The sequence below is a fragment of the Haematobia irritans genome, chromosome 3, assembly GCF_050003625.1.
Source record: "Haematobia irritans isolate KBUSLIRL chromosome 3, ASM5000362v1, whole genome shotgun sequence".
In the NCBI taxonomy this organism is placed as follows: Eukaryota; Metazoa; Arthropoda; class Insecta; order Diptera; family Muscidae; genus Haematobia; species Haematobia irritans.
In genome coordinates, this window is record NC_134399.1 from 78,034,433 (window position 1) to 78,106,521 (window position 72,089).

The window sequence follows — 72,089 nt, forward strand, 5'->3', positions numbered from 1 at the left end:
TATAAATTTTGGACACCATAAAATATATACCCATCGACTCAGAATCACATCCTAAGTCGATCTAGCGCTTGGTGTCCATCCGTATTTAACCCTCTAATGCCCAAGCCCGCCTTTAGGTAGGCTTCATTTAATAAGGAAGCGTTTAGTAAAACACACCTTAAGACAACAAAAATGGGCAAAATAAAAAGCAACAGTTGAAATCCAATCCCAAGTCATTTTATAAATTTATAAATTCTAAAAGGAGGACCAGTACACTACCAAATTCACTTAAAAACGATACCTCTCTTACTGAGAATAATGTAGATATTAGCAACATGTTTGCAGATTTTTTTGCATCAACTTATTCCGATGTGAAGTATGATTGCGAGTCTGAATATCCATTTAATATTATTGAATTTCCTACTGTAACTGTATCTAAATTTTCGATTGAGAGTGTCTATCAAAATTTGAGATCTATAAAAAATTCGTATATACCTGGCCCTGACGGGGTACTACCAAACATATTGACACACTGTGCTGATTCTCTTAAAGTACCTCTAACAAAAATTTTTAATATTTCAATATCATCGGGTTACGTCCCACAATGTTGGAAGGAATCATATGTTACTCCATTATTTAAGTCGGGAAATAGATTTAAAGTGTCTAACTACAGAGGTATTGCGAAGCTAAGTGCTATTCCTAAGTTGCTAGAAAAGATGGTAACTGAATTTATAACGCATCAGGTTTCCTCAGCATTAAATGAATGCCAACATGGATTCCGAAAGTCAAGGTCAACTATTACGAATATTTTAGAATTAACGACACTAGTCAATGATGGTTTTAGGATGGGTAAGGCGTTTGATAAAGTTAATCATATGCTTCTATTACGAAAACTACAACAACTTGGCTTCTCTTCTTCCTTGTTAAAGTGGATCAGTTCCTATTTAATAGGACGCATTCAGAGAGTGGGATTTAGGAATGTTTTTTCTAATCAATTTGATGTAATATCTGGAGTTCCTCAAGGTAGTCATCTTGGACCTGTCCTTTTTACAATCTTTATAAATGACTTACCCTTTGTGATTAAAAATGCACATGTATTAATGTATGCTGATGATGTCAAAATCTTCTATTAATTTAATGACCCTATTGACCAAACTCTATTACAGTCTGATCTTGACAATTTCTTAGTGTGGTGTGATATAAATTTGATGAAATTAAATATCTCAAAGTGTAAGTATATGTCATTTTATAGAGTTAAACGCATTAATACTAGTTACTTTCTTTACAGTCTTGATAGGGTTGAGACTTTTCTTGATCTTGGTATTCTTTTAGATAATAGATTAAATTTTAAACAACATTTAACTATGATGATTAATAAAGCATACAGCTCGCTTGGTTTCATGAAGAGATCGTGTAAAGAATTTGATGATCACTGTGTCACTAAAAGTCTGTACATTTCTCTTGTTCGTACTACCCTAGAATATGGCTCAGTTATATGGGACCCTGTTTATAAAATATATTCGGATAAAATTGAATCAGTTCAAAAACAATTCCTTATTTTTTGCCTGAGAAAACGAGGATGGACATATCTTACACTACCTTCATACAAATATAGACTTGAACAAATTAAACTTCCGTCATTAATTAGTCGAAGAAAAATGTTAAATATCACGTTTATTATGAATATTATACGTGGGAAAATTATTTCGAGTTTTATTTTGAGTCGTATTAGTCTAACAGTACCTCTTAGACCAACAAGGAACTTCCGTTTATTAAGTATAACTTACTTCCAAAGAGAGTTTGCAAATAATGATTCTCTTCGCCACCTATGTGATGATTTTAATAAGTAAAGGGTGATTCTTTTGAGGTTAGGATTTTCATGCATTAGTATTTGACAGATCACGTGGGATTTCAGACATGGTGTCAAAGAGAAAGATGCTCAGTATGCTTTGACATTTCATTATGAATAGACTTACTAACGAGCAACGCTTGCAAATCATTGAATTTTATTACCAAAATCAGTGGCAGAAAATCCGCTTTTTTATCGACAAATTTTGTTCAGCGATGAGGCTCATTTCTGGTTGAATGGCTACGTAAATAAGCAAAATTGCCGCATTTGGAGTGAAGAGCAACCAGAAGCCGTTCTAGAACTGCCCATGCATCCCGAAAAATGCACTGTTTGGTGTGGTTTGTACGCTGGTGGAATCATTGGACCGTATTTTTTCAAAGATGCTGTTGGACGCAACGTTACGGTGAATGGCGATCGCTATCGTTCGATGCTAACAAACTTTTTGTTGCCAAAAATGGAAGAACTGAACTTGGTTGACATGTGGTTTCAACAAGATGGCGCTACATGCCACACAGCTCGCGATTCTATGGCCATTTTGAGGGAAAACTTCGGAGAACAATTCATCTCAAGAAATGGACCGGTAAGTTGGCCACCAAGATCATGCGATTTGACGCCTTTAGACTATTTTTTGTGGGGCTACGTCAAGTCTAAAGTCTACAGAAATAAGCCAGCAACTATTCCAGCTTTGGAAGACAACATTTCCGAAGAAATTCGGGCTATTCCGGCCGAAATGCTCGAAAAAGTTGCCCAAAATTGGACTTTCCGAATGGACCACCTAAGACGCAGCCGCGGTCAACATTAAAATAAAGATAAAGATATCAACATAATTTTCTGTGTGTGAAAGCTGAGGTGTTTTCAAATTTGTGGGTCCCTAGGTTAGGTTAGGTAGGTTATGTGACAGCCCGATGTATCAGGCTCACTTATACTATTCAGTCCATTGTGATACCACAGTGGTGAACTTCTCTCTTATCACTGAGTGCTGCCCGATTCCATGTTAAGCTCAATGACAAGGGACCTCCTTTTTATAGCCGAGTCCGAACGGCGTTCCACATTCCAGTGAAACGACTTAGAGAAGCTTTGAAACCCTCAGAAATGTCACCAGCATTACTGAGGGACCATGAAATTTTGTTTTAGCTGTCAAATCCGCAAAAAACTTATAAAGCTCCGCCAAAAAAAATTCGCGCAAGTGTGCAATTATCTTTTACCGTTCGTAAGATATGGGTCCCACGATTTATTTTTTTGCAAAATTTTGACAAAGTGGGGTCAGTATTTTGAACCGAGAAGTTCCATTTTTTAGTAGATTTTTCTAATTTAAATTTAATTTTTCCTCTTAACTTAATTAAAAGTTGTAAAGTCCACAAATTAGAATTTCAAAAACATATCGAATTTTGACCATTTTTTTTTTGAAAAAGGCACGTACATTCTTTCTGCAACATTTTTTTATAGATTTTTTCCAATCTTTTTTTACTTGTTTCTTATAGAACACCAAATACACCATTTTGGTCAAGTAGTATAGGAGTTATTCTCCTCCCAAAATCGCCAATTTTTGAAAAATCAAAAACATTGTTTTCAAAAATTCTTATTTGGCAAAGCACCGATTGCTAAGCCGATCCGTTTTCAAAAAAAAAAAAAACACTATGTGTCGACTAACTAGGTTAGGTGGAAGCCCGATGTATCAGGCTCAGTCCATTGTGGTACCACATTGGTGAATTTCTCTCTTATCACTGAGTGCTGCCCGATTCCATGTTAAGCTCAATGACAAGGGACCTCCTTTTTATAGCCGAGCCCGAATGGCGTTTCACATTGCAGTTAAACCACTTAGAGAAGCTTTGAAACCATCAGAAATGTCACAAGCATTACTGAGGTGGGATAATCCACCGCTGAAAAAGTTTTTGGTGTTCGGTCGAAGCAGAAATAGTACCCACGACCTTGTGTATGCAAGGCGGGCATGCTAACCACTGTACCACGGTGGCTCCCGACTAACTAACTGTAAAAGGTTTCCCACTTTGGGAATTTTGGGGATTTTCGATACGAACTTTGGGAATGATATATTCAGCAATATTTCTTAAAACAATTTTCCCTGCAAATAACAATAAAAATCATAATGATATCATAATTAGTTTAAAAGTTATTAAGGTTTCAATTCATTTGTTCCGTGCCCCAAAAACTTCAAATTTTCATATTCTTTGCTCTTTTTAATTGCATAGAAATAAAGTTATCTCAAATACCTTTCCAACGATGTATTAAATTTAGCCCCTTTCTTAGTCAAATGCGCCAAAAACTTGCACTAAACGTCATTAGCTCGGGTAAAATAATGCTTTTCTGCAAATGAACATTTGTATGGGGGCTATACCTAAAATTGTAGTCTCGGAACGAAAATTTAGCACTCTTACCTGTACTACTAATTAGACTTCTCGTGCGAATGTTCAAGCAAATCTAAGCAAAACTCAGGCTTCTGGGACCATATAAAATACTGACAAAATCCGGTGTTGCTGCAGACAAAAATGTTCCATGTTCATTGTCCAAAAATAATATCTTACTCTTGAAACATGTTTGTGGTGATCATATTCCTTCTCTGCGTGCGATCTTACTCAAATTTAGCACAAGATAACCTTCTGTGATATCAACCAAACGTGTAAAATATCATGCAAATCGGTTCAGATTTAGATATAACTACCATGCCCCCCCGATTACCAAATTTCAACGCCAATACTTTCACGCTAAGAAAATATTATATTGATATCTCTATACGATCAAAAGTTGCAGAATTTTTTTTCAATTTTTTTTGTCTATAAAATTTAGTTCGGAAGGAAAGAATTATTTTTTGTGTGTACTTTCGTTTCATGTCCTGGTTAGTCCTTATGGTTATATACACATATTTTTATACATTTTATTTGCGGGAAAAAACGCTACACCAATGTAACACTTCACAATGGTTTTGCGGGGTGGGAGTAATCCGCCAGTCTCCAAAGTACAATAATTGCCTGCAAAAGCTTATTAGAGACCACATTTTCATTTGGTGAGCGGCCTAAGCAGATAAAATATTACACAAAAACCTACCCCGACCATGACTTATATTTCAAGTTCTTTTTTGCAGTTCTTTTTTTTTCTGTTAGATACATTAACATGTTGTTCATAAGCGTGCTTTAAGGCGCAAATAAACATCATAAAAAGTAGGTAATTTGTGCAATTAAAAAAAAAATATTACATTCAAATTCGCTTTGAGATAGAACAGCTTAAGGGAAGTAAATGATGTATTATATTGAATATTTCACTTGCACTATGCCCAAAAAATAAAAGAGAGTTAAGTTGGGATTGAGGTGAGTATAAGCAGCATAGCAAACCAAGTTTGGAGTGTTTTTTTTGTTACTTTAGAAAATGCAATAGATCCTTTACAAACAAGTAAGGAAAGTCTAAAGTCGGGCGGGGCCGACTATATTATACCTTGCACCACTTTGTAGATCTAAATTTTCGATACCGTATCACATCCGTCGAATGTGTTGGGTGCTATATAAAGGGTGATTCTTTTGAGGTTAGGATTTTCATGCATTAGTATTTGACAGATCACGTGGGATTTCAGACATGGTGTCAAAGAGAAAGATGCTCAGTATGCTTTGACATTTCATCATGAATAGACTTACGATCTGCCACAACGTCGAATTTTCAGTGAATGGGCCCTAGAAAAGTTGGCAGAAAATCCGCTTTTTTATCGACAAATTTTGTTCAGCGATGAGGCTCATTTCTGGTTGAATGGCTACGTAAATAAGCAAAATTGCCGCATTTGGAGTGAAGAGCAACCAGAAGCCGTTCATGAACTGCCCATGCATCCCGAAAAATGCACTGTTTGGTGTGGTTTGTACGCTGGTGGAATCATTGGACCGTATTTTTTCAAAGATGCTGTTGGACGCAACGTTACGGTGAATGGCGATCGCTATCGTTCGATGCTAACAAACTTTTTGTTGCCAAAAATGGAAGAACTGAACTTGGTTGACATGTGGTTTCAACAAGATGGCGCTACATGCCACACAGCTCGCGATTCTATGGCCATTTTGAGGGAAAACTTCGGAGAACAATTCATCTCAAGAAATGGACCGGTAAGTTGGCCACCAAGATCATGCGATTTGACGCCTTTAGACTATTTTTTATGGGGCTACGTCAAGTCTAAAGTCTACAGAAATAAGCCAGCAACTATTCCAGCTTTGGAAGACAACATTTCCGAAGAAATTCGGGCTATTCCGGCCGAAATGCTCGAAAAAGTTGCCCAAAATTGGACTTTCCGAATGGACCACCTAAGACGCAGCCGCGGTCAACATTTAAATGAAATTATCTTCAAAAAGTAAATGTCATGGACCAATCTAACGTTTCAAATAAAGAACCGATGAGATTTTGCAAATTTTATGCGTTTTTTTTAAAAAAAAAGTTATCAAGCTCTTAACAAATCACCCTTTATAAAGGTTTGTCCCAAAGACATACATTTAAATATCACTCGATTTGGACAGAATTTGATAGACTTCTACAAAATCTATAGACTCAAAATTTAAGTTGGCTAATGCACTAGGGTGGAACACAATTTTAGTAAAAAACAAGTAAGGAAAGTCTAAAGTCGGGCGGTGCCGACTATATTATACCCTGCACCACTTTGTAGATCTAAATTTTCGATACCATATCACATCCGTCAAATGTGTTGGGGGCTATATATAAAGGTTTGTCCCAAATACATACATTTAAATATCACTCGATCTGGAAGAATTTGATAGACTTCTACAAAATCTATAGACTCAAAATTTAAGTCGGCTAATGCACTAGGTGGAACACAATGTTAGTAAAAAAATATGGGAAACGTTTAAATCTGAAGCAATTTTAAGGAAACTTCGAAAAACTTTATTTATGATTTATCGCTCGATATATATGTATTAGAAGTTTAGGAAAATTAGAGCCATTTTTACAACTTTTCGACTAAGCAGTGGCGATTGTACAAGGAAAATGTTGGTATTTTGAGCATTTTTGTCGACATCAGAAAAACATATATATGGGAGCTATATCTAAATCTGAACCGATTTCAACCAAATTTGGCACGCATAGCAACAATGCTAATTCTACTCCCTGTGCAAAATTTCAACTAAATCGGAGTTAAAAATTGGCCTCTGTGGTCATATGAGTGTAAATCGGGCGAAAGCTATATATGGGAGATATATCTAAATCTGAACCGATTTCAACCAAATTTGGCACGCATAGCAACAATGCTAATTCTACTCCCTGTGCAAAATTTCAACTAAATCGGAGTTAAAAATTGGCCTCTGTGGTCATATGAGTGTAAATCGGGCGAAAGCTATATATGGGAGATATATCTAAATCTGAACCGATTTCAACCAAATTTGGCACGCATAGCTACAATTCTAATTCTACTCCCTGTGCAAAATTTCAACTAAATCGGACCACAAAATTGGCCTCTGTGGTCATATGAGTGTAAATCGGGCGAAATCTATATATGGGAGCTATATCTAAATCTGAACCGATTTCAACAAAATTTGGAACGCATAGGCACAATGCTAATTCTACTCCGTGTGCAAAATTTCAACCAAATTGGGGTAAAACTCTGGCTTCTGGGACCGTATTAGTCCATATCGGGCGAAAGATATATATGGGAGCTATATCTAAATCTGAACCGATTTCAATACAATTTGGCACACTTGACTATAGTACTAATTGTTCTTCTTGTGCAAAATTGTAAGTAAATTAGGTTAAAACTCTGGCTTCTGGGGTCATATAAGTCCATATCGGGCGAAATATATATATGGGAGCTATATCTAAATCTGAACCGATTTCTTCCAAAATCAATAGGGATCTATTCTGAGCCAAAACACATACTTGTGCCAAATTTGAAGTCGATTGGACTAAAACTGCGACCTAGACTTTGATTACAAAAATGTGTTCACGGACAGACGGACAGACGGACAGACGGACATCGCTATATCGACTCAAGAGCCCACCCTGAGCATTTTTGCCAAAGACACCATGTGTCTATCTCGTCTCCTTCTGGGTGTTGCAAACATATGCACTAACTTATAATACCCTGTTCCACAGTGTGGAGCAGGGTATAATAAAAAAATATGGGAAACATTTAAATCTGAAGCAATTTTAAGGAAATTTCGCAAAAGTTTATTTATGATTTATCGCTCGATATATATGTATTAGAAGTTTAGGAAAATTAGAGTAATTTTTACAACTTTTCGACTAAGCAGTGGCGATTTTACAAGGAAAATATTGGTAATTTGACCATTTTTGTCGAAATCGGAAATACATATATATGGGAGCTATATCTAAATCTGAACCGATTTCAACCAAATTAGGCACGCATAGCAACAATGCTAATTCTACTCCCTGTGCAAAATTTCAACTAAATCGGAGTTAAAAATTGACCTCTGTGGTCATATGAGTGTAAATCGGGCGAAAGCTATATATGGGAGCTATATCTAAATCTTAACCGATTTCAACCAAATTTGGCACGCATAGCTACAATGCTCATTATACTCCCTGTGCAAAATTTCAACTAAATCGGAGCAAAAAATTGGCCTCTGTGGGCAAATGAGTGTAAATCGGGCGAAAGCTATATATGGGAGCTATATCTAAATCAGAACCGATTTGGCTGATATTTTGCAAGTTTTTCGAGACTCATAAAATATTAGGATGTACGGAATTTGAGGAAGATCGGTTGTTATACAAGCCAATTATGACCAGATCAGTGAAAAATATATATGGCAGCTATATCTAAATCTGAACCGATTTTTTCCAAAATCATTAGGGATCGTCTTTGAGCCGAAACAGGACCCTATACCAAATTTTAGGACAATCGTACTAAAACTGCGAGATGTACTTTGCACACAAAAATACACCAACAGACAGACAGACGGACAGACAGACAGACGGACAGACAGACAGACAGACAGACGGACATCGCTAAATGGACTCAGAATTTAATTCTAAGACGATCGGTATACTAAACGATGGGTCTTAGACTTTTCCTACTTGGCGTTACATACAAATGCACAAACTTATTATACCCTGTACCACAGTAGTGGTGAAGGGTATAAAAATCGGAAAAATTTAAATCTGTAGCAATTTTAAGGAAACTTCGCAAAAGTTTATTTATGATTTATCGCTCGATATATATGCATTAGAAGTTTAGGAAAATTAGAGTCATTTTTACAACTTTTCGACTAAGCACTGGCGATTTAACAAGGAAAATGTTGGTATTTTGATCATTTTTGTCGAAATCAGAAAAACATATATATGGGAGCTATATCTAAATCTGAACCGATGTCAACCAAATTTGGCACGCATAGCTACAATGCTATTTCTACTCCCTGTGCAAAATTTCAACTAAATCGGAGCAAAAAATTGGCCTCTGTGGGCAAATGAGTGTAAATCGGGCGAAAGCTATATATGGGAGATATATCCAAATCTGAATCGTTTTCAACCAAATTTGGCACGCATAGTTACAATTCTAATTCTACTCCCTATGCAAAATTTCAACTAAATCGGAGCAAAAAATTGGCCTCTGTGGGCAAATGAGTGTAAATCGGGCGAAAGCTATATATGGGAGCTATATCTAAATCAGAACCGATTTGGCTGATATTTTGCAAGTTTTTCGAGACTCATAAAATATTAGGATGTACGGAATTTGAGGAAGATCGGTTGTTATACAAGCCAATTATGACCAGATCAGTGAAAAATATATATGGCAGCTATATCTAAATCTGAACCGATTTTTTCCAAAATCAATAGGGATCGTCTTTGAGCCGAAACAGGACCCTATACCAAATTTTAGGACAATCGTACTAAAACTGCGAGATGTACTTTGCACACAAAAATACACCAACAGACAGACAGACGGACATCGCTAAATCGACTCAGAATTTAATTCTAAGCCGATCCGTATACTAAAAGGTTGGTCTATGATTACTCCTTCTTGGCGTTGCATACAAATGCACAAACTTATTATACCCTGTACCACAGTAGTAGTGAAGGGTATAAATATTCTCCTGCTACAACCATCAAAAACGCAAGTAACATATACCGATGGCAAGGTATGTTAAACCACCTTAACATTGTCTTCTAAATTGTATGCTAGTCCATGTATGCTAGTCCATGGAGTATGCTAGTCCATGGAGTCTATGTTAAATAAAGGCAACCTTATGTACCAAATTTCAATCGGATCGGATCGGATCGAATTTAATGACAATATTTTGGAATAAAAGAATATGATTTTTCATTTAATTACAATTTCATTCATATAAAGAAATTTGTCTTAATATTGAGTAAATTTCGTTCCCTTAAATTTAGGTTGCATAAATTTCGGTCAATATTTTATTGTTATTGTTGTGAAACAAGTAAGGAAAGTATAAAGTTGGATGGGGGCGACTATGTTATACCCTGCACCACTTTGTGGATCCACATTTTCGGTACCATCCCAAATTCTTCCAATTTGTTAATTTCTAGAAAAAACCTCTCTTAAATCGGCTAATGCCCTGAAGAAGCAAAATGTTATTAAACAACATGGGAGCCACCGTGGTGCAATGGTTAGCATGTCCGCCTTGCATACACAAGGTCGTGGGTTCGATTCCTGCTTCGACAGAACACCAAAAAGTTTTCAGTGGTGGATTATCCCATCTCAGTAATGCTGGTAACATTTCTGAGGGTTTAAAGCTTCTCTAAGTGGTTTCACTGCAATGTTGAACGCCGTTCGGACTCGGCTATAAAAAGGAGGTCCCTTGTCATTGAGCTTAACCCTGTTCCACAGTGTGGCGCAGTATATAAAAAATACGGAATATTTTAAATCTACACTCAACAAAAAAAATAGTGAACTTTCTATTTCACAAAACCAATTTAACTTTATTTTAGTTCATCGCATTATTACATGTGGAGAACGTTTTCTTTACTCTAATAATTTTTGCGTACGTTAGTTAAATTAACTAAAACACGGGAAAAAATTATACACGAATTAAGTAAAAAGTTTTACTAAATTCGTACTTCTCACCAAATAGTTCATTATTCCTTTAAATTTGTAAATTTTATTACAAAAGTGCCCATCATGAACTTCGTATGTCACTAAAGACATTCTTGTAATTTTGAACTCCATGTTTTTCTTTCAAGCTACAAAATGTTCTTTAACAAATGAAAAAAATTAATTATGTCTAATATATTTTCTTGAATTTGTCGAAAAATATTTACTTATTTTTGTGATATCGGCGCGATGTCAGCGTTTGTAAATTAGCTAAATTTTTAGTTAACATTTTCTAAAAATATTAAAATATTTCTAAAAATAACTATATGTTTTCTTCCTCGTGGGTTCACTGTTTTTTCAGTGTAGTGCCATTTTTATGTAATTTTGCAAAAGTGAATTTATGACTTTTTTCGAAATTTTCCACATTCCATTGAAATTATGTATTAAATATTTTATGAACTAAACGTGGGAGTAAAGTTCAATGACCGTGCACATAAATTCAATATGAACTAAAGCAAAATACAAATTTCGCATAACTCCCAAAAATAATAAGAATGAACTACTGTATGGTTAAAATGGTCTTGGCTTGGCGCCAATGATTTTCATCTTTACTTTTAGTTAATTTCTTCTTGTATGAAAGGGTGTAATTTCATGAGTTGTAGTTAAAAAGTACACTGAAAAAAAAATATTGTCGTGAGGCCAAAGATTTCATGTCCTTAAAATGCGAATGCAAATTTTGCTTAGCATAAAAGACGCATTTCTCCCATATAAACTTTTTTTCTTTGTCCAAAAGTCGATAAACTTTTCAGTGAAGTCGTATTGTCCTTATAATTAAGTGATTTGACTTAAAAATGGGTTTCACAACATGAAAGAAAAAATGTTTGGACTAAGGTTCACTTGACTTTAATAATTCAGAAAATTTCTTTAAATGGAAATCTCAAAATGTGGAGTATAATTTATTAAAATTTTCGCACGACGTAGTTCATTCTTGCTATAAAAACATTTTACTTTTTATACCCTTCACCATAGGATGGGGCGTATATTAACTTTGTCATTCCGCTTGTAACACATCGAAATATTGCTCTAAGACCCCATAAAGTATATATATATATATATATATATATATATATATATATATATATATATATATATATATATATATATATATATATATATATATATATATATATATATATATATATATATATATATATATATATATATATATATATATATATATATATATATATATATATATATATATATATATATATATATATATATATATATATATATATATATATATATATATATATATATATATTCTGGGTCGTGGTGAAATTCTGAGTCGATCTATGCATGCCCGTCCGTCTGTTGAAATCACGCTAACTTCCGAACGAAACAGGCTATCGACTTGAAACTTGGCGCAAGTAGTTGTTATTGATGTAGGTCGGATAGTATTGCAAATGGGCCATATCGGACCACTTTTACGTATAGCCCCCATATAAACCGACGCTCAGATTTGGCTTGCGGAGCATCTTGGAGGAGCAAAATTCGTCCGATCCGGTTGAAATTTGGTATATGATGCTAGTATATGGTCTCTTACAACCATGCAAAAATTGGTCTAAATGGGTCCATAATTATATATAGCCCCCATATAAACCGATCCCCATATTTAGCTTGCAGAGCCTCTAAGAGAAGCAAATTTCACCCGATCCGGCTGAAATTTGGTACATGGTGTTAGTATATGGTCTTTAACAAACATGCAAAAATTGGTCCACATGGGTCCATAAAGGGTGATACGGTCAAAATTTGGTCAAGGGAAAACACGTGTAAATCGGTGAAATCGTTTATTTAAAAAATCAAATTAAATTTCTTTTTAAAATTCAATTAGTATAAAATTCAGGAAAAATATTCAGTTAAGCATTCGCTTTTCCAAATTCGAATTGCCGGGCCTCACGCTTGACACCTGCCATAAGATTTTGTACAGCCACCTTGTCCACCTTCTTCGCAGCAGAAAGCCAGTTTGCCTTGAACTGCTGCTCGTCCTTAGCAGTTTTTTTGGACTTCTTTAGGTTCCGCTTGACAATAGCCCAGTATTTCTCAATTGGGCGGAGCTCTGGCGTGTTGGGAGGGTTCTTGTCCTTGGGAACCACCTGCACGTTGTTGGCGGCGTACCACTCCATGGCCTTTTTACCGTAATGGCAAGATGCCAAATCCGGCCAAAACAGTACGGAACAACCGTGTTTCTTCAGGAAAGGCAGCAGACGTTTATTCAAACATTCTTTCACGTAAATTTCTTGGTTGACAGTCCCGGAAGCTATGAAAATGCTGCTTTTCAAGCCACAGGTACAGATGGCTTGCCAAACCAGATATTTCTTTGCGAACTTTGACAGTTTTATGTGCTTGAAAATATCTGCTACCTTTCCCCTTCCTTTTGCCGTATAAAACTCCTGTCCCGGAAGCTGCTTGTAGTCGGCTTTGACGTAGGTTTCGTCATCCATTACCACGCAGTCAAACTTCGTCAGCATCGTCGTGAACAGCCTCCGGGATCGCGCTCTGGCCGTCGTATTTTGTTTATCATCGCGATTTGCAGTCACTACCTTCTTGTAAGTCGATAGTCCGGCTCGTTTTTTGGCTCCATGCACGGTTGTAGACGATACACCCAGCTTATTTGCGGCATCTCGGAGAGAGAGGTTAGGGCTTCGCTTGAAACTACCGGCAACTCTCTTTGTCGTCTCAGCGGCTTCCGGTTTTCGATTTCCACCCGATCCAGACTTCCTGGCTGTCGACAAAAGTTCCCCAAACACTTTAATTACATTTGTAACGGTTGATTTGGCAACTTTTAGCGATTTTGCCAGCTTTGCGTGCGAGTAGCTCGGATTTTCGCGATGCGCGAGCAAAATTTTGATACGCTGCTCTTCTTGCTTGGACGGCATTTTGACAACTGAAGAGTGAATTGCAAAATCAAAATAGGAGCAACATTCTACACACACACACACCTTCAAAATGAGGGGTGTTCAGGTTTTTTAAATGCAAAATTGAAAGAAATACGTCAACTTTATATTGACCGTATCACCCTTTAGCCCCCATAAATTTGTCCATACCGGTCTTAATTATATGGCCCCCGGAACTATTGGAGGAGCAAAATTCATCCGACCCGGTTGAAATTTGGTACGTGGTGAAATTTGGTACATTGCGCTAGTATATGGCCGCTAACAACCATGCCAAAATTGGTCCATATCGGTCTATAGTTATATATAGCCGATCCCCAAAAATAATCTACCAAAATATTATTTCTATAGAAAAATTTTTCAAAATTTTATTACTATAAAAATTTTGTCAAAATTTTATTACTACTGAAAATATTGTCAAGATTTTACTTCTATAGAAAATTTTGTCAACATTTTATTTCTATAAAAAATTTTGTAAAAATTTTATTACTATACAAAAATTTGTCAAGATTTTTTTTTCTATATAAAATTTTGTCAAAATTTTATTTCTATAGAAAATGTTGTCAAATTTCATTGCTATAGAAAATTTTGTCAAAATTTTATTTCTATAGAAAGTTTTGTCAAACTGAATTATTTACGTATTTAATCGGCCTTTTTATACCCTCCACCATAGGATGGGGGGTATATTAACTTTGTCATTCCGTTTATAACACATCGAAATATTGCTCTAAGACCCCATAAAGTATATGTATTCTGGGTCGTGATGAAATTCTGAGTCGATCTGAGCATGTCCGTCCGTCCGTCTGTTGAAATTACGCTAACTTCCGAACGAAACAAGCTATCGACTTGAAACTTCGCACAAGTAGTTGTTATTGATGTAGGTCGGATGGTATTGCAAATGGGCCATATCGGTCCACTTTTACGTATATCCCCCATATAAACGGACCCCCAAATTTGGCTTGCAAGGCCTCTAAGAGAAGCAAATTTCATCCGATTTGGCTGAAATTTGGTACATGGTGTGAGTATATGGTCTCTAACAACCATTCAAAAATTGGTCCACATAGGTCCATAATTATATGTAGGCCCCATATAAACCGATCCCCCGATTTGACCTCCGGAGCCTCTTGGAAGACCAAAATTCATCTGATTCAGTTTAAATTTGGTACGTGGTGTTAATATATGGCCTCAAACTCCCATGCAAAAATTGGTCGAAATCGGTCCATAATTATATATAGCCCCATATAAACCGATCCCCAGATTTGACCTTCAGAGCCCCATGGAAGGGCATAATTCTTCCCATTCGGTTGAAATTTGGTACGTGATGTTAGTATATGGTATCCAACAACCATGCAGGAATTGGTTCCTATCAGCCCATAATTATATATAGCTCCCATATAAACCGATCCCCAGATTTGACCTCCGGTAACTTTTGGAGAAGCAAAATTCATTCGATCTGCTTGACATTTGGTATGTGGTGATCGTATATGATATTTAACAACCATACCAAAGGTGGTCCGTATCAGTCCATAATCATATATAGCCCCATATAAACCGATCCCGAGATTTGGTTTTGGTCTTGGAGGAGCAAATTTCATCCGAGTGAGTTGAAATTTGGTACATTGTGCTAGTATATGGTCGTTAACAACCATGCCTAAATAGGTCCATATCGGTCTATAGTTATATATCCCTCAGATAAATCGATTTCCAATCACACACAAATTGGTCCATATCAAGTTCATAATTGGGAGCCACCGTGGTGCAATGGTTAGCATGCCCGCCTTGCATACACAAGGTCGTGGGTTCGATTCCTGCTACGACCGAACACCAAAAAGTTTTTCGGCGGTGGATTATCCCACCTCAGTAATGCTGGTGACATTTCTGAGGGTTTCAAAGCTTCTCTAAGTGGTTTCACTGGAATGTGGAACGCCGTTCGGACTCGGCTATAAAAAGGAGGTCCCTTGTCATTGAGCTTAACATGGAATCGGGCAGCACTCAGTGATAAGAGAGAAGTTCACCACTGTGGTATCACAATGGACTGAATAGTCTAAGTGAGCCTGATACATCGGGCTGCCACATAACCTAACCTAACCTAAGTTCATAATTGTATATAGCCTCCATATAAGCGACCCCCATATTTCAATTCTGGCTCTCTACGTACCGTGCAAAAAGTCCATATCGATTCGTAATTATTTGTAGACTTAACTATACATAACTTTTTTGTCTAATATATACCACGTATGGACTAACTCACAATTTAGAAAACTTCTTAACATAAGTTTTAAGATACCACAACCCAAGTATTTCGATTGTGGATGACAGTCTTTCGTAGAAGTTTCTACGCAATCCATGGTGGAGGGTACATAAGATTCGGCCTGGCCGAACTTACGGCCCAGTATGGTCTAACTTAAGAAGTTTTAAGATACCTTGCCATCGGCAAGTGTTACCGCAACCCAAGTAATTCGATTGTGGATGACAGTCTTTAGTACAAGTTTCTATGCAATCCATGGTGGAGGGTGCATAAGATTCGATTACGGCCGTATATACTTTTTTCTGCGTATGCACTAACTTATAATACCCTGTTCCACAGTGTGGCGCCGGGTATAAAAATACAAAATCAAATTTACTTTCACGTTTTTGGTTACATTAAATGGATCCTTCGGCGCGGCATGCACTAACACGTTGATTGATGTGATGTTCTAGTTACTGGCCAATAATATTGCTCCATTTTCTCACTATGGCCCTTTTCACCGAAAAAAGATGTTTTTGAATTGCAGGCATTTGTAGAGAAACAAAAAACGTAATTTGCCAAAGTATTATTATGTTTGTATTTATTCGTAGGTTTAATGTAATAGCTCGAAACTCAAAATCCTTTGTACTCGAAGCTTTACTGTGTGTACTTTACGAGGTCAAAGGTATACGAGTAATAAATTAGATACCACCACCATCATTTTCATCAAAGAGCTCTAAGGATAGAGCCTTCAAGCACACAGGACTAATGGACAGACAGGCAACCAGGACGAATGGACGGACAGCTACCAAAGTAAGTTGATGTAGAAAGTATTCCATGAATGAAATGAAATGTAGAAAACAATCTCAACAGGTCATTAGTTTAATGGGATTTTATTTACTTGTTTGAAATTTTGCCGAAAATTAAAAATAATTTGCACGAGAAACAAACAGGAAGGTATGCCAGGCGGATGTACTCGAATAAACACGTTCCAATCGTTGACTCCCTTTCTTTATGTCCGTCTCTCTCTCTGTCTCTCCTGCCCGATATAGTAAATGGGCAAAATCTAGCCAAAGGAATTCTTTGGCCAAATAAAGTGAAAACGAGCTGCCGGTATATCCACAACTGCTTAAGTGTAGTGATAATGAGTTTAATAAATACCGGAAAGGGAATAATTTACCATGTTATTTATGGCAGTGTATCATCGTATAAAGGCTTGTTTATATATATATTGAGAGGAGTTCATTGTAGAATTAGGCTATGCCGGTATGAGGGTACTGCCACAAGAGTGGCTAATATCGAATCACTTCACTTTGTTGGCCTATTAAAATAACCCAATCAGTATAGTATTACGAGTATATACATAAATGTAGGGTCACATAGTTTTGTGCATATTTATTACTAAATAATAAAAACATTTTGAAATTTTGCTATTACATAATTGCTATGCCATTGTATTTGGTAATTGCATAACAATGCAATTGGAATTTAAACAATGCCACTTCTATAAACATTTCAATTAACTATGTGATTATAAAATGCAAATTCTAATATTTGTTTTCTATCACACAAAACAAATAATATGTAAAAAATAAAACAATAAAATTTAAAACAAGTACATACGGTCTTATGTACGCAGCACCATTAATCCCAAATAAAAACTCTTCGTCGTAGTGGATTATTTGAAAATGTGTAGAATTTCATGTGAATTTGATAACAGATACACGCAAAAAAATAATTCTTTCCTCCCAAACGAAATTTTAGACAAACAAAGTTCGTTTCTCATTTGCTTTTCGTTGAAAGGAAGTGCATTTGGAAGAAAAGTATATACTTTTTGTGATAAACGTTTATTCTTTTCCAGGATGTAAAAGCAATTTCATAAAGACTAACTCAAAAAAATTTTTTCTGGCTAATTGCATTTTCCCTCACATCTGTCTCACTTCCACGAAGTTTTTTAATTCTTAGCACCTTTTTCTGTAATACAAACAATGTAGAAGAAATTATACAATTTTATAAATTTTTTAAATTTTTTTTACCTTTCGCCTGGACTGAGAATCGAACCGCGGACCATGCAATTTATAAGACATCACACTATCCACTGAGCTACGTAGCTCTTATTGTCATCAATAGCTTATTATCCATATAAGTTATATTAATATAGCATAGCTTGCGGCGCCCACGAGCCGATTAAACAAAGTTTATTTAACAGAAAAATACATTTAGTTTGGCACCGTGGAGCAGTGGTTGCTACGTCGGACTTGCATGCCAAGGGTCGTGGGTTCAATCCCTGCTTCGACCAAAGTTTTTTTTTTTATATATATATTCCAGATATGGTCCGAAGATTCCGAAAAAATGTTCAACATTGCATTCTACTATATTAAATTTTTACTATGAACTGTAAAATGTGTCTTATTAAAGACCTAAAGTCAGAAAAGAACAGTGTTTGACATAAACTAAACGGACTGTGTTGTTGGTTCAAAAATAACTTTTTTTATTAAAAAAATAAAAATTTTGTAACAAACGAATTTTTTTGGTGATAAAAGTGTATACTTTTCGAAGCAATTCAAAAAACTCTAACAAAAGAAAAACGTTTTCGGTACACGTTTTCCAAACGTTTTTTTTCTTTGCGTGTACTCTGCCAAGCAGATCGTTTCAAAAGGTAGGTTTTCCGAAGTTAAATTAAAATGTCTGCATATACACCATATTCATTCATGTTTTGCTATAGCCCCCATATAGGCCCATATCCCGATTTAAATTCTTGGCTTCTATAATCGGCATTTTTTACCTAATTAGCTTGAAATTGAAAATCTAAAGGTAATTTAGTTTCCAAATAGACATAAAGTTGGAAATCAAATGTTTAGCACATTATTTTTAAATACAGACATATCCCAGCAAACAACCTGCTGAATTTTCAGCAACTTTGTAAGGGAAGTCAAAGTCAATCAGCGCTTACCTCCGCAAGGAATTCACTGATGAATTTATAAGGAAATGTTCCACTTAAATGCGCTTCTTCTTTGTATGAAATTCAGCGCTATCAGAAGCAGTACATTTGCATGAGGAAATCATTGCAATTTTAGTACGCTTAAGAAAGCACATAATAATTTCGAATATTGGAACCATTACAGCGCTAAAGTACCACCATATAGCGGTACTATACTGCCTTCAAAATTATGAAATGAACACACATTTGTAGCAGTCCTCCTTTTTATACCCTGCGCCACATTGTAGAACAGGGTATTATAACATAAGTTAGTGCATATGTTTGCAACACCCAGAAGGGGACGAGGTAGACACATGGTGTCTTTGGCAAATATGCTCAGGGTGGGCTCCTGAGTCGATATAGCCATGTCCGTCTGTCCGTGAACACATTTTTGTAATCAAAGTCTAGGACGCAGTTTTAGTCCAATCGACTTCAAATTTGGCACAAGTATGTGCTTTGGCTCAGAATAGAACCCTATTGAAATCGGTTCAGATTTAGATATAGCTCCCATATATATATTTCGCCCGATATGGACTTATATGGCCCCAGAAGCCAGAGTTTTACTCTAATTTGCTTAAAATGTAGCACAAGAAGAACAATTAGTACTATAGTCAAGTGTGCCAAATTTTATTGAAATCGGTTCAGATTTAGATATAGCTCCCATATATATATTTCGCCCGATATGGACTTATATGGCCCCAGAAGCCAGAGTTTTACTCTAATTTGCTTAAAATGTTGCACAAGAAGAACAATTAGTACTATAGTCAAGTGTGCCAAATTTTATTGAAATCGGTTCAGATTTAGATATAGCTCCCATATATATGTTTTTCTGATTTCGACAAAAATGGTCAAAATACCAATATTTTCCTTGTAAAATCGCCACTGCTTAGTCGAAAAGTTGTAAAAATGACTCTAATTTTCCTAAACTTCTAATACATATTTATCGAGCGATAAATCATAAATAAACTTTTGCGAAGTTTCCTTAAAATTGCTTCAATTTTAAATATTTCCCATATTTATACCCTGCGCCATTCTTATTTCAACCGTCGAACGGAACGGACGTGTTTTTTTAATAGCGGATAAAATCATCGTAATAAGTACCTACTACGAATTTCAAGTGTGGTGGGATATTAGGCCACCATGCAGAGAAATTCAAAGACATCCACTGGGTTGCTAACTTCAGGGCCCAGTGGACGAGTATCGACTGGAGTTATAGATTTGGGCAATGACCAAGAGTTAGGCCCAATTAGTCGACCTGTCGACGGGTCGACAGGTGGCGACAATTTGACAAGTCGGACCTTTTCCAAGGTAACGGCATCAAAAGGAGGTAATCCCTCACGAAAGAGATTCAAAGAACGCAGAAATGCTTTGTTTATCCTAAAGAAATTAGGATCAGTCGACCCAAGCACGTTGTCGGCTAAACAAAGCGATTCCTTAAAATGGGCTCAAGGCATTCTTGAGGCTGGAAAAAGGGAACGATCACCGGATGAGCTGCCATCCTCCAAAAGGGATCAACGATCGTTTGCCTCAGTTGCTAAAGACAGCCTTGTGATGGCTATCATTAATAAAGGAGCATTGGACGGTATGGTTCCAAAGCAAAAATGGGGGGAAATTGAGAATGCTTTGTCTGGCGTCTACTCACAGGTGCTGGAAAAGTTTCCCGGCCCAGATCCTCGACACCAAGAGGCTGGTTGGTATCAAGGACGATTTAAGCTAGTCGCATTTGAGGACCAGAGGTCTATAGAATGTTTTAAAGCTGCTCTGATACTAATTGGTGAAGTTTGGGAAGGAGCTGCTCTAGAGTTAGTCGAGAAGAAAGACATACCGGCTAGACCAAGAGCACATGCGTGGATACCTGCAAACCCTCCTGACCCTGAATCTATTTTAAATAGACTGAAACAATGCAATCCAGATCTTCCAACAGCTGATTGGAAGGTTGGCCGTTTGGATGAAGTGGATGGGCCAAGACGGCATGTAGTGTTTATATTGAACACTCAGTCTTTGCCACATCTAGCAAAGTCCCAGGGCCGTGTATGTTATGGCTTTCATTATATCCAAATGAAGGTGTATAAAAACGATCAGCTAAAGGATTCAGAAATGGACAAGCCTCTGTCTGAATCAGAAGTAAGCGGATCCTCTTGCGAAGTCGAGGGGGATACTAAGACATTTGAAGACATGGATAGATACCGTATGCGTGAGGAGGCTTCTACTGCCTCAGAACTCACCAAAGTGGTTATTGCGAGAGTCACCGATATCTCCAAAGAGGACATTCTTGATGACTCGATTGAAGCGGCTGATGTGACGGTTGTTGAAAATCTCGATGGTCCTACGGATCCTCCAGATAAATCTTCATCATTGTAAGGCTGCATGTGCTGCCTTAAAAGTTCTCCTGATGAAAGGGGACATAGATATAGTTCTTATTCAAGAACCATATGTTTATAAAAACAAAATATGTGAATTAAGTACTCCGGGGTTCAAACTATTGCAGTATAGTGGTATGATGTAAATCGAGCCTGTATAATTGCTAAAAACGAGCTCAATTTGTTTCTGCTTCCTTCAATGTGCAATACAGACACTGTCGTTGCAAGTTTAGAAATAGCCAAATGCAAATATTGGGTATCTTCGGTCTACATGGGACATGACAGGGAGATGCCTCCATATGCCGTTAAGACCTTAGTGGAGGAGTCACTGAAAACAAAGACGAAACTCATTATGGGATGCGATGCGAATGCACATCATAGTATATGGGGAAGTAGTGATACTAATGCAAGGGGAGAGTCGCTAATAGAGTTTATTTTGCGTACTAATCTGGTAGTTTGCAACAAGGGAGATGTCCCAACCTTTGTCACTAAAAACAGGCAAGAGGTTTTGGACATCACCTTGGCCTCGCAAGAACTGAATGAAATGATATCTGAGTGGCATGTTTTAAGTGAACACAGCTTCTCAGATCATCGCTACATCAGTTTCAAATTTGATGTTCATACCACCAAGACCATATTTCCGCCAAATGCAAGGAAAGCTGACTGGAATAGGTATAGGGAATCGTTCAATATGATGATACCGGAAATACCAGAGACAAATATGAGAAATGTGCAAGATATCGAATACGCAGTGGAGCGGATTACTAAGGCCTTCAACATCTCACTGAAAGCTGCATGCCCTAGAGGAAAGCCAAGGGGGAAACATCGACCACCATGGTGGTCTACGGAATTAAGTAATATGAGGAAATCCTGCAGGAAGCTCTTTAACAAGGCAAAGTCCACCAGAGCCCCTGAGGACTGGGACGCTTACAAGAGGAATCTGAGAGGATACAAGCGAGAACTGAGAAAGGCTCAGCATAACTCTTGGAATGCTTACTGCAGCAGTATTGAGAATACGTCCGAGGCTTCCAGACTACGGAAGGTTCTAGCATCCACCAACTCCGCTCCAGGTTTCATTAAAACATCGGAGGGCAATTGGACAACGTCCAGTGAGGAGACGCTGGAGGTACTATTGGACACACATTTTCCTGGAAATCAGACGGTTGAACCATGTACTGGCGGTGCCACAGTTGCTCAGCGGTCGTTTCCTGTCGAGGAAATTGTATCGGAAACTAGAATAAGATGGGCGCTAAATAGCTTTGGACCATTCAAATCCCCTGGACCTGATGGAATTACTCCGGCGGAGTTACAAGCTGTAACTGACAAAATTATCCCCTGGTTGTCGGTGATATATAAAGGATGTATCAACTTATCATATATCCCAGGAAAGTGGAGGGAAACAAAAGTCGTCTTCATACCTAAAGCGGGAAAAGCCTCTCACTCGAGGGCGAAGGATTTCCGACCAATCAGCTTATCCTCATTCCTACTTAGATATAGCTCCCATATATATCTTTCGCCCGATATGGACTAATACTGTCCCAGAAGCCAGAGTTTTACCCCAATTTGGTTGAAATTTTGCACAGGGAGCACAATTAGTAGTGTAGTCAAGCGTGCCTAATTTTATTGAAATCGGTTCAGATTTAGATATAGCTCCCATATATATCGTTCGCCCGATTTACACTCATTTGACCACAGATGCCAATTTTTAACTCCGATTTAGTTGAAATTTTGCACAGGGAGTAGAATTAGCATTGTAACTATGTGTTTGGCACACATTTGGTTGAAATCGGTTCAGATTTAGATATAGCTCCCATATATATGTTTTTCTGATTTCGACAAAAATGGTAAAAATAACATTTTCCTTGTAAAATCGCAACTGCTTAGTCGAAAAGTTGTAAAAATGACTCTAATTTTCCTAAACTTCTAATACATACATATCGAGCGATAAATCATAAATAAACTTTAGCGAAGTTTCCTTAAAATTGCTTCAGATTTAAATGTTTCTATTGTGGGTATAATAAGTTTGTGCATTTGTATGTAACGCCAAGAAGGAAAAATCTGAGACCCATCGTTTAGTATACCGATCGTCTTAGAATTAAATTCTGAGTCGATTTAGCGATGTCCGTCTGTCTGTCTGTCCGTCTGTCTGTCTGTTGATGTATTTTTGTGTGCAAAGTACAGCTCGCAGTTTTAGTCCGATTGTCCTAAAATTTGGTATAGGGTCCTCTTTCGGCTCAAAGACGATCCCTATTGATTTTGGAAAAAATCGGTTCAGATTTAGATATAGCTGCCATATATATTTTTCACCGATCTAGTCATAATTGGCGTGTATATCAACCGATCTTCCTAAAATTCCGTACATCCGAATATTTTATGAGTCTCGAAAAACTTGCAAAATATCAGCCAAATCGGTTCAGATTTAGATATTGCTCCTATATATAGCTTTCGCCCGATTTACACTCATTTGCCCACAGAGGCCAATTTTTTGCTCCGATTCAGTTGAAATTTCGCACAGGGAGTAGAATTAGCATTGTAGCTATGCGTGTCAAATTTGGTTGAAATCGGTTCAGATTTAGATATAGCTCCCATATATAGCTTTCGCCCGATTTACACTCAAATGACCACAGAGGCCAATTTTTTGCTCCGATTTAGTTGAAATTTTGCACAGGGAGTAGAATTAGCATTGTAGCTATGCGTGCCAAATTTGGTTGACATCGGTTCAGATTTAGATTTAGCTCCCATATATATGTTTTTCTGATTTCGACCAACATTTTCCTTGTAAAATCGCCACTGCTTAGTCGAAAAGTTGTAAAAATGACTCTAATTTTCCTAAACTTCTAATACATATATATCGAGCGATAAATCATAAATAAACTTTTGCGAAGTTTCCTTAAAATTGCTTCAGATTTAAATGTTTCCCATATTTTGTTACTAACATTGTGTTCCACCCTAGTACATTAGCCGACTTAAATTTTGAGGCTATAGATTTTGTAGAAGTCTATCAAATTCTGTCCAGATCGAGTGATATTTAAATGTATGTATTTGGGACAAACCTTTATATATAGCCCCAACACATTTGACGGATGTGATATGGTATCGAAAATTTAGATCTACAAAGTAGTGCAGGGTATAATATAGTCGGCCCCGCCCGACTTTAGACTTTCCTTACTTGTTTATAATTATACTAGCTGGGCCCGGTCCGCGTTGCTGGCCGCAATAGTTATTCTTACCTAGAATTAAATTCAACAATACAAAAAACAAGAGACACCAAATGAATTGAATTGTCCGCAGAACACGTCTTTATCCTTCAAACACAATACATCAACTGATTTTTTTTTACTAGTTTCTCTTCGCATAAAATCGTTCGTTCGTAAGAAGTCGTGATAAAAAAAAAACACAAAATGCTCTTGCTTACTGAAGTGCAAATTGGTAAGCGAAGGAGGAAGCACCCGCTTACTCTATTGCAACGAAATTGCGCTAATTTCAGCACTTACATATTTTAACAAATTTTTGTCTGGCGTTCAAGAAAAAAATTATTAAGTACGTCGCCCGCTGTAAACGAAGAACTGCACTTACAATTTTGCGCAGAATAGTAGTGCCTATAGTATGAACAGGGATATTTATGTTCTTCCAATTTTATAATTATTTTTTTGCTGGGATTATGCTCATAAACTAATGTAGTGCAACAAAATCTGTTTGGGACATTAAATTTTGTTACATATAATGTCTTTGGATGCAAACATACAATTTAGAAATCATAAACTTGTATATAATTCAGGGATGAAAAATAAAATTTTCAATAGAGTAAAAAAAAGGTATTTTTTGAGCGAAAAAGTACTTTTTACTAAATTTAAAAAAAAAAGTTCTCCATTTTAAATATATATTTTTTTAGTTTTATATCCGCTTACCACAGTTGGTAGAATTGTACCAAAAATTGTATTTTTTTACAGTTTTTTAGATTGGTAGAATTCATGGAACTTCATAAATTTTCTATAGATAAATAAAAATTAATTTTTGGAAAAATTTTCATTAGAAATAAAATTTTAACAAAATTTTCTATAGAAATAAAATTTTTACAAAATTTTCTACAGAAATAAAATTTTGATAAAATTTTCTATAGAAATAAAATTTTGACACAATTTTCTATAGAAATAAAATATTGACAAAATTTTGTATAGAAATAAAATGTTGACAAAATTTTCTACAGAAATAAAATTTTGACAACATTTTTTATATAAATAGAGTTAAGATAAACTTTTCTATAGAAATAAAATTTTGACAAAATATTCTATAGAAATAAAGTTAAGATAAAATTTTCTATAGAAATAAAATGTTGACAAAATTTTCTACAGAAATAAAATGTTGACAAAATTTTCTATAGAAATAAAATTTTGACAAAATTTTCTATAGAAATAAAATTTTGACAAAATTTTCTATAGAAATAAAATTTTGAAAAAATTTTCTATGGACATAAAATTTTGAAAAAATTCTATAAATATAAAATTTCGACAAAATTTTCTATAGAAATAAAATTTTTACAAAATTTTCTATAGAAATAAATTTTGACAAGATTTTCAATGGAAATGAACATTTGACAAAATTTTCCATAGAAAAAAATTTGAAAAACTTTCCAAGAGAAAAAAGTTGATCGATAACTTCTTATCAAAAAAGTGCTTTCTCCGACCAAAACATTCTTGAAATTCGAGAAAATCGTGTTTTTGACACTGGCTTTTACAAACTCGAGATTTTCTTCCCACACGAACTTGTCTGTTTTGCCAAATTTATAAAAGAACATTATCAAATAAGTTTGCTAAAGACTTTCAAATATAACAAGTATATACGGCACCTACTTCTACCATGGATTGCGTAGAAACTTCTACTGAAGACTGTCATCCACAATCGAATCACTTGGGTTGCGGTAACACTTGCCGATGGCAAGGTATCTTAAAACTTAGAAATAAAATTTTGACAAAATTTTTAATAGAATTAAAATTTTGACAACATTCTCTATAGAATTAAAATTTTGACAACATTTTCTATAGAAATAAAATGTTGACAAAATTTTCTGTAGAAATAACATTTTGAAAAAATTTTCTATAGAAATAAAATTTTGGTGGATTATTTTTGGGTCGAGTGGCAACCATGATTATGAACCGATATGAACCAATTTTTGTGTGTTTGGGGATCGGCTATATATAACTATAGAACGATATGGACCAATTTTGGCATGGCTATTAGCGGCCATATCCTAACACCACGTACCAAATTTGAACCGGATCGGATGAATTTTGTTCCTGCAAGAGGCTTCGGAGGGCAAATCTGGGGATCGGTTTATATGGGGGCTATATATAATTATGGACCGATATGGACCAATTTTTGCATGGTTGTTAAAGACTATATACTAACACCACGTATCAAATTTCAACCGGATCGGATGAATTTAGCTCCTCTAAGAGTCTCCGGAGGTCAAATCTGGGGATAGGTTTATATGGGGGCTATATATAATTAAGGACCGATATGGACCAATTTTTGCATGGTTGTTAGAGGCCATATACTAATACCATGTACCAAATTTCAGCCGGATCGGATAAAATTTGCTTCATCAAGACCTCAAATCGGGAGGTCGGTTTATATGGGGACTATATGAAAACCTGGACCGATATAGCCCATCTTCGAACTTGAGTTTGTGCAAAATTTCAGCACGATTGCTTCATTATTAAAGACTGTAGCGTGATTACAACAGACACACAGCCAGACGGACAGGCGAACATGGTTATATGGTCTTAGAATTTCTCCCTGATCAAGAATATATATTATATATATTATACCCCCGTTACCATTCTATGGGGGTGGGTATAAAAAGTTCACCAGGCTTTTATTTGTATAAATATAAAATATATTTTGCGGCAAGCAAATAAAGACCTTGAAACTGGCATAACCTATTTGGGGCTTAAAAATATATGCTTAGGACAAAACATAATATGTTTAGGAATATATGTTGCAGAGACGTTTTTTTCCTCATTTATCAAAGCTTTTAATTACATGCAAATCCTGAAATTAATTAAATAAATAACAAGTATATACGGCTGTAAGTTCGGCCAGGCCGAATCTTATGTACCCTCCACCATGGATTGCGTAGAAACTTCTACGAAAGACTGTCATCCACAATCGACTTAACATACTTGGGTTGTGGTATCTTAAAACTTCTTAAAATCGTTTTCTAATTTGTGAGTTAGTCCATACGTGGTAGAGAGCCAGAATTGAAATATGGGGGTCGCTTATATGGGAGCCACCGTGGTACAATGGTTAGCATGCCCGCCTAGCATACACAAGGTCGTGGGTTCGATTCCTGCTACGACCGAACACCAAAAAGTTTTTCAGCGGTGGATTATCCCACCTCAGTAATGCTGGTGACATTTCTGAGGGTTTCAAAGCTTCTCTAAGTGGTTTCACTGGAATGTGGAACGCCGTTCGGACTCGGCTATAAAAAGGAGGTCCCTTGTCATTGAGCTTAACATGGAATCGGGCAGCACTCAGTGATAAGAGAGAAGTTCACCACAGTGGTATCACAATGGACTGAATAGTCTAAGTGAGCCTGATACATCGGGCTGCCACATAACCTAACCTAACCTAAATATATGGGTGCTATATACAATTATGACCTTGATATGGACCAATTTTTGTGTGATTGGGGATCGATTTATCTGAGGGCTATATATAACTATAGACCGATATGGACCTAGTTAGGCATGGTTGTTAACGGCGATATACTACCACAATGTACCAAATTTCAACTGACTCGGCTGAAATTTGCTCCTCCAAGAGGATCCAAAATCAAATCTCGGGATCGGTTTATATGGGGGCTATATATGATTATGGACTGATATGGACCACTTTTGGCATGGCTGTTAAATATCATATACTACCACCACGTACCAAATTTCAACCAGATCGGATGAATTTTGCTTCTCCAAAAGGCACCAGATGTTAAATCTGGGGATCGGTTTATATGGGGGCTATATATAATTATGGACTGATATGAACCAATGCCTGCATGGTTGTTGGATACCATATACTGACATCACGTACCAAATTTCAACCGAATCGGATGAATTTTGCTCTTCCAAGAGGCTCCAGAGGTCAAATCTGGGGATCGGTTTATATGGGGGCTATATATAATTATGGACCGATTTCGACCACTTTTTGCATGGGTGTTTGAGGCAATATATTAACACCACGTACCAAATTTCAACTGAATCAAATGAATTTTGGTCTTCCAAGAGGCTCCGGAGGACAAATCTGGTGATCGGTTTATATGGGGGCTATATATATTTATGGACCATTTTCTGCATGGTATTTAGAGACCATATACTAACACCATGTACCAAATTTCAGCCGGATCGGATGAAATTTGCTTCTCTTAGAGGCTCCGCAAGCCAAATCGGGGTATCGGTTTATATGGGGGCTATATATAATTAATCACCGATGTGGACCAATTTTTGCACAGATGTTAGAGACCACATACCTACACCATGTACCAAATTTCAGCCGGATCGGGTGAAATTTGCTTCTTTTAGGGGCTCCAAAAGCCAAATCGGGGGATGGGTTTATATGGGGGCTATATAATTATGGACCGATATCTACCAATTTTTGCATGGTTGTTGGAAATCATATGGTGACACCATGTACCAAATTTCAGCCGGATCGGATGAAATTTGCTTCTCTTAGAGTCCCAAATTTGGGGGTCCGTTTATATGGGGGCTGTACGTAAAAGTGAACCGATATGGCCCATTTACAATTCCATCCGACCTACATCAATAAAAACTACTTGTGCCAAGTTTCAATTCGATAGCTTGTTTTGTTCGGAAGTTAACGTGATTTCAACAGACGCACGGACGGACATGCTCAGTCGACTCAGAATTGCACCGCGACCCAGAATATATATTTTATGGGGTCTTAGAGCAATATTTCGATGTGTTACAAACGGAATGACAAAGTTAATATACCCCCATCCTATGGTAGAGGGCATAAAAATGACAGAACGTTGCATAATATGTACTATGCGCACAATATTTTTAGGTTAAACGGATTCCAAGAGCATATATAAAACTTGACGAATGTGAATTGGTCTAATTCCTAACGTCCTTGCAAAAGCTGGTTTATTGACTGTCTGGTATTTTATTTCGAGCAAAGAAGATTTCCTTATACTTTGTTGACTTATTTAAATTTACTATACTACTTTTCTCCGATCAATAGCACAACCATAAAATAAGATTACCTACGATATATTAGGGTCCATTCTGTATTTTAATGAATATTTCCCATTTAATGGATTCGAATACCACTAACTCATATCACAACAATAACAATAATGGAATTTATTGGGGGCAAATGCCTTACAATAGCCTCACATTTATTTATTGGAATCAAATCCATTTGTTGTCATATGGGGTCTGACCATTTGAGAAAGTAGACACGTATTGTCTGTGTGGTCGATATTAATGGTCCTACGATAATGAAGAAAAGACGGAAAACTAAGAAGGATAGAGGACTAGACCAGAGCATTAAGGTGATTCAAACATGCACTACCCCAAAAGATACACGCAAAAAAATAATTCTTTCCTCCCAAATGAAATTTTAGACAAACAAAGTTCGTTTCTCATTTGCTTTTCGCTGTAAGGAAGTGTATTTGGAAGAAAAGTATATACTTTTTGTGATAAACGTTTATTCTTTTCCAGGATGTAAAAACAATTTCATAAAGACTAACTCAAAAAAAATTTTTTTCTGGCTAATTGCATTTTCCCTCACATCTTTCTCACTTCCACGAAGATTTTTAGTTCTTAGCACCTTTTTCTGTAATACAAACAATGTAGAAGAAATTATACGATTTTATAAATTTTTAAAATTTGTTTACCTTTCGCCTGGACGGAGAATCGAACCGCGGACCATGCACTTTGAAAGCCAACACACTAACCACTGAGCTATGTACCTGTTATGGTCATCAAGAGATAAATATCCATATAAGTTATATTTATATAGCATAGCTTGCGGCGCCCACGAACCGAATAAACAAAGTTTATTTAACAGAAACAAACATTTAGTTTGGCACCGTGGAGCAGTGGTTGCTACGTCTGACTCTCATGTCAAGGGTCGTGGGTTCGATCCCTGCTTCGACCAAAGTTTTTTTTTTTTTACATACATTCTACATATGTTCGGAAGATTCCGAAAAAAATGCTCAACATTACATTGTACTATATTAAATTTTGAACTGTAAAATGTGTTTTATTAAAGACCAAAAGTCAGAAAAGAACAGTGTTTGATATAAACGAAATGGACTCTGTTGTTGTTTCAAAAATAACTTTTTTTATTGAAAAAATAAAAAATTTGTAACAAACGAATTTTTTTGTTGATAAAAGTTTAAAATTTTCGAAGCAATTCAAAAAACTCTAACAAAAGAAAAACGTTTTCGGTACACGTTTTCCAAACGTTTTTTTTCTTTGCGTGTATTTTCCAAACAAATGTCATGTGAATGAATGAACAGACAATAAATTACCTCATCAGCCTCCCATGGTGAACAAGTAATGGTAGCACCAACCAATACCTCGAAATGTGTTCCCTTTGTTGGTCACCTAATACACTAAGACGCTTCTTCTCTATCGGCCTGTTTATCCATCTGTGTGACCGTGTTTAGCTGGTGTGAAAAATGTCGTCATTAATAATTTATTGGATTCCCACACAGTCGCTGGACCATTTTCAAAACTACAACAGATGTTTTAAATTGTTATTTTTAGTAAAATTATTATTATTTTGTTTATATAGGTAAAATGCACTCAAACAAAAGTGGCCAGTTGAAATTAATTTTAGTCCATGGAATTTATTATGCTTTAATGAAATTATCAATAATATAAGAAAGTTTGCTATAATTCAATCATGGTTTTTGTTTAGTTTTGTTACATGAACTCAAAATGAGAATTTTCTAAAATTGTTTATTTGGACTGAAAATGCGTCTATCTCGAACATTGCATGCTGCTAAGGCCACTTTTACAATAACTACCTCCAAACGTTTTCTTCATAATACGAAATTATCTAAAATAAGAATAAATATATTACATCTAATCAGGGATCCGGAGCGGAGCGTGGAGCGGAGCGGAGCAAGCCCTTTTTTTGCCGGAGCGGGAGCGGAGCGGTTTCCAAATGAAAAACCGCTCCGCTCCGAATAAAATGTTACTTGAATGAAATATGTAACTTTGAAATTACACTGTGTAGGTAATTTCAAATTTAGCTAGTACTTAGCGTAGTGTGAGTAAACGTTTAAAATGTACGATATGTATTTTTGTACGTACGTACATTGGGGAAAACACAACGTGTTTTTTAGTAATTGTTTTCAAAAATGGCAAATGTCAAAATATATATCTAGTATGTGTTGTAAAAGTAACAACAGTACTTTCGATCAATTTCATCCCGTATTATTTACTACAAAGATGTTTGTAATGAACGTCAAATAAATGCAATTAAACGATCTTATTTATATTTAATTTTTTAGTTTTCTACACTGAAAAAAATATTGTCGTGAAGTCAAATATTCCATGTCCTTAGAATAAGAATTTTGCTTAACATGGAAGACGCATTTCTCTAAAATATAGTTTTTTTTTCTTGTCCAAAAGGCAATAAACTTTTAAATGAAGTTGTAATGTCCTTATAATTAAGTGATTTTACTTAAAAATGTGTATCATAACATGAAAGATAAAATTTTTGAGGTAAGGTCAACGTGACTTTAATAATTAAGAAAAATTCTTTAAAATTAATAAAATTGTCTTTAAATTTGTTTCCTTTTTGCATCTTGCCTACAAAGCAAAAAATCGTTAAAAAATAAGACACGTTTTTCAACACTTTATTTTAAAGACACTTTTTACTTGAAACATAGCATAATTTATACTGGAAGTCGAGTCTTAATATGGAAAAAAATAACTCGTTAACTCGTTTTTAAAGGATTTTGATAACAACTGACGAAAAAAATCTAAAAAAATTAAAAATTAACATTTGCTTCCTAGAAGCAAGTACATAACCCCCAAATTTAAAAGAGAATTACGTCTTTAAAGTATCCTTACTTATATTCTCCGCTTCTTTGGCTCGGAATTAATACCCAAACTGTTAAAGTAGACAAAATCTTTGGAACCGGGCATGCTTTTTTTCATTCACATTTGCTTTACTATTGTACTATATCCTAGCATTCTCTTATTTCTGATATTAGTTCTCGAAAATTTAATTAAAATTATGGATAGTTTCAATTTTGGTTGAAAAATGTGCGCATATACATTTATTATACAATAAAGGGGAAAAAAGCGAAATTAGGTAACACTAGATCTGAGTAAGAATATTCGTAGGTATACCACGGACTGATGTCGATGGAGGTTGTTGCAAACATAAACATACACACACACATTACAAATATAACAAAACCTCTTCTCTACGTCTGTTGCAAAACAAAAAAAAAACTTTCGGAGAGTAGTTACTTCTACTCTGTGTATACACTTTCAATTCCAATCAGCGTTGCCTTTTTGGTCCAAAAGATTTCTAATTTTTAAATTTGGTCCGATGGTCAAACCAAACAGAATTTGGTCCATTTTGGTCCATTTTCATAAATTTGGTTTCTATCACATATTAAATAGTAGATGGTGCACCGCAAAGAATATTGTCGGGAGGCCAAATATATCACATGCTTAAAATACGAATACGAATTTTGCTTAGAATAGAAGACGTATTTCTCTGAAAAAAAGTTTTTCCTTGTCTAAAAGTCTATAAACTTTTCAATGAAGTCTGTTTGTCCTTATAGCTAAGTGATTCGACATAAAAATGTGTATCCTAACATGAATGCAAATTTCGTTTTAATGAAGTCAAAATGGATTTAATATTTCTGAAAAAATCTTCAAAATTAATAAAATATTTCAACACATTGTTTTAAAGTCATTATACCCTAAACCACATAGTGGTTAGGGTATAATAAGTTTGATCTGCCAAAAAATGTGCCTACAAGAAATATTGATTTTAGACCCCATAAAATATATACCGATCGACTCAGAATCACCTCCTGACTCGATCTAGCGCTTGGCGTCCGTCCGTCCGTCCGTCCGTCTGTCCATGTATTTGTTGTTCACAGGATTTAGGTCGCAATTATTAACCGATTTTGATGAAATTTGGTACAGGGAGTTTTTTTGGGCACAGGGACGAACGTTACTGAATTTGGAAGAAATCGGATCAAATTTAGATATAGCTCCCATATATATGTATTGCCCGATTTCGACAAATGGGGTCACGTTGCACTTTTTTTACTAACCGATCGTCGTCAAATTTAGCACAAAATAATCTTCTGTATCACCCTTTAAGTCTGAAAATTTCATCGAAATCGGTTCAGATTTAGATATAGGTCCCATATATATGTATCGCCCGATTTTGTCAAATTAGGTCATAAAACCCTTATTTATCAACCGATCTTACTCAAAGTTGGCGAAATGTAATCTTCTATAGCACTAACTATATGTGCAAAAAAATCATCGAAATCGGTTCAGATTTAGCTATAGCTCCCATATATGTACCGCCCGATTTTTCTAAATAAAATAAAACTCAATTGAACAAATAATACAATGTTTATACTATAATTTTCTCGAAGAGGAGCGGAGCGGAGCGTGGAACGGAGCGGAGCGATTTTTTTTTCTCGGAGCGGAGCGAGGAGCGGAGCGGTTTTTTTTTTCTCCGGAGCGGGAGCGGAGCGGAGCGAAAAAAATGGACCGCTCCGGATCCCTGCATCTAATAGATTAGCTTGAATATATCGAAACATATTTACGTATTTTAGCCACCACCACATGATGGGGACACTTAAAAAAAGTTTACTTTGATCCAAAGATTTTGACCTTCCTTTAAGGATTTTGGTATTGATTCCGAGCCGAAGATGCGGCTTCTTTAAAATAAAGAAACATCTGTGGCTTTAAATCTCGGACTAATAAAATTAAAATTGGGATACAGATCTTATTTATTAGATAAGATCTGTATCCTGTATCCCAGTTTAAAAATCCAAATTATAACGGATAATTCAAAGTAAAAAATGTTTTCGTAATTCCAAAAAAAACAAGTATATACGGCCGTATGTTCGGCCAGGCCGAATCTTATGTGCCCTCCACCATGGATTGCGTAGGAACTTCTACTAAAGGCTGTCATCCACAATCGAATTACTTGGGTTGCGATAACACTTGCCGATGGCAAGGTATCGTAAAACTTTTTACCACTGTCTTCTAAATTGTAAGTTAGCCCATACGGGGTATATATTAAACAAAAAAAGGCCGATTAAATACGTATATAATCTAGTTTGACAAAATTTTCTATAGAAATAAAATTTTGACAAAATTTTCTATAGAAATGAACCTTGACAAAAATTTCTATAGAAATAAAATTTTGACAAAATTTTCTATAGAAATAAAAATTTGACAAAATTTTCTATAGAAATAAAAACTTGACAAAATTTTCTATAGAAATAAAATGTTGTCAACATTTTCTATGGAAGTAAAATGTTGACAAAATTTTCTATAGCAATACAATTTTGACAAAAATTTCTATAGAAATAAAATGTTGACAAAATTTTGTATAGAAATAAAATTTTGACAAAATTTTGTATAGAAATAAAATGTTGACAAAATTTTCTACAGAAATAAATTTTTTACAAAATTTTCTATAGAAATAAAATTTTGACAAACATTTCTATAGAAATAAACTTTTGACAAAACTTTCTATAGAAATGAAATTTTGACAAAACTTTCTATAGTAATAAAATTTGACAAAATTTTCTATGGAAATAAAGTTTTGGTAGATTATTTTTGGCGATATGGACCAATTTTTGTGTAATAAGTCATCGGCTATATATAACTAAAGACCGATATGGACCAATTTTTACATGGCTGTTAGAGGCCATATATTGACAAAATGTACCAAATTTCAACCGTATCGGATGACTTTTGCTCCTCCAAGAGGTTCCGGACGTCAAATCTGGGGACGGTTTATATGGGAACTATATATAATTATGGACCGATATGGACCAATTTTTGCATGGTTGTTAGAAACCATATACTAACACCATGTACCAAATTTCAACTGGATCGGATGAATTTTGCTCCTCCAAGAGGCTCCGGTGGTCAAATCTGGGGATCGGTTTATATGGGAGCTATATATAATTATGGACCGATATGGACCAATTTTTGCATGGTAGTTAGAGGCCGTATACTAACATCAGGTACTAAATTTCAACCGGATCGGATGAATTTTGCCCCTCCAAAAGTCTCCGGAGGTCAAATCTGGGGATCGGTTTATATGGGGGCTATATATAATTATGGACCGATATGGACCAATTTTTGCATGGTTATTAGAGGCCGTAAGCTAACATCAGGTACCAAATTTCAACCGGATCGGATGAATTTTGCCCCACCAAGAGGCTCCGGAGGTCAAATCTGGGGATCGGTTTATATGGGGGCTATATATAATTATGGACCGATATGGACCAATTTTTGCATGGTTGTTAAAAACCGTATACTAAGACCATGTACTAAATTTCAACCGGATCGGATGAATTTTGCTCCTCCAAGAGGCTCCGGTGGTCAAATCTGGGGATCGGTTTATATGGGAGCTATATATAATTATGGACCGATATGGACCAATTTTTGCATGGTAGTTAGAGGCCATATACTAACATCAGGTACCAAATTTCAACCGGATCGGATGAATTTTGCCCCTCCAAAAGTGTCCGGAGGTCAAATCTGGGGATCGGTTTATATGGGGGCTATATATAATTATGGACCGATATGGACCAATTTTTGCATGGTTGTTAGAGACCATATACTTACATCAGGTACCAAATTTCAATCGGATCGGATGAATTTTGCCCCTCCAAGAGGCTCCGGAGGTCAAATCTGGGGATCCGTTTATATGGGGGCTATATATAATTATGGACCGATATGGACCAATTTTTGCATGGTTGTTAGAGACCGTATACTAAGACCACGTACCAAATTTCAACCGGATCGGATGAATTTTGCTGCTCCGGGCGGCTCCCCAAGCCAAATTTGGGGATCGGTTTATATGGGGGCTATACGTAAACGTGGTCCGATATGGCCCATTTTCAATACCATCCGACCTACATCAATAACAACTACTTGTGCCAAGTTTCAAGTCGATAGCTTGTTTCGTTCGGAAGTTAGCGTGATTTCCACAGACGGACGGACAGCCGGACAGACGGACGGACGGACAGACATGCTTAGATCGACTCGGAATTTCACCACGACCCAGAATATATATACTTTATGGGGTCTTAGAGCAATATTTCGATGTGTTACAAACGGAATGACAAAGTTAATATACCCCCATCCTATGGTGGAGGGTATAAAAACCAAAGACGCTAAATCCTCAAAATAAATCTTAGACTATATTTGAATGATTTTTATCTTAAATCTAAAGTTTCAATATTTTAGTTAATTTAACGACAAATTCTTTAAATCAAAAATGTGTTTGTTTACTTTAACCAAGGACGCACATTTACAAAATTTGTGTCCTAAATTTAATGAAAAAGACTTTTGAAGCAAAGATTATAAACTTTATTTTAATTAATATTTCATTATTTTAAAGGAATTTGTCCTTAATATTTTGTAAATTTCGCTTCCTAACATTTACGTTGCGTAATCTTTAATACCACGTAAATATTTTTTTTTTTCAGTGGAGTATACTCACTTTGGTATACGGATAGTAACAAAATCTAGTGATTATTAAAAAATAATAATTAAATTAAATTTTTGTTTTTTAATTATTGCAAAACAATATCAAAACAATATAAGTCTATCGATGCACTGAAAAAAATATTGTCGTGGGGTCAAAGATTTCATGTCTTTAAAATACGAATGTAAATTTTGCTTAGCATAGAAGACGCATTTCTCTAATATAAAGTTTTTTCCTTGGCCAAAAGTCAATAAACTTTTCAATGAAGTCATACTGTCCTTATAATTAAGTGACTTCACTTAAAAATGGGTATCATAACATGAAAGAACAAATGTTTGGGCTAAGGTCAACTTGACTTTAATAATTCTGAAAAATTCTTTAAATTTAATGAAATTGTCTTTAAATTTGTTGTCTTTTTGCATCTTGACTACAAAGCAAAAAATCGTTCAAATATAGAACATGTTTTTCAACACTTTATTTTAAAGACGTTTTTTACTTGAAACATAGCATAATTTCTACAGGAAGTCGAATCTTAATTTGGAAAATAAAGTTGTCGTTAACTCGTTTTTAAAGGTCATTGATAGCATATGAAGAAAAAAAGGCTGAAAAAGCGAAAAATTAAAATTTGTTTCCTAGAGTCAAGTACACAAAACCCAAATTTAAAGGGGAATTGTGTCTTAAAAGAATCCTTACTTGTATTCTCTGGTTCTTTGGCTCGGAATCAATACCAAAATTTTTAAAGTAAAGACAAAAGATTTAGAACCGGGCATGCTTTTTTTTTCAGTGTACATTACAACCGATCCGCTTGAAAGTTGGTACGTTGGTAACTAATAGTAAATCCCTCCAACTACTACGCACAAATTTGTCAATATTGCCCCATAATAATATTTAGCTCCCACAAAAAAAGGACCTCCAAGATTTAATTCTGAATCGACTGAAATTTGGTCCCCTAATTACCATTTCATATCAGTTGACAATTATTTATAGACTCCTCAATATAAAACGATTAAGAAAAACAAGTATATACGGCCGTAAGTTCGGCCAGGCCGAAGCTTATGTACCCTCCCCCATGGATTGCGTAGAAACTTCTACTGAAGACTGTCATCCACAATCGAATTACTTGGGTTGCGGTAACACTTGCCAATGGCAAGGTATCTTAAAACTTCCTAACACCGTAATATATACCACATAGTCCATACGTGGTATATATTAAAGTTTAAAGTTTCTATAGAAATAAAATTTTGACAACATTTTCTATAGAAGTCAAATTTGGAAAAAAATTTCTATAGAAATAAAATTTGGAAAAAATTTTCTATAGAAATAAAATTTTGACAAAATTTTCTATAGAAATAACATTTTGACAATGTTTTCTATAAAAATAAAATTTTGGTAGATTATTTTTGGCTCGAGTGGCAACCATGATTATGAACCGATATGGACCAATTTTAGTGTGATTGGTGATCGGCTATATATAACTATAGACCGATACGGACCAATTTTGGCATGGTTATTAGCGACCTTATACTAACACCACGTTGCAAATTTCAACCGGATCGGATGAATTTTGCTCCTCCAAGAGGCTCCGGAGGACAAATATGGGGATCGATTTACATGGGGGCTATATATAATTATGGACCGATATGGACCAATTCTTGCATGGTTGTTAGAGACCATATACTAACACCACGTACCAAATTTCAATCGGATGACTTTTGCTCCTCTAAGAGGCTCCGGAGGTCAAATCTGGGGATCGGTTTATATGGGGGCTATATATAATTATAGGCCGATGTGGACCAAATTTTGCATGGTCTTTAGTGAATATATACCAACACCATGTACCAAATTTCAGCCGGATCGGATGAAATTTGCTTCTCTTAGAGGCTCCGCAAGCTAAATCGGGGGATCGGTTTATATGGGGGCTATATATAATTATGGACCGATGTGGACCAATTCTTGTATGGTTATTAGAGACCATATACTAACACTTTGTACCAAATTTCAGCTGGATCGGATGAAATTTGCTTCTCTTAGAGGCTCCGCAAGCCAAATCTGGGGATCGGTTTATATGGGGGCTATATATAATTATGGACCGATATGGACCAATTTCTGCATGGTTGTTATATGGGCCAATTTTTGCATGGTTGTTAGAGACCATATACTAACACCATGTACCAAATTTCATCCGGATCGGATGGTTAGGTTAGGTTAGGTTAAAGTGGCAGCCCGATTAAGATTCAGGCGCACTTAGACTATTCAGTCCATTGTGATACCACATTAACTAAAAGTACCTATTACATATGGGCACTTCTATTTTTAACCATTGAACCTTCTCGATTATTTTCTTCTGTTGAACCAACCAGATTGTTCCAAAAACATTAGCAGACTGCTTAAGTTAACGTTTTCCAGGTCCGCCAGTAATCTGAAGCTATATGCCCCTAAAATTTGCTTACGCCTTACACAAAATGCAGGACACTCACACAAGAGGCGTTTTATTGATTCCTTTTCCTCCGCATCATGACAGCTCATACAATAGTCATTATACTTCGCACCAATAGTTTTTGCAAAATCGCCTATCAGGCAGCGACCCGTTAAAGCAGATATCAGGAGGGAAATCTGGCGTCTCGAGAACACTAGCATATCTAGTGTGCGGTTTAAGTTTAAATGGGGCCATATTTGCTTGGTGTCGTTACAACCCTTACAATTCTCCCATCGAACATTTGCCATCATGAGCCGGATCGGATGAAATTTGCTTTCTTAGAGCAATCGCAAGCCTAGTTTGGGGGTCCGTTTAGATGGGGGCTATACGTAAAAGTGGACCGATATGGTCCATTTTCAATACCATCCGACCTACATCAATAACAACTACTTGTGCCAAGTTTCAAGTCGATAACTTGTTTCGTTCGGAAGTTAGCGTGATTTCAACAGACGGACGGACGGACGGACATGCTCAGATCGACTCAGAATTTCACCACGACCCAAAATATATATACTTTATGGGGTCTTAGAGCAATATTTCGATGTGTTACAAACGGAATGACAAAGTTAATATACCCACATCCTATGGTGGAGGGTATAACAAGTATGCATATATGTCCGAAAGTTCGGTCATACTGAATCTTATGTAGAAATTTCTACTAAAGACTGTCACCCACAATCGAATTACTTGGGTTGTGCTAACAGTTACCGAAGGCATGGTATATTAAACCTTCCTAAAATTGTCTTCTAAATTGTATTTATTTGTTTTTAAATAAAAACCTTAGATTTCTCCAAAAGGCTACATATTCCTCAAGTTCATTTCATTGAACTGGACATTACCTTCTAATAACGCATTGTGTCACCTATCGATAGTATTACAGTATCTCGAATTCAGTGTAGGTTTTGAGGTTTCTCTCATTGTGAAGGTATTTTAATGAGGTGATACTGTGAAGTTCATCAGTCCATCCAAGCGTCCCTCTGTTCATACGGAGTTTGTCGGTGTGGTGACATTATTTTACTGTCTAGTGTTTGTTTGCTTGTTGGCCATTTGATTTTGGTATCAAATATTTATGCTTATTTTAATTTAGTTTTCAATATAAGCTTGGGGCAACTGTGCGTATCCGTATCCCCTTGTGTGGTTCACGAAAATCAATTTGATTTTTGATTAGCCACACACGCTGTTTGCTCGTCGCTCTTATCTCTGAATGGGAATGTAACCTCTCAACTTCGTCTCCTCCCGCTTGCTGCTCTAGATGCCATTGCTGCTGCTGCTGTTGTTGTGACTTCCATGTAGTGTGACGACCTACCTAACTGCCAAGTGTCAGTTTGTGTTCTTGTGTTTCTCGACCATCATCATCATCCATTCATGTCCCAAATGGCCATCTATCTGTCCGTCCTTCCATTCGACTTAGCTAGTTGGCCTACTCAAGTATTAGTGAGAGCGTGTGAGTTCATTTTGTTTATCGAAAATTAACTATAAATTGTTAATAAATTAGTTTTGTGTATCGTGTATATCGTGCTTACTCAGCAGCCTATTTAGATACTACGAGTTGAAGAACATAAAACTCACATACATTCCATCAATCCATTGAAATGAACAGGTTTCTCTGGGGGATTTGCCATCAAATATTGAATTGTGTGATTTTGTGTGTGTGTGTGTGTGTGTCGTAGGAGTGGGTTCTTCTAGAAGAGATCATAGCACTCCGTTTGAAATACGATTATTTAAATATTTCTGTCACATCAATTTATTTTATTTAAATTTAATTTTTCTCTATGGGTTATTGGCTACAGGTAATGGGGCCTGAGTTGATAGTGCACCACTGTGGGGTACAGGTGTAAAATACAATATCACATATGTTATCCACATGGAATCGACGGCTACTCAAATGAGTAATGATCTCCTATGGAATTTGATAATGATAAATAATGTTAATATCCCTTAATATAATTTATTAGTACAACAGTAAGGGCATGGAATTATATCGACCTATATCGTTGCTCAAACATTAGGGGCTTATTGATTGATTGTGGTGGAGCACCCACTACACGCAAAAACGAATTTTGAACCCAGCTAGTTTTCTATTGCTACTTTCAGGCTAAATGGTGTTTTTTAGAGCTATAGGAAAATTATACAAAAGCGAGTAAATACGGCTGAAAGTTCAGCCCTGTCCAATCTTATATAACCTCCACCAGGGATTACGTACAGAGTTCAATTAAAGACTGTCATCCACAATCAAATTACTTGGGTTGTGGAAACAGTTACCGATGGCATGGTATATTAACTCTTACTATCATTGGCTTCCGAATTGTATCAGGATTTGGTTTATATGGGGACTATATATAATTATGGACCGATATAGACAATTTTTGCACGGTTGTTAGAAACCCTATACTCGTAGTAGCACCACGAACCAAATTTCAAAAGGATCGGATGAAATTTGCATCTCCAGGAAGCGCTAGAAATCTAATCTGGAAATTGGTTTATATGAGAGCTACAAATATATAATTATAGAGAAATGCATGAAACTTTTATTTGAATCAATAATACGACCCATATAACAGGTTGGCTGATAAGTCCCCGGTCTGACACATAGATGGCGTCAAAATTTGACGTCTGTAAGTCAATTAGTTTGTGAGATAGAGCGTCTTTTGTGAAGCAACTTTTGTTATTATGAAAAAAATGGAAAAAAAAGGAATATCGTGTTTCGATAAAATACTGTTTTCTGAAGGGAAAAAATACGGTGGAAGCAAAAACTTGGCTTGATAATGAGTTTCCGGACTCTGCCTCAGGGAAATCAACCATAATTGATTGGTATGTAAAATTCAAGCGTGGTAAAATGAGCACGGAGGACGGTGAACGCAGTGGACGCCCGAAAGAGGTGGTTACCGACGAAAACATCAAAAAATCCATAAAATGATTTTGAATGACCGTAAAATGAAGTTGATCGAGATAGCAGAGGCCTTAAAGATATCAAAGGAACGTGTTGGTCATATCATTCATCAATATTTGGATATGCGGAAGCTCTGTGCAAAATGGGCGCCGCGCGAGCTCACATTTGACCAAAAACAACAACGTGTTGATGATTCTGAGCGGTGTTTGCAGCTGTTAACTCGTAATACACCCGAGTTTTTCCGTCGATATGTGACAATGGATGAAACATGGCTCCATCACTACACTCCTGAGTCCAATCGACAGTCGGCTGAGTGGACAGCGACCGGTGAACTGTCTCCGAAGCGTGGAAAGACTCAAAAGTTCGCTGGCAAAGTAATGGCCTCTGTTTTTTGGGATGCGCATGGAATAATTTTTATCGATTATCTTGGGAAGGGAAAAACCATCAACAGTGACTATTATATGGCGTTATTGGAGCGTTTGAAGGTCGAAATCGCGGCAAGACGGCCACATATGAAGAAGAAAAAAGTGTTTTTCCACAAAGACAACGCACCGTGCCATAAGCCATTGAGAACGATGGCAAAAATTCATGAAGTGGGCTTCGAATTGCTTCCCCACCCACCGTATTCTCCAGATCTGGCCCCCAGCGACTTTTTCTTGTTCTCAAACCTCAAAAGGATGCTCGCAGGGAAAAAAATTGGCTGCAATGAAGAGGTGATCGCCGAAACCAAAGATTATAAAAGAGGAAGATGGGAGATTGGCTTGCGTCATACCAAATGTTGCATTTACCAGATTAGTTTAATACATGTTTGTAATCTTTTAGTTGTTTTTTGTTTTTATTTTTTAAATGAAAAATGTAATTTTCTTAATGAAACAATGTTAAATTTTAGGCAACAACAAAAAAATTACATTTTCCCCTTTATGGAAATTTATTTCGTGCTCTTAATTTCTTTTTATTTGCATTTTAATGCTATGTCAATACTTGTCGTATACGCGTTTGGTTCGAGTATTAAACTAATGTGGTCAATGGTTTGATGTGCTTAGTAGCCAATCTCCCATCTTCCTCTTTTATTATCTTTGGCCGAAACTGAAGCCTATTTTGAGGCAAAACCGAAGGAGTACCAAAATGGTATCAAAAAATTGGAAGTTCGTTATAATCGTTGTATCGCTCTTGAAGGGAACTATGTTGAATAATAAAAACGAAGTTTGACAAAAAAAATGTGTTTTTCTTTGTTAGACCGGGGACTTATCAGCCAACCTGTTAATTTAATATTTTAAGATTATTCCATATAAATAACAAGTAAATGCGGCCATAAGTTCGGCCAGGCGGAATCTTATGTTCCCTCCACCATTGATTGTGTAGAAATTTCTACCAAAGACTTTTATCCACAATCGAATTACTTGGGCTGTGGTAATACTTACCGATGGCAAGGTATCTTAAAACTTCTTAACATCGTCTTCGAAATTGTAAGTTGCTCTATACGTGGTATATATTACACCAAAAGAAGCAGATTAAATACGTATATAGTTCAGTCCTTGACCTGTATATTTAAGTCTACAAATAATTACAAACCGATATGAACTTAAGCGTGGTAATTAGAAAGCCAGAATCGAAATATGGAAGTCGCTTTTTATGGGGGCTATATACAATTATGAACCGATATGGACCAATTTTTAAATTTTTTAATTGGATCAGTTAATTTTTTAATTGATTTTCAATTAATTTATTAATTGACTTTCAATTAGTTTTTTAATTGACTTTCAATTATTTTTTTTTAATTTATACTCTCATTTCAATGATTGAAAACATTTCAATTAATTAGATCAATTAATTTCGTGATTGAAGACAAAAAATATTTTTTTGTGTGTATGTGTAAAGCAGAATGTGTTTGGGAGTATATGTTACAGAACGTTTTTTTTAAGGTGTGGTATAATAAGTTTGTACATTTGTTACATATGTAACGTCCAGAAGGACAATCCTGATACCCATCGTTAAGTATACCGATCGTGTTAAAATTGTGTTTTGAGTCGATTTAGCAATGCCCGTCCGCCCGTCTACCTGTTCATGTATTTTTGTGAACAAAGTACAGCTCTCTCTGATTGTTCTCAATTTCTGCTATTGATTCTAAATCGGTTTAGATTAAGATATATCCGAATATCTTGTGAGTCTCGTAAAACTTGCAAAATATTAGCTAAATCGGTCCAGTTTCAAATATAGCTCCCATATAAAGAGTGATTTGTTAAGAGCTTGATAACTTTTTAAAAAAAAAAACGCATAAAATTTGCAAAATCTCATCGGTTCTTTATTTGAAACGTTAGATTGGTCCATGACATTTACTTTTTGAAGATAATTTCATTTAAATGTTGACCGCGGCTGCGTCTTAGGTGGTCCATTCGGAAAGTCCAATTTTGGGCAACTTTTTCGAGCATTTCGGCCGGAATAGCCCGAATTTCTTCGGAAATGTTGTCTTCCAAAGCTGGAATAGTTGCTGGCTTATTTCTGTAGACTTTAGACTTGACGTAGCCCCACAAAAAATAGTCTAAAGGCGTCAAATCGCATGATCTTGGTGGCCAACTTACCGGTCCATTTCTTGAGATGAATTGTTCTCCGAAGTTTTCCCTCAAAATGGCCATAGAATCGCGAGCTGTGTGGCATGTAGCGCCATCTTGTTGAAACCACATGTCAACCAAGTTCAGTTCTTCCATTTTTGGCAATAAAAAGTTTGTTAGCATCGAACGATAGCGATCGCCATTCACCGTAACGTTGCGTCCAACAGCATCTTTGAAAAAATACGGTCCAATGATTCCACCAGCGTACAAACCACACCAAACAGTGCATTTTTCGGGATGCATGGGCAGTTCTTGAACGGCTTCTGGTTGCTCTTCACTCCAAATGCGGCAATTTTGCTTATTTACGTAGCCATTCAACCAGAAATGAGCCTCATCGCTGAACAAAATTTGTCGATAAAAAAGCGGATTTTCTGCCACTGATTTTGGTAATAAAATTCAATGATTTGCAAGCGTTGCTCGTTAGTAAGTCTATTCATGATGAAATGTCAAAGCATACTGAGCATCTTTCTCTTTGACACCATGTCTGAAATCCCACGTGATCTGTCAAATACTAATGCATGAAAATCCTAACCTCAAAAGAATCACCCTTTATATAGTTAAAACAAGTAAGGAAAGTCTACAGTCGGGCGGGGCCGACTATATTATACCCTGCACCACGTTGTAGATCTAAATTTTCGATACCATATCACATCCGTCAAATATGTTGGGGGCTATTTATAAAGGTTTGTCCCAAATACATACATTTAAATATCACTCGATCCGGACAGAATTTGATAGACTTCTACAAAATCTATAGACTCAAAATTTTAGTCGGCTAATGCAATAGGGTGGAACAAAATGTTAGTAAAAAAATATGGGAAACATTCAAATCTGAAGCAATTTTAAGGAGACTTCGCAAAAGTTTATTTATGATTTATCGCTCGATATATATGTATTAGAAGTTTAGGAAAATTAGAGACATTTTTACAACTTTTCGACTAAGCAGTGGCGATTTTACAAGGAAAATGTTGGTATTTTGACCATTTTTGTCGAAATCAGAAAAACATATATATGGGAGCTATATCTAAATCTGAACCGATTTCAACCAAATTTGGCACGCATAGGTACAATGCCAATTCTACTCCCTGTGCAAAATTTCAAATAAATCGGAGCAAAAAATTGGCCTCTGTGGTCATATGAGTGTAAATCGGGCGAAAGCTATTTATGGGAGCTATATCTAAATCTGAACCGATTCCAACCAAATTTGGCACGCATAGCTACAATGCCAATTCTACTCCCTGTGCAAAATTTCAATTAAAACGGAGTAAAAGATTGGCCTCTGTAGTCATATGAGTGTAAATCGGGCGAACGATATATATGGGAGCTATATCTAAATCTGAACCAATTTCAACCAAATTTTGCACGCATAGCTACAATGCTAATTCTACTCCCTGTGCAAAATTTCAACCAAATTGGGGTAAAACTCTGGCATCTGGGACCGTATTAGTCCATATCGGGAGAAAGATATATATGGGAGCTATATCTAAATCTGAACCGATTTCTATCAAATTTGGCACACTTGACTATAGTACTAATTGTTCTTCTTGTGCAAAATTTTAAGCAAATTAGGGTAAAACTCTGGCTTCTGGGGCCATATAAGTCCATATCGGGCGAAATATATATATGGTAGCTATATCTAAATCTGAACCAAAATCAATAGGGATCTATTCTGAGCCAAAACACATACTAGTGCCAAATTTTAAGTCGATTGGACTAAAACTGCGACTTAGACTTTGATTACAAAAATGTGTTCACGGACAGACGGACATGGCTATATCGACTCAGGAACCCAAAGCATTTTTGCCAAAGACACCATGTGTCTATCTCGTCTCCTTCTGGTTGTTGCAAACATATGCACTAACTTATAATACCCTGTTCCACAGTGTGGAGCAGGGTATAATTAATTTGTTTAAAATGTTGCACAAGGCGTAAAAAAGATAGTATCTTCAATTGTGAAAAATTTAGTTGAAATCGGTTCTGATTTAGATATAGCTCCCATACGAGTATAGTCCTAGAGGCCATAGTTTATCCTTAACTTGTTTAAAATTTTGTACAAGGCGTAAAATAGAAAATATCTTCAATTGTGAAAAAATTATTTAAAATCGGTTCTGATTTAGATATAGCTCCTATATAATATATGCATATCTTTCCCCCGATTTTCACCACAATATGACAACAGTGGCCAACGTTTTACTCCGATTTACGTAAAAGGGAGTAGAATTATCATTATAGCTATGCATGCCACATTTTGTTGTCATCATTCACCCGATGTAGATTCATATGACCGCTATGGGTCAAAATTTCACTCCGATTGAAATTTTGCACAGAGAGTACAATTAACATTTTTATCAACATTTGTAAAATTTCGTCAAAATCGGCACAGATTTAGATAAAGCCCCCAAATGTTAGACAAATATGACCAAAAACAAAAACACATTTTCTTTGTGAAATCACCACTGTTAATCGAAAACTCTAAAAATGCCTCAAATTTTGCTATATCTTCAATACATGTGTGTCGCCGATAAATTAAAAATGTATTTTGCGAAAATGTATAAAAACCTAACCTAGCTTTAAATGTCTCCTATATTTGGCCATCAGCATTATGCTCCGCCCCAGTGCATTAGCTGATTTAAATTTTAAGTTTAGAAAATTCTAAAAATTTTGTCAAAATCGGTTCGGAATTAAAAATTTGTATATGGGAACATTAACTTTTATATATGGCACCCATCAAATTTGAAAAAATTGTGATGGTATCGAAAATGTAGATCTACAAAGTGATGCATGGTATACTGTAGGTGGCCCCGCCCGACTTTAGACTTTCATTAAATACGAAAATAGGTTTCATTTGCCAAACTTATTATTTTAATAACACCTCACAAATTCTTACGTATGGTTGGTTTAGGGTATTATACTCGTATATTCGGCCTCGGCCTACACCCAGAGAAATGATTGGTTGGAATTCGATTACGACAACAATTTGATAGTGGAGACTCACAATTTTTAATTGTGTGGAATAATTGTTAGTTATTTCTTTTGTTAGATAGTTTATATAACCAATATAATAGCGGTGTGACCGAAAGTTGGTACACACGACCAAGTATTGGTCGTTATTTATATATTGAAGTAAGCAACCATTTCAATTTATTACACCCCGTTGTGCTAACTGACTTCTTTTGCCAATATGCTTCCATGCCCAACTGAAGGTCTGTTTAACAACTAAGTTGGTTGTGTTAACTGATTTGATAGTTATAAAGGGAATTGGTTGCTATGGACTACATATACATATATAACAACAAATATATTGTGTTTTGCCTAATTAATTATCAACTTTAAATTCTTTAAATTTCAATTCAATATTTTGATGACGTTTACTCGAATTTAGAGAACATGTCCATAGAGGATTGCTGTGAGTTATATATATACAGTGAATGGAAGACACAAACGGTCGTCTAACTTTTGTCCACATTTGGCAGGTGTCCAGTTAGAAAACCGTCCACGTTTGGTAGGTGCCGGTTTTCAGAGTGACCAAGTCTGAGAGTTTTTTTTTTTGTATATTTTTAAATTGGGTAGATGTATTCTTAAGTTGTAAGTAACTTAAAGATCAAATTAAATTAATACTCCTCACTCTTAACTTCTTCCCTCTAGGGATATCTCAACAAATGTGACGACTTCCGATGTAACGACAACATTTCATGATCCATGCCTGAGTTCAGAGTCACGCTGAAAATCGATCCGGTAATTATAAGTACCGCAACTGAAACATTTCCATTCAGTTCTAAGCTCTGTAGGTGTTTCGGATACATTGGCTTCACTTCTGCGATTAAAACCGAATGACCATTACACCATGATCATGCCAAATTGGTTATTAACGCAAAAATTTCGTTAGGTATTTTTTCTTTCAGACTTTAAAAGCAAAATATTTTGAGAACTGCCCTCCAATAAGATTTATGAAATCGAAGATTACAAGTTTAGAAGAATTCTTATAGGCCGAGGACCTCCTTGGGCCTGAAAATTATGCAGATTGGTTTGCAAACATCGCAACTATCTATTTTGTGAAGTTTCTTTTCCAGTTCAAAAATGTTCTACAGATGACGATTTTTTATTAGCTCAATAATCAATACAAGAAATATTAATATGTAATAAAATTAAATATAAATTAAACTTAATTCAAAGGATGGTTTCTTAATTTCATAAGGTTGTCCGAAAAAATAATTAGTTGTTTTAACAAACGAATGAAATTTTATTGGTTGGGATTACCAATTAGGGTGTTAATGTGCTCAAATTTTAGTTATCCAAACAATTTATGTATTGTTGTGCCAGACAAGAATTGGTTGCTCTAATAAATATTGTCGGTTATATTCTGATGGTAGATGGGACCAAATAAATCGGTTGGCAAAAAAATTGGTTGGTACAACAAATTTGTTTTCTGTGTGTACTTTCTACATTACTGACGTATTACTTGTCCTTGTAATTTATTCCCTAAGGTTAGGTTAGGTGGCAGCCCGATGTGTCAGGCTCACTTAGACTGTTCAGTCCATTGTGATACCATATTGGCGAACTTCTCTCTTATCACTGAGTGCTGCCCGATTCCGATTTATTCTCTTAATATTCATTAAATTTTTCACAAAAATTGATTCTTTAAACTTTAATTGAATGTTTGGAATGCATTTGTAGCTACAATATGTAGCTGATTAAAACGGAATGTAAATCGTGATTCCGGATTACGCATACAACAAAAAACCAAAAATATCCCTCAATGCCATTGCTCCGAACAAAAGAAGGTTTATATGAAAATACGACAACAAAAGTTTCTTTGGAGAGAGTTTCAACACGTTTCTTTATTTTAATAAAATTAAAATCCTAAATAGTTGTATTTACAAGATGCCACGTTTTTGCTCTCGTCGCACTTTCGATGCGCTCGATATTCAACCCACATCCTATCACGGTTGGCGTCATCATTATCAACGGCATTGCTGGAAGAGTGTCTCGTTGCAAGCAGCAACAGTTTCAACAATAGAAGCAGTACTCGAGTAGTTAGGAATAAGGGAAATATCTTAACTGCATTCGTTTTTTTTGTTTTTGTTTTGTCCTTCCCCTTTGCGTTTGAGCCTTGTGTTCTTGCTTAATTTTTAGTGTAATTACATTTTCAACAAGAAAAAGTTTCGTTTTTCTTCATTTGCTGTTGTTGTGGAGGATGCTAGATTTCTGAGACACCCAAGATGAGTATCACCATCCAAGTACAACTTTCTTAAAACAACAGCATGGTAGTAGGAAACGACACCGATGACGACGACAACAACACAAGCTGCAAAACAAAAAGGGAGGCTTTGTAAAAAACGTAAAGAAAAACTCTATAGAAAAAAAGTTAAATTAACTTGAAAAGCCATAGTTGTAAAATTCTAGAACAGCGTTTCTCAACTTTTTATGGTTAGGTTGAAAAAATGATCCCGTTTCATACCCTCCATCATAGGATTTATTATCTTTGTCATTCCGTTTGTAACACATCGAAATATTTATTGAAGACCCCATAAAGCGGTGACAGTTTGAGGAGATCTAGCGTTGTCCGTCTGTTGAAATCACGCTAAATTTCGAATGAAACAAGTTATCGACTCGAAACTTTGCACAAGTAATTGCTTTTATGTAGGTTTGATGCTAATACAAATGGGTCATATCGGACCATAGTTACGTACAGATCCTATATAAACCGACCCACAGATTTGGCTTGCGGAGCCTCTTGGAAGAGCAAACTTCATCTGAGATGGTTGAAATTTCGAACGTGATGTTAATATATGTATTAACCATGCACAAATTTGTCCATATCGGCCCCTAATTATATATAGCCAGCACATACTCCGATCTCCAGATTTTGCTTACACAGCCTCTTGGAGGAGTAAAACTCATCCGATTTTTATGGTCCCTAACAATCATGCGAAAATTTGTCTAAATCCATCAATAATCCCGAGTTTTGGCTTTCGGACCACGGTTGCCACAGTTGATAGAATTCTACCAAAAATTTTATATTTTTTACATTTTGGTAAATTGGTAGAATTTTTCACGTTTTTGTAAATTTTTCAAAACATTCCCCTACAATTAAAAGGTACTTCAATTTAGAGAATTTGTAGAAATAAAATTAAAAAAAAAAACAAAATTATAGCAATAAATTTTTTTGTTACAATTTTATTTCGTAAAATAAACTTTGACAAATTTTGTTTTAGAAATAATTTTTTTGACACAATTTTCTATAAAAATAAAATTTTGACTAAATTTTCTATAAAAAAAAATTTTGACTAAATTTTCTATAGAAATATAATTTTTGGCAAAATTTTCTATAGAAATAAAATTTTGGCAAAATTTTCTATAGAAATAAAATTTTATCAAAATTTTCTACAGAAATAAAATTTTAACAAAAATTTCAAAGAAATAAAATTCTGACAAAATTTTCTGTAGAAATAAAATTTTGGCAAAATTTTTCTATAGAAATAACATTTTGACAAAGTTTTCTATAGAAATAAAACTTTGACAAAGTTTTCTATAGAAATAAAACTTTGACAAAGTTTTCTATAGAAATAAAACTTTGGCAAAATTTTCCGTAGGAATAAAATTTTGACAAAATTTTCTATAGAAATAAAATTTTGACAAAATGTTCCATAGAAATAAAATTTTGACAAAATTTTCTATAGAAATAACATTTTGACAAAATTTTCTAAAGGAATAAAATCTTGACAAAATTTTCTAAAGGAATAAAATTTTGACAAAATTTTCTAAAGGAATAAAATTTTGACAAAATTTTCTATAGAAATAAAATTTTGCCAAAATTTTCTATAGAAATAAAACTTTGACAAAATATTCGATAGAAATATAATTTTACCAAAATTTTCTAGAAAAATAAAATTTTGACAAAATTTTCTATTGAAATAAAATTTTGACAAAATTTTTCTATAGAAATAAAATTTTGACAAAGTTTTCTATAGAAATAAAACTTTGACAAAGTTTTCTATAGAAATAAAACTTTGACAAAGTTTTCTATAGAAATAAAACTTTGACAAAGTTTTCTATAGAAATAAAACTTTGACAAAGTTTTCTATAGAAATAAAACTTTGACAAAGTTTTCTATAGAAATAAAACTTTTACAAAGTTTTCTATAGAAATAAAACTTTGACAAAATTTTCTATAGAAATAAAATTTTGACAAAATTTTCTATAGAAAAAAATGTTGACAAAATTTTCTATAGAAATAAAATTTTAACAAAATGTTCTATAGAATAAAACTTTGACATAATTTTCTATAGAAATAAAATTTTGACAAGATTTTTTATAGAAATAAATTTCTCACAAAATTTTCTTTAGAAATAAAATATTGACAAAATTTTCCATAGAAATAAAATTTTGACAAAATTATCCATAGAAATAAAATTTTGACAAAATGTTCTATACTTTTACAAAATTTTCTATAGAAATAAAATTTTGACAAGATTTTCTATAGAAATAAATTTCTCACAAAATTTTCCATAGAAATAAAATTTTGACAACATTTTCCATAGAAATAAAATTTGACAAAATTTTCAATGAAAATAAGATTTTGGCAAAAATTTTAATAAGAATAAAATTTTTAACAAAATTTTCTATAGAAATAAAATTTTGATAAATTGTTCTATAGAAATAAAACTTTGACAAAGTTTTCTATAGAAATAAAACTTTGACAAAATTTTCTATAGAAATAAAATTTTGACAAAATTTTCTATAGAATAAAACGTTAACAAAATTTTCTATAGAAATAACATTTTGACAAAATTTTCTAAAGGAATAAAATTTTGACAAAATTTTCTATAGAAATAAAATTTTGACAAGATTTTCTATAGAAACAAATTTCTCACAAAATTTTCTTTAGAAATGAAATTTTGACTAAGTTTTCTATAGAAATAAAACTTTGACAAAATTTTCTATAGAAATCAAATTTTGACAAAATTTTCTATAGAAATAAAATTTTGCCAAAATTTTCTATAGACATAAAACTTTGACAAAGTTTTCTATAGAAATAAAACTTTGACAAAATTTTCTATAGAAATAAAATTTTTACAAAATTTTCCATAGAGATAAGATTTTGACAAAATTTTCCATAGAAATAAAACTTTATTCTAATTATTAATTTTGTTCGGCTTGAGGTCATAGAAACAATCGATTATTGATTTGTTTTAATATTTATTTCCAATATTTCGGTTAGTGCCACTAACCATCTTCTGGGATTTTGTATGTGAGTTCGTGTGATGCTGTCCGTTTTGCAAGTCACCGTACCTATGACCTCAAGCCGAACAAAATTAATAATCAGAATAAACATAAAATAGGTCAACAACACTCAAAAATATTTTTAAACCAGTAAGGAAAGTCTAAAGTCGGGCGGGGCCGACTATATTATACCCTGCACCACTTTGTAGATCTAAATTTTCGATACCATATCACATCCGTCAAATGTGTTGGGGGCTATATATAAAGGTTTGTCCCAAATACCTAAATTTAAATATCACTCGATCTGGAAGAATTTGATAGACTTCTACAAAATCTATAGACTCAAAATTTAAGTCGGCTAATGCACTAGGGTGGAACACAATGTTAGTAAAAAAATATTTAAGGAAACTTCGAAAAAGTTTATTTATGATTTATCGCTCGATATATATGTATTAGAAGTTTAGGAAAATTAGAGTCATTTTTTACAACTTTTCGACTAAGCAGTGGCGATTTTACAGGGAAAATGTTGGTATTTTGACCATTTTTGTCGAAATCAGAAAAACATATATATGGGAGCTATATCTAAATCTGAACTGATTTCAACCAAATTTGGCACGCATAGCTACAATGCTAATTCTACTCCCTGTGCAAAATTTCAACTAAATCGGAGTTAAAAATTGGCCTCTGTGGTCATATGAGTGTAAATCGGTCGAAAGCTTTATATGGGAGATATATCCAAATCTGAACCGATTTCAAGCAAATTTGGCACACATAGTTACAACGCTAATTCTACTAACTGTGCAAAATTTCAACTAAATCGGAGCAAAAAATTGGCCTCTGTGGTCATATGAGTGTAAATCGTTTGAAAGCTATATATGGGAGATATATCCAAATCTGAACCGATTTCAACCAAATTTGGCACGCATAGTTTCAATGCTAATTCTACTCCCTGTGCAAAATTTCAACTAAATCGGAGTTAAAAATTGGCCTCTGTGGTCATATGAGTGTAAATCGGGCGAAAGCTATATATGAGAGCTATATCTTAATCTGAACCGATTTGGCTGGTATTTTGCAAGTTTTTCGAGACCCATAAAATATTCGGATGTACGGAATTTGAGGAAGATCGGTTGATATACACGCCAATTATGACCAGATCGGCGAAAAATATATATGGCAGCTATATCTAAATCTGAACCGATTTTTTCCAAAATCAATAGGGATCGTCTTTGAGCCGAAACAGGACCCTATACCAAATTTAGGACAATCGGACTAAAACTGCGAGCTGTACTTTGCACACAAAAATACATCAACAGACAGACAGACAGACAGACGGACAGACAGACGGACAGACAGACAGACGGACATCGCTAAATCGACTCAGAATTTAATTCTAAGCCGATCCGTATACTAAAAGGTTGGTCTATGATTACTCCTTCTTGGCGTTACATACAAATGCACAAACTTATTATACCCTGTACCACAGTAGTGGTGAAGGGTATAAAAAGAAATAAACTTAGACAAAATTTTCTATAGTAATAAAATTGTCACAGAATTTTCTATGGGAATAATATTTTGACAAAATTTTCTATAGCCCTTTCCGACCGTGTACGCACAATTGTGCGGGTAAGTTTAAGTCTCTATAATTTCTTTAATATATGACGTACTGCGATAAGAGCGGCAAAAAAATAATGGTGTATGATCTCTCTTTGCCTAAGAATGTAAAGAACCGTTATAAATATTTGCTTTTCATATTAATTTTGTAGTTTCAGCAGTGTACTTTGCGCATTTGTAAAAATGAGTGGAAGATGTAAGTTTGCAAATATATTAAAATTATTTAAATTGTGGAATATTTCATCAAACAAGTATTTTCAATAAGAAAACATTTTAAATATTGTATGCAAACAGTAACTTCGTGATTATTTTGTGTTTTTTGATATTTTTACGTCCGGACTTTTACCGGAATTTACCGGACTGCAACAATTGTACGTATCCTGAAAAAACAGGATACAGGATCAAACTGAACAAACTTAATAATTTAAAATGTCCTATGTACACATAAATAACAGAATTGAAAAATGTAGGAAAATCTATCACGTGGATCGGCTATAGGTCGGAAAGGAATAGAAATAAAATGTTGACAAAATTTTCTATAGAAATAAAACTTTGACAAAATTTTCTATAGAAATAAAATTTTGACAAAATTTTCTATAGAAATAAAATGTTGACAAAATGTTCTATAGAAATAAAATGTTGACAAAATTTCCTATAGAAATATAAATTTTGACAATTAATATTTCTATATAAATAAAATTTTGACAAAATTTTCTATATAAATAAAATTTTGACAAAATTTTCTATAGAAATGAAGTTTTGACAAAATTTTCTATAGAGATATTTTGTTGTTGTTTTGATTTCACCTTAAAACCATACGTTGACTACACTAAAAGTGTAGCTTAAATAACAGATAAAAATATTTGTCAAATTTATTTAGGCAAAGACCTATAAACTTCAAGATGGTTGGATGGACGGCCGGTTCGGAATTACCACACTACTCATCAGCATCCTTTACTTGCAGCGAAACTATCAATTATCAGAATAAATGCGGGTAATTTACTAAACCCAAAGTAAATTATATTCGAACCTCCCAATCAAAGGTTTTCGATAGACGGCTTTGCGTAGATGAAATATTGAACTTTGACAAAATTTTCTATAGAAATAACATTTTGACAATATCTACTATATAAATAAAAGTTTGGAAAAAATTTTGCTATAAAAATAAAATTTTGGAAATTTTTTCTATATAAACAAATTTTTGAAAAAGTAAATTCTGTTGAAATAAAAATTTCTATAGAAGAATTTAATGAAATCGTTGGCCTCACTACCATTTGTTTTCAGTGTACTCTTGCGAAAGATTTAGTGGAGTGACCTCATGGATGCCTTGGAGATGACAAAGATTTTCTCTGCCGACAAGAGTACAACCTTGCACTTAAGCTTGATGTTTTTTAATGTCCTAAATTTTTTGCGGCGACAACCTACACACAAAAAAATAACTGCAAATAAATATTAACAACTTTATTTGTATATAAATCTGCTGATGCTCAACAAATTTATCTATTGAATATGAGGCATTTGTTGTTGAAATGTGTTTGTAGATGCTTGACAGAGGAAATAATAGAAATATTCTGAAATTTCAACAAATTGTTTTGTTGCGAAAATAGTTGACTGCTATTGATATGAAAACAAAAACAAAAATACAAGACTGGTTACGCGCACATCGCTGAGAACATGTACGAAAGCTAAAATAAGTATGCGAAGAATACCGTTAGAACAAAATGAGTATGAGCACATGCATGTGTATGATAGCAAGCAAAGAGCTCTTTCATCAGAGAATACAGAAAAGCATTTATAAATGTCTGTGAAAAATTTGTATTTTTCAATATGGTAGTTTCTTAAATGTGTTTGTTGTATGAGATAATTAATAAAACCATATTAATATCGGGATTAGAGTTATTACAATTCTAATTAACTAGAATATACATCACTGGGTAAAAAGTTGTCAAAATGCTTGCTAGACCCTGGACTACTCAAATTTAAAATCGTAATACATTTACAAAACTGAGTATAGGATTTTCGACACAAAAATGTTACATGTTCACCGTCCAAAAATAACATTTTGGTCATATTCCTTCTCTGTATGTACTTAACAAAATATCTCCAAAATTGTTCCTGCAATTTTGGTGCAATAATTCTGGCAATTTCAATTTAATTTTTTGTCAATACACCAATAAATTTGTTACAGTCATTGATAGACTCCAACAAACCGCATACAAATTTTTTCGTTCAAATTCAAAAATATTTGTTGAGGATTAAATGTAACGTTCAGCAACAAATATTTTGTTGCTCAACAAATTACTTACAAATTATGTTACTGAGAACACATATTATTTGTTGCCTTCTGATGGTAACGATTGCTAACAACTTTTTTGTAATAATGGTTATTAAAAGTACAAATTAGTTTGTTGCAGGAAAATTAACAAATTTTGTTATTGGTTTTCCAACAAAAGTTATTGGTTCTCAAACTTATTTTTATCTGTGTAAATGTTAACATATATACGGGTATATAAAGTAGTCAAGTGAATATTGCTAATCACAACTCAATAGACCCTGAAATCTTTATGGTAACAAATTAATAATATTATTATTAATATTATTATTAATAATATTATTATTAATAATATTACATATGGAAGTAAAAATAGCCTTTGTGCAAAAATGCAAAAAAAAAACCTTGCACTTACTATCCTTCCCGCCCACCGAGGATAGTTCGTGAATAATGTAACTGTCCAATAGACCACCATTTAAGAATCACTGTGTACTAAGGATAAACTTACAGATTGTAAAAGCATCAGCTCAGAATATTATTGCAGGCATCCCTTTGGAAACTCGCACTTATTTGTATTTACTGTCACTACTGCCTCCATTGCACAGACACCGAGTGTTAAGGTAAAAAAATTGTTTTTCTACTACTTTGCGTGAGTAGGAGCTATAGTAGATTTGATGACAACTCCAACAGCCCACGAAGTACTTTTACGGATCCATCTAAGACACAACCGAAAGGAGTCTTAGCGGCATTGAATTTTTCAATGCGCTTCAACATGGCCGCATTTACCGTCGTCAACAACTTCTATCTACCTCAAGAACTTTTTTGTAGCTGCGGTGAAATACTGGCAGCAGTAACAGCTAGTGGAAATGGGAGTTTGAGATTCGAGGAAGCTCTTTGTAAATCGAAACCGAAAAGTAAGTTAAAGAAGTGCAAATACGAGTAAATATTTAAGGAAAACTTTCCAACAATGCCAAAAGAAATAAAAGTAGAGGAAAGAAAATGAAATTGAAACACGATAAGGATAAGAATAAGGATAAAGGACATTCACACAAATACACATGTGCCCATACTAAACTCTAGTTTTCATAATGATAGACACGTTGAGATGCTACTGATGTATGCTTATTTGTGGGGTAATTTTCGTTAGGTGTTAAGCTAGTTTGGGACTTATCCAAAAGACCCAAGTAATAACTGTTCCTATGACACAAATACCTCTATTGCTTTCAAGAATTTAAGATGAATCATTTTTCCAGAAATATTTTAACGATTGATTTAGTTTTGTCAAAATAATCGAATGAAAAATTAATCTTTGATTTCAATATGGATCGTTATGGCCGTTTTAGTTGCAAAATTTTCCCCCTTTTTCAAGACGTGGCACTTTCTTCTTGTGTCGTTAAATGCCACACTTTTTAAATTTTTTAATTACATTCATTTATACCGTAACCTTTTAGAACACTTTTATCCCAAAGCACGGTTGCCACTTGTGTCAAAAATAATCCATCAAAATTTGAAGAAAAATTTACCAAAAAACTACCAAATTTAAAAACTCTTATTTTAAAGTTGTTGATAAAATGTTTATCAAAATTTTATTTCTATAGAAAAATTTTTAAAATTTTATTTTCATATTTTGTCAAATTTTTATTTATATACGAAATTTTTCCAAAATTTCTCTTCTTTACGAAATTTAAAAAAATTTAGAAAATTTAGAAATTTTAGAAATTTTGTCGAAAATTCATTTCTATAGAAAATTATGTCAAAATTTAATTTCTATAGAAAATTTTTTCAAAATGTTATTTTTATAAAAAATTTTTTCAAAATTTTATTTATATAGAAAATTTTGTCAAAATTTTATTTATATAGAAAATTCTGTCAAAATTTTATTTCTATTGAAAATTTTGTAAAATTTTTATTTCTATAGGAAATTTTGTAAACTTTTATTTTCATATTCTCTCAAATTTTTATTTCTATACGGAATTTTCCAAAATTTCACTTCTTTAAGAAATTTAAAAAAATTTAGCTTCTTTAAACAATTTTGTCAAAAATTCGTTTCTATAGAAAATTTTGTCATAAATTCATTTCTATAGAAAATTTTGTCAAAATTTTCTTTCTAAAGACAACTTTTTTCAAAAACTTTTTTTATAGAAATTTTTTGAAAATTTTATTTATATAGAAAATTTTGTTTCTATACAAAATTGTATTTCGGTAGAAAATTTTGTCAAACTTTCATAGCTTTAGCAAAATTTGTCAAAATTTTATTTCTATAGAAAATTTTTCAAAGTTTTATTTATATAGAAAATTTTGTCAAAATTTTATTCATATAGAAAATTTTATTTCTATAGAAAATTTTATTAAAATTTTATTTAAATAAAAAAATTTTGTCAAAATTTCATAATTTTAGAAAATTTTGTCAAAATTTTATTTTTATTGAAAAATTTGTCAAAATGTTATGTCTATAGGAAATTTTGTAAAATTGTTATTTCTATAGGAAATTTTGTAAAATGTTATTTCCATATTCTCCCAAATTTTTATTTCTATACGGAATTTTTCCAAAATTTAAAAAAAATTAGTTTCTTTAAGAAATTTTGTCAAAAATTAATTTCTATAGAAAATTTTGTCAATATTTTATTTCTATAGAAAATTTTGTCATAAATTCATTTCTATAAAACATTTTGCCAAAATTTTCTTTCTATAGAAAATTACAAAAAAAAATCGGTAGAAATTTTTTTCAAAATGTTATTTATATAGAAAATTTTATATCTATACAAAATTTTATTTCGGTAGAAAATTTTGTCAAACTTTCATAGCTTTAGAACATTTTGTCAAGATTTTATTTCTATTGAAAATTTTGTCAAAATTTTATGTCTATAAGACATTTTTTAAAAATTTTATGTTTATAAGAATTTTTGTCAACATTTGACTTCCACAAGAAATTTAAAAAATTTAATTTCTTTAAGAAATTTTGTCAAAAATTCATTTCTATAGAAAATTTTGCCAAAATTTTATTTCTATAGAACATTTTGTCAAAATTTCACTTCTATAGAAAATGTTGTCAAAATTTTATTTCTATAGAAAATTTTTCAAAATTTTATTTTTATAGAAAATGGTTTCAAAATTTTATTTATATAGAACATTTTGTCCAAATTTTATTTCTATAGAAAATTTTATTAAAATTTTATTTAAATAAAATTTTTTTTCAAAATTTCATAACTTTAGAAAATTTTGTCAAAATTTTATTTCTATTGAAAATTTTGTCAAAATTTTATGTCTATAGGAAATTTTGTAAAATTTTTATTTCTATAGGAAATTTTGTAAAATTTTATTTCCATATTCTCTCAAATTTTTATTTCTATACAAAATTTTCCAAAATTTCACTTCTTTAAGAAATTAAAAAAAATTTAGTTTCTTTAAAAAATTTTGTCAAAAATTCAGTTCTATAGAAAATTTTGTCAATATTTTATTTCTATAGAAAATTTTGTCATAAATTCATTTCTATAAAAAAATTTGTCAAAATTTTCTTTCTAAAGAAAATTTGTTCATTTTTTTCAAAATTTTATTTATATATAACATTTTATTTGTATACAAAATTTTATTTCTGTAGAAAATTTTGTTAAATTTTAATAGCCTTAAAAAATTTTGTTAAGGTGTTATTTCTATTGAAATTTTTTTCAAATTTTTATTTCTATAAGAAATTTTGTAAAATTGTTATGTCTATAAGAATTTTTGTCAAAATTTCTTTTCCATAAGAAATTTTAAAAATCTTATTTCTATAGAAAATTTTGTCATCCTCCCCAAGCCAGATTTGGCTTGGGGAGGATCCGCTGAAAAACAACAAGAATAAACGGCCGAAAGTTCGGGCAGGCCGAATCTTATGTACCCTCCACCATTGTTTGCGTAGGAACTTCAACGAAAAACTGTTATACACAATCTAATTACTTGGGTTGTGGTATCTTAAATCGTTTTCTAAATTGTGAGTTAGTCCACACGTGGTATATATCAGACAAAAAGGTATGTGAGTCTACAAATAATTACGAATCGATGTGGACTTTTGCACGGTACGTAGGGAGCCAGAATTGAAATATGGGGGTCGCTTATATGGGGGCTATATACAATTATGAACTTGATATGGACCAATTTTTGTGTGATTGGGGATCGATTTATCTAAGGGCTATATATAACTATAGACCGATATGGACCTAGTTAGACATGGTTGTTAACGGCCATATACTAGCACAATGTACCAAATTTCAACTGATTAGGATGAAATTTGCTCCTCCAAGAGGCTCCAAAACCAAATCTCGGGATCGGTTTATATGGGGGCTATAAATGATTATGGACTGATATGGACCACTTTTGGCATGGTTGTTAAATATCATATACTACCACCACGTACCAAATTTCAACCAGATCGGATGAATTTTGCTTCTCCACAAGGCACCGGAGGTAAAATCTGGTGATCGGTTTATATGGGGGCTATATATAATTATGGACTGATATGAACCAATTCATGCTTGGTTGTTGGATACCATATACTAACATCACGTACCAAATTTCAACCGAATCCGATGAATTTTGCTCTTTCAAGGGGCTCCGGAGGTCAAATCTGGGGATCGGTTTATATGGGGGCTATACATAATTATGCACCGATGTGGACCAATTTTTGCATGGTTGTTAAAGACCATATACTATAACAATGTACCAAATTTCAGCCGGATCGGATGAAATTTTCTTCTCTTAGAGGCTCCGAAAGCCAAATCGGGGGATCGGTTTATATGGGGGCTATATATAATTATGGACCGATGTGGACCAATTTTTGCATGGTTGTTAGAGACCATATACTAACACCAGTTACCATGATAGGATGAAATTTGCTTCTCTTAGAGGCTCCGCAAGCCAAATCTGGAGATCGGTTTATATGGGGGCTATATATAATTATGGACCGATGTGGACCAATTTTTGCATGGTTGTTAAAGACCATATACTATAACAATGTACCAAATTTCAGCCGGATCGGATAAAATTTTCTTCTCTTAGAGGCTCCGAAAGCCAAATCGGGGGATCGGTTTATATGGGGGTATATATAATTATGGACCGATGTGGACCAATTTTTGCATGGTTGTTAGATACCATATATGTACACCATGTACCAAATTTCAGCCAGATCGGATGAAATTTGCTTCTCTTAGAGGGTCTGCAAGCCAAATTTGGGGGTCCGTTTATATGGGGGCTATACGTAAAAGTGGACCGATATGGCCCATTTGCAATACCATCCGACCTACATCAATAACAACTACTTGTGCCAAGTTTCAAGTCGATAGCTTGTTTCGTTCGGAAGTTAGCGTGATTTCAACAGACGGACGGACGGACGGACGGACGGACGGACGGACATGCTCAGATCGACTCAGAATTTCACCACGACCCATAATATATATACTTTATAGGGTTTTAGAGCGATGTGTTACAAACGGAATGACAAAGTTAATATACCCCCCATCATATGGTGGAGGGTATAAAAAAAATATTGTAGCAATACCAAAGATTTCTTTCCTAAAATAAGAAAGCGAATGTTGCTTAGCATAGAAGACTTATTTCTCTAATATAAAGTTTGTTTCCTTGTCCAAAAGCCTATCGGCTTTTTATTGAAGTTTTTTTGTCCTTCAGTTAAGTATTTAAAACTGGATATTATTTAACTAAAAGACAACTTTGTTTGACTGAAAATTCTTTAAAGTTAATATAATTGTCTTTAAATTTGAGATATGTATCAATTCTTTATTTATTTTGGAAATTTAGGTTGTTGTTAATAAAGGGTGATTTGTTAAGAGCTTGATAACCTTTTTAAAAAAAAAAAACGCATAAAATTTGCAAAATCTCATCGGTTCTTTATTTGAAACGTTAGATTGGTCCATGACATTTACTTTTTGAAGATAATTTCATTTAAATGTTGACCGCGGCTGCGTCTTAGGTGGTCCATTCGGAAAGTCCAATTTTGGGCAGCTTTTTCGAGCATTTCGGCCGGAATAGCCCGAATTTCTTCGGAAATGTTGTCTTCCAAAGCTGGAATAGTTGCTGGCTTATTTCTGTAGACTTTAGACTTGACGTAGCCCCACAAAAAATAGTCTAAAGGCGTCAAATCGCATGATCTTGGTGGCCAACTTACCGGTCCATTTCTTGAGATGAATTGTTCTCCGAAGTTTTCCCTCAAAATGGCCATAGAATCGCGAGCTGTGTGGCATGTAGCGCCATCTTGTTGAAACCACATGTCAACCAAGTTCAGTTCTTCCATTTTTGGCAACAAAAAGTTTGTTAGCATCGAACGATAGCGATCGCCATTCACCGTAACGTTGCGTCCAACAGCATCTTTGAAAAAATACGGTCCAATGATTCCACCAGCGTACAAACCACACCAAACAGTGCATTTTTCGGGATGCATGGGCAGTTCTTGAACGGCTTCTGGTTGCTCTTCACTCCAAATGCGGCAATTTTGCTTATTTACGTAGCCATTCAACCAGAAATGAGCCTCATCGCTGAACAAAATTTGTCGATAAAAAAGCGGATTTTCTGCCACTGATTTTGGTAATAAAATTCAATGATTTGCAAGCGTTGCTCGTTAGTAAGTCTATTCATGATGAAATGTCAAAGCATACTGAGCATCTTTCTCTTTGACACCATGTCTGAAATCCCACGTGATCTGTCAAATACTAATGCATGAAAATCCTAACCTCAAAAGAATCACCCTTTACATTTTTAAAGGAAAAGGAAAGTTGGAAAAAACTAAAAAAATTAAAATTTGTTTCTAGAAACAAGTATACAAAACTCAAATTTAAAAGAGAATTGTGTCTTAAAAGCACCCTTACTTCAATTATCCATGTCTTTGGCTCCGAATCCATGACAAAATTATTAGTAGAAAGACAAAATCTTTGGAACCAGGTATTGTTAGGTTAGGTATAATGGCTATTCAGTCCATTGTGATATCACAGTGGAGAACTTCACACTCAAAAAAAATGTACTTGGATCTAAAGGTTTTAATCTTCTCTTAAAGATTTTGGTATTGATTCCGAGCTAAAGTTGCGGCTTCTATGTATTTCGGATCAATATTTGTCCCAACAAATTTGAAGGATTTGAGATGGCATCAACAATAGTCGGCGCCGGCCGACTTTAGACTTTCCTTACTTGTTCTATTAAAGAAGCGGCTACTTTGACTCGTTATCAGAGTTAAAATCTTTGGATCCAAGTACAATTTTGTGGTGTGTAGATCGCCTTAAAATTTCACCCCGATCATTAGTCTCCCGACTTTACAATATTTCTTATCTTTCCCCTCCCGTAGAATAACAGCATACCATTTTTGCAAATCATTGCCTGTTTCTGGCATGCAATGCCAAATATCAGCTTTATGACCTTAATTTAGTACCGTGACACTTCATGTCCATGAGACAACGAAATAAACCGAGTTTCCCTTGGTGGTTATATTTTTTCGCAAAAAATTCTAGTTGTTTTAGTTAACTTTTTTATATTGCCATTTTCTCTTTCCCCTTTTTTGTTGGGTATTTCTCATAGATGCTATTAAAAGATTAAGAAATGTATTTCATGTTTTCCATTCGCTTTTGGCTACCTTTTTTGTGGTTTTAAATGACTAGGAATACCAAAATGGGGATACTTGTTTCAGAAAGGACAATAAATTGTTCGCTAAAATGAGCGTCAATCAATCTGTCTTTTTCACTGGATTAAGGACAACGAATAGTTAATAAAGTATAAAGGATATGGATGTAACTCTGGGTACATGTAAAGATGATTGTACATACAAAAAGAACTTGAAAAACAAAACAAATATATACTATTGAAATTTCGGCCGGAATTTTTCTGTGAATAAAGTTTCTTTAAAATACGAACTTTTTACGAAGAAAAGTTTTATAGAATATTTCGCATTTTGATAAAGCGTACTTCATAAAATTAACAAAAAACAATGAAAATTTCGTTATTTTATTAAAGAATTTACGAAGAATAGTTAATGAAAAATGTTTTGTAAAATTAACGAAGCGCATTTTTTCGGTATAGCGACAGAAACGATAGTCGTTCGTACAAGAGTTCGGTTTGCAGTATTTTTTTATACCCTCCATCATAGGATGGGGGTATATTAATTTTGTCATTCCGTTTGTAACACATCGAAATATTGCTCTAAGACCCCATAAAGTATATATATTCTGGGTCGTGGTGAAATTCTGAGTCGATCTAAGCATGTCCGTCCGTCCGTCCGTCCGTCTGTAGAAATCACGCTAACTTCCGAACGAAACAAGCTATCGACTTGAAACTTGGCACAAGTACTTGTTATCGATGTAGGTCGGATGGTATTGAAAATAGGCCATATCGGTCCACTTTTACTTATAGCCCCCATATAAAGGGACCCTCAGATTTGGCTTGTGGAGCCTCTAACCGAAGCATATTTCATCCGATCCGGCTGAAATTTGGTATATGGTGTTGGTATATGGTCTCTAACAACCATGCAAAAATTGGTCCACATCGGTCCATAATTATATATGTAGCCCCCATATAAACCGATCCCCAGATTTGGCTTGAGGAGCCTCAAAGAGAAGCAAATTTCATCCGATCCGGCTGAAATTTGGTTCGTGATGTTGGTATATGGTCTCAAACAACCATGCAAAAATTGGTTCACATCGGTTCATAATTATATATAGCCCCCATATAAACCGATCCCCAGATTTGGGTTGCGGAGCCTCAGAGAGAAGCAAATTTCATCCGATCCGCCTGAAATTTGGTACATGATATTGGTATATGGTCTCTAACAACCATGCAAAAATTGGTCCACATCGGTTCATAATTATATATAGCCCCCATATAAACTGATCCCCAAATTTGGCTTGCGAAGTCTCCAAGAGAAGCAAATTTCATCCAATTCGGTTGTAATTTGGAACATGGTGTTAGTATATGATCTTTAACAACCTTGCCAGAATTGGTCCATATCGGTCCATAATTATACATAGCCCCCATATAAAACGTTCTCCAGATTTGACCTCCGGAGCCTCTTGGAGGAGCACAATTCATCCGATCCGGTTCAAATTAGGAACGTGGTGTTAGTATATGGTCGCCAACAACCATACCAAAATTGGTCCAATCACACAAAAATTGGTCCATATCGGTTCATAATCATGGTTGCCACTAGAGCCAAAAATAATCAACCAAAATTTTATTTCTATAGAAAATTTTGTCAAAAATTTATTTCTAGAGAAAATTTTGTTAAAATTTTATTCGGTTCATAATCATGGTTGCCACTCGAGCCAAAAATAATCTACCAAGATTTTATTTCTATAGAAAATGTTGTCAAAAGTTTATTTCTATAGAAAATTTTGTTAAAATTTTATTTCTGTAGAAATTTTTTCAAAATTTTCTTTCTATAGAAAATATTTTCAAAATTTTTATTTCTATAGAAAATTTTGTGAAAATTTTATTTCTATAGAAAATTTTGTTAAAATTTTATTTCTATAGAAAATTTTGTTAAAATTTTATGTCTACTTTGTCAAACTGAATTATATACGTATTGGATCTATCATTATTGATATAATATATACCACGTATGGACTTACATACAATTTAGAAGATGGTGTTAGGAGGTTTTAAGATACCTTGCCATCGGCAAGCGTTACCGCAACTTAAGTAATTCGATTCTGGATGGTAGTGTTTAGAAGAAGTTTCTACGCAATCCATGAAGGAGGGTACATAAGCTTCGGCCTTGCCGAACTTACGGCCGTATATACTTGTTTTTTTTTTGTACTTGTCAAATGTTAAATAATAAAAATAAATAAGGTGCACCCAGAAAACTGTGCCTTCGAAACTAAAGAAAAAATGTTCAAAAATTAAGTTTAGCAATTTTATTTCCATTAAGTTAAATTTTTGTGTGAAATAATAAAATGTACTTGTTTCAGTAAAAAATCCTAAACTGAAAGCCGTTAAAAATAATTCAATAACTAGAATAAACGATGGAATTTTACTAATACTGACTTCTTCGGGGGGTTTAAAATTTTCAACTGAACAAGAAAATTTTATTCACTGATAACAACGCAATCATAAAAATGAACAAAAACCGAGTTTCCTCAAATTTAGAAAATTTTCTTACAAAGTGATAAATTTGACTTCCTTTTGATATAGAAAGCATATCATACATGCGAATAACAATAAAAATAGTTTAGTTCGTTCGTATTAAGAAGTATTCAAACCTTGCAAATTTTACAGAAACAGACTTGCTAGAATATGGGAAATTTTCCCATATTTCCTTTTATCTACCTGTCATCGATGTAATCGATATGTTTGCGCCTAAGTTGTTTTTAGTTTTTCAGTTGGAATCGTGTTGTTATAGTATACGGAAACATTGTTAAAAAAATAATTCCCCGTGTTCCGAAATTCGGAATCGCAAATGGAAAGAATTTAATTTTCTTACATCAAAAAAACAAGTGAGCAAAGTAGAAAGTCGGGCAGGGCCGACTATATCATCCCATAAACCACCCCTACTGAATAAGTACACATAAGCATTTGTGGGGTATCATTGTTATAAGTTTAGGTCATAAATCGCATTTCCATATTTAAGAACATTAAGGGGTTTGTGTTTATGGGAGTTTTATCACAATCTGAACAGAAATATCTCATATTATGAGCTTTAGTTGATTTTGCACCTACAGAGTTAGTATGCCACTAATATTGAGTCCTGTATTAAACAAGTATATACGGCCGTAAGTTCGGCCAGGTCGAATCGTATGTACCCTCCACCATGGATTGCATAGAAACTTGTACTAAAGACTTTCATCCACAATCGAATTACTTGGGTTGCGGTAACACTTGCCGATGGCATGGTATTTTAAAACTTCGTAACACCGTCTTCTAAATTGTAAGTTAGTACAAAGGGGTACATATTAAACAAAAAAAGGCCGATTAAATACGTAAATAATTCAGTCCCTGAGCGATTTATATGGGGAAGCCTGCAAATAATTACGAGCCGATATGAATTTTGCGCGGTAATTAGAGAGCCAGAATTGAAATATGGGGGTCGCTTTTTATGGAGGCTATACACAATTATGAACACAGTTGTCACAGTTAGTAGAATTCTGACACAAACGGCAGATTTTTTACTGTTTGGTAGATTGGTAGAATTCCTGACGTTTTAGTAGATTTTGCAAAATATTTCTCTTAAACTAATAGGTACTTCATAAATTTTATATAGATATAAAAGTTTGACAAATTTTTTTTTGAATTATAATTTTGACAAAATTTTCTATAGAAATAAAATTTTGGCAAAATTGTCTATACAAAATTTTCTATACAAAATTTTCTATATATATTAAACAAAAAAAGGCCGATTAAATACGTAAATAATTCAGTCCCTGAGCGATTTATATGGGGAAGCCTGCAAATAATTACGAGCCGATATGAATTTTGCGCGGTAATTAGAGAGCCAGAATTGAAATATGGGGGTCGCTTTTTATGGAGGCTATACACAATTATGAACACAGTTGTCACAGTTAGTAGAATTCTGACACAAACGGCAGATTTTTTACTGTTTGGTAGATTGGTAGAATTCCTGACGTTTTAGTAGATTTTGCAAAATATTTCTCTTAAACTAATAGGTACTTCATAAATTTTATATAGATATAAAAGTTTGACAAATTTTTTTTTGAATTATAATTTTGACAAAATTTTCTATAGAAATAAAATTTTGGCAAAATTGTCTATACAAAATTTTCTATAGAAATAAAAGCTTGCCAAAATTTTCTATAGAAAAAAAATTAACAAAATTTTTTATAGAAAAAATTTGACAAAATTTTCTATAGAAAAAAACTTTTGGTAGATTATTTTTGGCCCGAGTGGCAACCATGATTATGAACCGATATTCACCAATTTTTGTGTGATTTGGGATCGGCTATATATAACTATATATTGACTTGTATAAAAAAAATTAAATTTTGACAAAATTTCCATAGAAATAAAAGTTTGACAAAATTTTCTATAGAATTAAAAAAAAATCTATAGAAATAAAATTTTGACAAAATTGTCTATACAAAATTTTCTTTAGAAATAAGAGCTTGGCAAAATTTTCCAAAAAAAAAAAATAATTTAACAACATTTTTTATAGAAAAACAAGTAAGGAAAGTCTAAAGTCGGGCGGGGCCGACTATATTATACCCTGCACCACTTTGTAGATCTACACGTGGAAAACGTTGGAAAACGTGTACCGAAAACGTTTTTCTTTTGTTAGAGTTTTTTGAATTGCTTCGAAAATTTTAAACTTTTATCACCAAAAAAATTCGTTTGTTACAAAATTTTTATTTTTTCAATAAAAAAAGTTATTTTTGAAACAACAGCACAGTCCATTTCGTTTATATCAAACACTGTTCTTTTCTGACTTTAGGTCTTTAATAAGACACTTTTTACAGTTCAAAATTTAATATAGTACAATGTAATGTTGAACATTTTTTCGGAATCTTCTGAACATATCTGGAATATATGTAAAAAAAAAAAAAACAAAAAAAAACTTTGGTCGAAGCAGGGATCGAACCCACGACCCTTGGCATGCAAGTCGGACGTAGCAACCACTGCTCCACGGTGCCAAACTAAATGTTTGTTACTGTTAAATAAACTTTGTTTATTCGGCTCGTGGGCGCCGCAAGCTATGCTATATAAATATAACTTATATGGATAATTATCTATTGATGACCATAACAGGTACATAACTCAGTGGTTAGTGTGTTGGCTTACAAAGTGCATGGTCCGCGGTTCGATTCTCCGTCCAGGGGAAAGGTAAAAAAATTTATAAAATCGTATAATTTCATCTACATTGTTGGTATTACAGGAAAAGGTGTTAAGAACTAACAAACCTCGTGGATGTGAGAAAGATGTGAGGGAAAATGCAATTAGCAAGAAAACAAATTTTTTTTGAGTTTGTCTTTATGAAATTGTTTTTACATCCTGGAAAAGAATAAACGTTTATCACAAAAAGTATATACTTTTCTTCCAAATACACTTCCTTACAGCGAAAAGCAAATGAGAAACGAACTTTGTTTGTCTAAAATTTCGTTTGGGAGGAAAGAATTATTTTTTTGCGTGTAAATTTTCGATACCATATCACATCCGTCAAATGTGTTTGGGGCTATATATAAAGGTTTGTCCCAAATACATACATTTAAATATCACTCGATCTGGACAGAATTTGATAGACTTCTACAAAATCTATAGACTCAAAATTTAAGTCGGATAATGCACTAGGGTGGAACACAATGTTAGTAAAAAACAAGTAAGGAAAGTCTAAAGTCGGGCGGGGCCGACTATATTATACCCTGCACCACTTTATAGATCTAAATTTTCGATACCATATCACATCTGTCAAATGTGTTGGGTGCTATATATAAAGGTTTGTCCAAAATACATATATTATAATATCACTCGATTTGGACAGAATTTGATAGACTTTTACAAAATTTATAGACTCAAAATTTAAGTCGGCTAATGGACTAGGGTGGAACACAATGTTAGTAAAAAAATATGGGAAACATTTAAATCTGAAGCAATCTTTAGGAAACTTCGCAAAATTTTATTTATGATTTATACATCGATATGCATGTATTAGAAGTTTAAGAAAATTAGAGTCATTTTTTCAACTATTCGACTAAGCAGTGGCGATTTTACAAGGAAAATGTTGGTATTTTGACCATTTTTGTCGAAATCAGAAAAACATATATATGGGAGCTATATCTAAATCTGAACCGATTTCAACCAAATTTGGCACGCATAGCTACAATGCTAATTCTACTCCCTGTGCAAAATTTCAACTAAATCGGAGCAAAAAATTGGCCTCTGTGGACAAAGGAGTGTAAATCGGGCGAAAGCTATATATGGGAGCTATATCTAAATCTGAACAGATTTGGCTGATATTTTGCAAATTTTTCGAGACTCATAAAATATTCGGATGTACGGAATTTGAGGAAGATCGGTTGATATACACGCCAATTATGACCAGATCGGTGAAAAATATATATGGCAGCTATATCTAAATCTGAACCGATTTTTTCCAAAATTAACAGGGATCGTCTTTGAGCCGAAACAGGACGCCATACCAAGTTTTAGGACAATCGGACTAAAACTGCGAGCTGTACTTCGCACACAAAAATACATCAACAAACAGACAGACGGACAGGCAGACAGACAGACAGACGGACATCGCTAAATCGACTCAGAATTTAATTCTAAGACGATCGGTATACTAAACGATGGGTCTCAGACTTTTCCTTCTTGGCGTTACATACAAATGCACAAACTTATTATACCCTGTACCACAGTAGTGGTGAAGGGTATAAATATGGGAAACATTTAAATCTGAAGCAATCTTAAGGAAACTTCGCAAAATTTTATTTATGATTTATTGCTCGATATGTATGTATTAGAAGTTTAAGAAAATTAGAGTCATTTTTACAAATTTTAGACTAAGCAGTGGCGATTTTACAAGGAAAATATTGGTCGAAATCAGAAAAACATATATATGGGAGCTAAATCTAAATCTGAACCGATGTCAAACAAATTTGGCACGCATAGCTACAATGCTAATTCTACTCCCTGTGCAAAAGTTCAACTAAATCGGAGTTAAAAATTGGCCCCTGTGGTCATGTGAGTGTAAATCGGGCGAAAGCTATATATGGGAGACATATCTAAATCTGAACCGATTTCAACCAAATTTGGCACACATAGCTACGATGCTAATTCTACTCCCTGTGCAAAATTTCAACTAAATCGGGGTCAAAAATTGGCCTCTGTGGTCATATGAATGTAAATCGGGCGAAAACTATATATGGGAGCTATATCTAAATCTGAACCGATTTCAACCAAATTTGGCACGCATAGCTATAATGCTAATTATA

The 72,089-nt window shown here is 34.2% G+C and overlaps 1 long non-coding RNA gene across 1 annotated transcript; it reads left to right on the forward strand.

Annotated features, from left to right (window-relative positions):
* The first annotated feature begins 48,721 nt into the window (after positions 1-48,721).
* On the forward strand, positions 48,722-49,244 carry LOC142228113 (uncharacterized). Its single transcript, XR_012720071.1, has 2 exons — positions 48,722-48,813; positions 48,965-49,244. It is a non-coding gene; the product is annotated as an uncharacterized LOC142228113 (long non-coding RNA).
* The last annotated feature ends 22,845 nt before the right edge of the window (positions 49,245-72,089 follow it).